Source organism: Puccinia triticina, chromosome 12A, assembly GCF_026914185.1.
Source record: "Puccinia triticina chromosome 12A, complete sequence".
NCBI classification, from domain to species: domain Eukaryota; kingdom Fungi; phylum Basidiomycota; class Pucciniomycetes; order Pucciniales; family Pucciniaceae; genus Puccinia; species Puccinia triticina.
The window spans coordinates 5,509,326-5,578,942 of NC_070569.1; the positions used below are offsets into that span (position 1 = coordinate 5,509,326).

The 69,617-nt window shown below is 46.4% G+C and overlaps 14 protein-coding genes across 14 annotated transcripts; 6 read left to right on the forward strand and 8 right to left on the reverse strand.

The window, feature by feature from the left end:
- Positions 1–253: 253 nt before the first annotated feature.
- On the forward strand, positions 254–1,531 carry PtA15_12A538 (uncharacterized protein; the record flags this gene model as incomplete). Its single annotated transcript, XM_053162157.1, has 2 exons — positions 254–644; positions 729–1,531. 2 exons carry the CDS (start codon positions 254–256, stop codon positions 1,529–1,531), a joined length of 1,194 nt encoding a protein of 397 aa, XP_053026103.1.
- Positions 1,532–2,222: 691 nt separating this feature from the next.
- Positions 2,223–2,882, forward strand: PtA15_12A539 (uncharacterized protein; the record flags this gene model as incomplete). Its single annotated transcript, XM_053162158.1, has 4 exons — positions 2,223–2,255; positions 2,335–2,401; positions 2,501–2,726; positions 2,816–2,882. The coding sequence occupies 4 exons, from the start codon at positions 2,223–2,225 to the stop codon at positions 2,880–2,882; spliced, it is 393 nt and encodes a 130-aa protein (XP_053026104.1).
- A 5,511-nt stretch (positions 2,883–8,393) lies between these two features.
- On the reverse strand, positions 8,394–10,746 carry PtA15_12A540 (uncharacterized protein; the record flags this gene model as incomplete). The annotated part of the gene is made up of 7 exons (XM_053162160.1): positions 8,394–8,727; positions 8,920–9,329; positions 9,399–9,514; positions 9,592–9,862; positions 9,954–10,230; positions 10,306–10,623; positions 10,715–10,746. 7 exons carry the CDS (start codon positions 10,744–10,746, stop codon positions 8,394–8,396), a joined length of 1,758 nt encoding a protein of 585 aa, XP_053026105.1.
- A 2,106-nt stretch (positions 10,747–12,852) lies between these two features.
- Positions 12,853–14,147, reverse strand: PtA15_12A541 (uncharacterized protein; the record flags this gene model as incomplete). The annotated part of the gene is made up of 5 exons (XM_053162161.1): positions 12,853–13,019; positions 13,121–13,229; positions 13,324–13,906; positions 13,984–14,017; positions 14,099–14,147. 5 exons carry the CDS (start codon positions 14,145–14,147, stop codon positions 12,853–12,855), a joined length of 942 nt encoding a protein of 313 aa, XP_053026106.1.
- A 1,641-nt stretch (positions 14,148–15,788) lies between these two features.
- PtA15_12A542 (uncharacterized protein) lies at positions 15,789–16,375 on the reverse strand (the record flags this gene model as incomplete). Its single annotated transcript, XM_053162162.1, has 2 exons — positions 15,789–15,848; positions 15,935–16,375. 2 exons carry the CDS (start codon positions 16,373–16,375, stop codon positions 15,789–15,791), a joined length of 501 nt encoding a protein of 166 aa, XP_053026107.1.
- Positions 16,376–18,150: 1,775 nt separating this feature from the next.
- Positions 18,151–18,446, forward strand: PtA15_12A543 (uncharacterized protein; the record flags this gene model as incomplete). The annotated part of the gene is made up of 2 exons (XM_053162163.1): positions 18,151–18,199; positions 18,295–18,446. 2 exons carry the CDS (start codon positions 18,151–18,153, stop codon positions 18,444–18,446), a joined length of 201 nt encoding a protein of 66 aa, XP_053026108.1.
- A 5,371-nt stretch (positions 18,447–23,817) lies between these two features.
- PtA15_12A544 (uncharacterized protein) lies at positions 23,818–24,199 on the forward strand (the record flags this gene model as incomplete). The annotated part of the gene is made up of 2 exons (XM_053162164.1): positions 23,818–23,860; positions 23,913–24,199. The coding sequence occupies 2 exons, from the start codon at positions 23,818–23,820 to the stop codon at positions 24,197–24,199; spliced, it is 330 nt and encodes a 109-aa protein (XP_053026109.1).
- A 10,476-nt stretch (positions 24,200–34,675) lies between these two features.
- On the reverse strand, positions 34,676–38,010 carry PtA15_12A545 (uncharacterized protein; the record flags this gene model as incomplete). Its single annotated transcript, XM_053162165.1, has 16 exons — positions 34,676–34,703; positions 34,856–34,951; positions 35,043–35,244; positions 35,388–35,484; positions 35,584–35,652; positions 35,722–35,912; positions 36,000–36,084; positions 36,162–36,317; positions 36,424–36,438; positions 36,517–36,600; positions 36,704–36,877; positions 36,941–37,117; positions 37,229–37,343; positions 37,434–37,579; positions 37,682–37,853; positions 37,937–38,010. The coding sequence occupies 16 exons, from the start codon at positions 38,008–38,010 to the stop codon at positions 34,676–34,678; spliced, it is 1,881 nt and encodes a 626-aa protein (XP_053026110.1).
- Positions 38,011–38,639: 629 nt separating this feature from the next.
- PtA15_12A546 (uncharacterized protein) lies at positions 38,640–39,433 on the reverse strand (the record flags this gene model as incomplete). Its single annotated transcript, XM_053162166.1, has 3 exons — positions 38,640–38,876; positions 38,950–39,205; positions 39,318–39,433. The coding sequence occupies 3 exons, from the start codon at positions 39,431–39,433 to the stop codon at positions 38,640–38,642; spliced, it is 609 nt and encodes a 202-aa protein (XP_053026111.1).
- A 520-nt stretch (positions 39,434–39,953) lies between these two features.
- On the reverse strand, positions 39,954–43,001 carry PtA15_12A547 (uncharacterized protein; the record flags this gene model as incomplete). The annotated part of the gene is made up of 11 exons (XM_053162167.1): positions 39,954–40,090; positions 40,211–40,455; positions 40,541–40,748; positions 40,820–41,004; positions 41,078–41,100; positions 41,189–41,295; positions 41,370–41,378; positions 41,450–41,513; positions 41,626–42,200; positions 42,275–42,407; positions 42,525–43,001. 11 exons carry the CDS (start codon positions 42,999–43,001, stop codon positions 39,954–39,956), a joined length of 2,163 nt encoding a protein of 720 aa, XP_053026112.1.
- Positions 43,002–43,691: 690 nt separating this feature from the next.
- Positions 43,692–45,182, reverse strand: PtA15_12A548 (uncharacterized protein; the record flags this gene model as incomplete). The annotated part of the gene is made up of 3 exons (XM_053162168.1): positions 43,692–43,726; positions 44,096–44,700; positions 44,770–45,182. The coding sequence occupies 3 exons, from the start codon at positions 45,180–45,182 to the stop codon at positions 43,692–43,694; spliced, it is 1,053 nt and encodes a 350-aa protein (XP_053026113.1).
- Positions 45,183–47,914: 2,732 nt separating this feature from the next.
- Positions 47,915–50,092, forward strand: PtA15_12A549 (uncharacterized protein; the record flags this gene model as incomplete). Its single annotated transcript, XM_053162169.1, has 7 exons — positions 47,915–48,226; positions 48,300–48,788; positions 48,867–48,934; positions 48,998–49,111; positions 49,199–49,263; positions 49,359–49,431; positions 49,510–50,092. 7 exons carry the CDS (start codon positions 47,915–47,917, stop codon positions 50,090–50,092), a joined length of 1,704 nt encoding a protein of 567 aa, XP_053026114.1.
- Positions 50,093–51,571: 1,479 nt separating this feature from the next.
- PtA15_12A550 (uncharacterized protein) lies at positions 51,572–56,268 on the forward strand (the record flags this gene model as incomplete). Its single annotated transcript, XM_053162171.1, has 5 exons — positions 51,572–52,470; positions 52,536–55,273; positions 55,343–55,968; positions 56,057–56,124; positions 56,211–56,268. The coding sequence occupies 5 exons, from the start codon at positions 51,572–51,574 to the stop codon at positions 56,266–56,268; spliced, it is 4,389 nt and encodes a 1,462-aa protein (XP_053026115.1).
- Positions 56,269–65,471: 9,203 nt separating this feature from the next.
- Positions 65,472–65,863, reverse strand: PtA15_12A551 (uncharacterized protein; the record flags this gene model as incomplete). Its single annotated transcript, XM_053162172.1, has 2 exons — positions 65,472–65,656; positions 65,743–65,863. The coding sequence occupies 2 exons, from the start codon at positions 65,861–65,863 to the stop codon at positions 65,472–65,474; spliced, it is 306 nt and encodes a 101-aa protein (XP_053026116.1).
- Between the last annotated feature and the right edge of the window lie 3,754 nt (positions 65,864–69,617).

Consider the following 69,617-nt stretch of genomic DNA (forward strand, 5'->3'; position numbering starts at 1 on the left):
CATACCAGCATCCACATCGAAATACATCCCACCTCACGCAAAACCTAAACCGAACAATCAATGGAATGAGAGCACGAGAAAACTACCATCCTCAAACATTATCATCGCCAGTGGAGACCGAGCGGTTTCTAAAAAATTTACCAACCCAAACCAGAATGTCAATCCAAAATATGCCACTCGGGAAGATTCTAGATTACTGGGATTCGTGAACAGTTTCAATCAGTCAAGCCTATCGGATCCTCATCTCGATCCAATGTCCTTGGTCCCCTCTCCATCCCGTGGAATATATACTAGTCCACAAAACGAACAGGATAAATCAAGAAATCAAACTCACAAATCAACCCAAGAAAATCAAGATCGACATTCTCATCGTCAAGAGCAAGATTTAACAAACCATGATTTTCAACTCGAATTCTTTAAATGGATATTCAAGAGGATTCAAGAATATAAGAAATCCTATCCGAATCGGATCGATCTGTTTCTGTATTTAAGTCTCAAAGATCCCCAAGGAAACTTGAACCAACCGTCGACTGATAATCGTTTCAAGGCTCAGATCGATCGGATTTCTTCTCTGGTTCGTGAGATCAGAAAATTGAGGGAGGGGATCTTTGCTAGCGGGAGGAGAGATTCATTTGCGATCGTAGGTAAGCTTACTGGACATCACCTCTCTCCTATTTGACGCGTCCTATTATTTGCCAACATTCCGAACGTGTGTTTCTGTCTCACAGTTTACGAATTGAGTGCAGAATTGGCTCTGGAATCGTTGGATTTCGCACAGTTGAATACATTGCTGAATCACTTGATCATGGATCTATACCGAAACGTGCCGATTTCTGAACATCGGGTTCGCGCTGAATCAATAACGATCGCGAACGAAGTCGAAGAACATGATGTTGGGAAGATTATAAACCGTCAGAGACGAACGAAAGAAGAAGTTCTGGACAGACGATTGATGTTTGCGAGAGTTTTGTTACTCTTACCGATTGCGACCCGGTTAGACTTAAGCCGATTTATCGAACAATTCGGTCAAATTTCTCGAATTCTAAGCGATGAGAATCTGCCTCAGGATTCTACGAATCACTCAGCCTCAAGTAATGCGACCGTCTTGGGCATCTCGACCGCTCATCAACCCAAGTTACTCGAATTGGGGAAGTTCTTCAAATTTGTCCTGCGCAAGAATTATATTCAACTGAATCGGAAGTTCATCAAACCCAACCTCCAAAAGATATTAAAAGCACACCCCCAAGAAGAGGATTCAGTAACGCAATGGGACGACTTGTTGTTCTTGGTCTTCCTAAATTCAATCAGACTGAATTTAATTTGGAAAGTGATCCAGAAGTCTTACTATCATTTGAGCTTGGAAGATGATCTCTTCATCTTCAATTTATTGTCCTTAGAGTTTCGAAACTTCGATCAATTGCGGTGTACCAGTCAAGATCGTTCAGCTTCCAATGTCAATCAACTTGTCGATTCTTGGCTACTCAAACTCAATATCCAACGTAACTCCAAAGGAATCGTCCAGTTGAAATAGCCCATTTTCTTTCTTTTTTTCCCTTCAGTTCATTGTATGCATGTATGTAAAACATGTGCAAATATCTATAGCTTTCTGCTTTTGCAATCTGAATTAAGTCTTTTCGAGCAAAGGAGAGCCTGTTCGGTCGGATGCGCGACCCGAGGAGATCGAGATTTCCTGGCCACTTATGTATTTAGCTGGGGTTTTTTTTAGCTTAATGGGATGTACCCTTGGCACTTCAGAAAAAGCCAAAGCGGCACAAGTGTGGTCTCCCTTGAGTTCTGCTATCATGGAAAACAATGCCAATATGCTTGAATACAGTCTCTACGAATGCCGAATTCCCGCAGACAAGATTCCATACCAATGACCAGTTCTTTGCTCCTGCAGCTTCCACTCCAGGACTATGTAGTCAAGCAGAGGCAAGCTCGATGACAGAAAGTAAGACTTGAGTGTTGATATGGGCTGGTTTCAGCTGAGGCGCCCTGAAACCCATCGACGCCCCGGGCCCGCGCCGGGGTGGTTCGGTTCCAGGCGAGACTTTCCGCTGACAGACTGTTATCAGCCGAGCCTCACACCCTGAACATCCCGGAACACCAGCCAGCAAGACAACACCATCTCAAGTGCGTCCGAGGCTCGAGCCTCTTCGTTCTATGTAGCGCCTCGTACCTTATCGAAGAAGCTGACAGTCATCCCCAGTTATCGATTCAGAATGTCGAGCATCACCAGGAAGACTACTCAAATCGTCAGTCATCTGTCATGATTTATCGATCTGCTCTTCCTCCTCGAATACTCACAACGATCGCTCTCCTTACATCTATCAGGCCCGAAGAATGACGATTGCCCACCCGCTGCAAAGGACCTTCGTCTCCTCTTCCTCGATCAAAAAAGGTTCACATTTTTCTCACTCTTACTCTCCGCTCCTTTCCCCCATTCAACCATTCAAGCGATACGACTGACTGTTTCTATGTATTGTTTCCGTAACTCTAGATTTCGTTCAAGAACTCTATCTCCGAGAACTCAAATCATACAAACCGAATCCCCAATCTCTCCAAAGCTTGCAAACCCAAGTCCGAGACTTCACGATGCCTGCCGCACCTGCTGCCCCAGCAGCACCCACTGCCCAGGATATCGCTCAAGAAATGCAGAGCTGGGACAGTGCCAGTTTGGTCAACAACCAGGCTCAGTCTTCTGAGACCGCCGAGGTTGATGTAACGTAAGCTCCTTCTTAGCGCTCGGAAGTTCTTCGACAAGCTGAGTTCTGAATCGTGCTTTCTTCTATCGTTTTTTTTTATTTATTTCAAGTGGTCAATCCGCGGACGAATTCTTGTCTTTCTTGGAGCGTGACCATCCACCACCGGCCGCCCATTAAGGAACCATAAATCTGAACAAAGAGGATGATAGAGTGGAGTAGAGAAGGTGTAAAACTAAATGGTTTCTCAGGCGACTAAGGTTCATATTTCTTTAGGTTCTGCTCTTGTTTAATGTCAAAGAGAATATCAAAAGATACTAGACAGAGCTCTTATCTGAGAGTATGCCCAAGTGAGAATTAGCAAGTAACAAGATGTGGTAGCGGATGCGAGAATGCATGAGTGCTAAACAAACAGGTATATATAAATAGCAGGGATGTCACCTCATCTGTCAACCTTGCCCCCCCCCCCCCACCCAGCTCCAGAGCTTCAGGCTCAGGTTGGTACCTGGGAAGGGGGAAATGCGGCCAAAAAAACACCAGAAAGTGGCAAATCTCTATAGGGGATACTATGAGCCAAGAGGAAACAAGGAAGATATAAGAGCTGTGAAATAAGTTTACTGTGGTTACTTTGGTGATTTGCAGAGCTCTAGCATCTTGAGCGGAGGTAGGAAGTGGTAGCATACAGATTGTTTGAGATTGAGTTTGGAATAACAATTTGCTGACTGATATTCTTTAGAATGAAAGTATGAAATCATGATTTGTCAAGATGACACTTTGTATTTTGACATCAGTCACTTGTTCTTTTGGTCTGAGTGATGGGGGTGTTGCAAATCTGCTCTTCTTACTCATACCTCTTTCCCCATCACAGCTTACTCCACTACAGCCTATCACGTCTTTCTGTCATCAAATTTACTCCCTAGCTTGTTGTCTTTGAAACTGAAACATGTCTAAGAAGGGCTTATTTGCTCTCATGTCAGCCTGCTTATCTTTCTGGATGTAGGTGCTGCATGTTGATAGTTGATGTCTCTCTTGATCTTTTCCCTTCCAAAGTATTCTAGTACATTTCATTGATTTCATTTTACCCTCCACCACTGTTTTACAACACTGTGTTTTCTCTTGCCACGTGAAATTGAACCTCATAAGTTCTCCTCCCAGGCATTGCTTAGGCTGTTCAAAATAATTTCCCTCTCTCTACCTCAACCTCATCACATTCAATCTGAACAGATTGGCAGATTTCTTGAATTTTCATTCTGTTTAGGACTGTTTCACCAATGGAAAATGTGCTTCAGTACTGTATCTAGACCCTTTATGGTATGTATGTACATATTGCCAGGCAATCAACTCACAGTAACCCATTCCCCTTTGTGGACACAAAATGCTATGGGTTGGTAGAAATTATGTGTTATTTAAAAGGGTCCTACCCTTTGGTATGGCTTAACAGACAGTATGGGTTAACACGGGTATGAGTTAGAGCAGAGCTGACTGTAAATATATCTTATTAAATTATGAATTGGATGGAAAAATCTTAAGATACTTATAGGTCATAGCATGCTTCTGTCAAGCACCTTTTATGTTTAGCCTACAACAGCACTGATTCAGCTAGACTTTCTCACTGAATTTGAACCATATTTTATCAAGTCACCCAGCCTGGTTTACCTCAACAAAACAATGACTTTTGTTTTTTATGAGTGATATTGTTGTAGCTGCAGCAAGGGAGAAATTGCTTTGCTGCAAACAGCACAGCATAGCAGAATTTGGAAATTTTGCTGTGCTTTTTAGGAGTGAATTTCTGCTAATTACCTAGCCCCTTTGTATGTGTGCTATTTCACACACTAGTGAGCCATTCTGCTCCAACGCATTGATTTTCAAAGACTAATAACCAACTCTATGCAATTTCTCCTTTTTTCATTTCTCAATGGACAACTTCCCTTTTGTTATGTGGCCCCCAGGCCTGTACAGAGCCAGATCTTCAGCCTATAATTAATATTTTTCCTTTTTGAATCTAGTCCCAGAGGCAGTATATCTGACTCTATAGCCCCCTACAGAGTCAAAGAGAATTCTTCCAATTGAATACCACATCTGTGGCAGGATTCTTAAAGAAATCATATCTTTCTTTGGGTTCACCAAGAGTGACTAACTAAGATCAAGTTCACAAAATCAACAAAAATAGAGGATGATTCAAAGATAATATGGAATGAGACCATGAGTAAAGATGAAACAAAAATGATAATTGAAAATTTGAATGAGGCATAAAAGGAATATAAATGTTCAGTATGCCAATGTGGCAGCATTAAATCTTGGCTTAGGTTTTACCAATATCTCACTGTTTTTCCTGCTCTGCAGAAAATTGAAAATTAATCATCCAAGATTAGGCCCTCTAATTTCAATTTTCTCTTCAAACAGCCTTTCTGATTCAATTTATGCAGGTAGAAAGCCATAGATCTTAGTTTTTGTAATACTGCAGTTTAATGGACTTGATTGTGCCTTGAATATAATTTGGTTTGGATTTCTTGCTTTTATCCTCTGCCTTCTATCTCATTATTTAAATTTCATGAGGTAACTTAGTTTCTTTCTTCCTCTTCATCTGGGGTAATGATGAATTTGCCAAAAATTTATTGATAAGAAAAGAATAACCCCAATCACTCTCAAAGTGTTTGGCCCAAAATCTTTGATTGTTGGTTTTTAAGCAGTATCCTAGAAGAATTAGACCAGCATGGTGATTTTTTGCGCGGTTTATTCTGAAAATTGTATGGAGGATAAAAATTTGGGACTCATCCAAAGATGGGATTGATTTTTGAGAGAAAAATGATCTATCAACTGCTCCTAGTATTGGGAAAATTGAATTAGTATCATCACCAAATAACTTGGTCTTCAACCAATATAAAACTTGTGATTGAGAGACTCCATCTATTTCATTTTCAAGGTTTGAAAATATAATTCCTGAGTAAAACTCAAGTCCATTAACAATTCCCTCTACCCCTCTTGCCACTTTACCTTTCTCCATGAATTTTTTTAAGCTTGGAGATAATAGTCTGATGAAAAGTCTTTCATGATCAGCCAAAGATGATGTAACTCCTATTCTGTGTTCTGGTATTTTTCTATAAAAATGGCATTTCCTCATTCCTAGATGTGAAATATCTTCAATTTCTTCTAAGATAGATTTTGAAGCATTTGTTGTTGCCTTAGGGATTCTATGTAATACAGAGAATTTCCGATCCAAAAGATAAAGTTGGAAGCCACCTATTTTTAGGTTCCAGATGTGGCTCTCCCCTAAACTCTTGCCAGTGTATTCCAAATCTTCAATATGATTTGATACTGTCATTGATGAATCCTGTAGGGTATTACCACTTGCTGAATACTTTTGGTGTAATTGAAAATTTGCTTTTAATTGATTTCTGTGAAAATCCTCACTAATTTCAACAGGAAAAATTTCCTTTCCAAATAAAATGGGTTCAAGCATCCAAAAGTAAACATCATTTTCAAAACGTGCTCTCCATTCTTCAGGTGCAAAGTTCTTAAACCAGATACCCACAATTTGAATGGATACCATAAAAAGGGGTTGCTCTTCTTGAATCAGCTTGTTGATCCAAATCTGGACTGGGCCCAATTTAATATGATCTAAGTACTTTGAGTGTGTCCTACCCAATACAGGGATACTATCTGTGGGATTGAAGACCTCTTCAAAGAGCCAAAGCATCATTTTCTGATGATCAATTTGGGAGTGGTGATTTCCTTTGAGATACTTCCAGAGTATGCTGTGAATTTGGGTCAACCATAATTGCAATTCTCTGAGAGCTGTGAACAAATGTTGGGAAGTGTACAGTTTTCCCTGGAATGTTGATGGAATTATTAAAGCCATAAAATCTGAAGAATTATCAGTGACTGAACGAAGTGGGACCACAGAAACATGCCAATTTCTTGCACTCTTTACTACATACCGAGAACCAAATGACGCTTCAAAGTTCTGATATATGTGCATCATTGTACCCTCATAGTACTTCTGGTATTGATCAACCAGATGTTCAGCTTGAAAGGTTCTTTTTCTGCCCAAAGTGTCCATCCGCCATCGGACTGGAAAATCGACGTCCAGCAGATCCCTTGGATGAGTTTCTGGAGGATGAGGTCTTAGTAGTATCCCCTTAACAGCATTGTCGAGGTCAGTTGGCGAAAGAATTTTCCTGTTTTCTAAGAATTGGTTGACATCACAAAAGTGTGAAGCTTCGGAGTGGTTACGATGTCCTTGATGCGTCAACGCAGGTTGGTCATTTGTTCGTGCTCGCTTTGGTTGTCGGCCCTCACTGGGCTGTGTCAGATGCTCATCCATGCCACTTGATGCAACCAATTCTACTGGATGTTTTTCTTGTATCGAACATGTTCCTGATTCAAGCGAATGTGTGGTCATTGGCTTCAACTGGTGAATACCCAAGGAATTGTCACCAGATAGCGGCAGCTCATTTCCTTCAACTAAATCTTCCCTGAAATGACCACAGTCGTTGTCCGGGAGGAGTGCTGCCAACGTGACTCGGACCCACAAAAGGATGCAAACTTTGCGAGGGGATGCCATGGTCGAAAAGGAGGGTATGAAAAATATGTGATCATTATGACCGTGAAGACTCGACAAGTGCTGCCTGGCTTGAAGTTTTGATGACAACCCTTGTTTGTACATGTTCTTCGCTCAAACCACACCGCAGACTCGTACCGACTGCACTGCAGCCGTCACATCCAGGCGGTCGTCAAAAGGTTTGTTAGGCAATAACCATAGACACCGATTTTTTTAGTCATGTACCAGACTCTTCACGTCGCCATAGTGTTCCTGTGGATTATGGAGAGACGACAAGAAAATGTTGAGATCACATTCAAAATGGAGCACAAAACGTGAACGCCGCCTATGTGGTCGGTCGGCATTCGGCAAGGGGCTTGAGAGGGCCTGTAACCGGTGCGACGACCACAGAGGGACAAAACAGGACAAAACCCCTCAAGAGGCCCGTGATCACTGTCATGAGACTTGTAACAAATGTGAAACTGCATTCGGCACAGAAACTGTTACTGTATGGCACCGAAGCTTGACAGCAGTTAGCTGCAGTTAGTGATGACCCGAGTCAAGTAATATGTATGTAGTTGTGCTATGTATAATGAAATCACAAAACTGTAGAAAAGGTGTTTGTGTGCTGCGGAGTATGTTGAGCAAGGGATGTATAGGCTATGGGATGTATTTAGTGGTCGAGTTCCTTGATCATTGTCTCTTCTACAAATCCGATCGCGCCCGCTTGTTGTTCGTTGTTATTAGGTTAGTGTATTGATGTTGCTATTGTTGTTATGGTATGTTGATAAAGATTTGATTCTCTTTCGTCCATATATATTCCTACATATTCAAGACCACGACCACCTTCGTTAAACAAACCATCCAAAAAACAATCAATAAAACAGAAGTAAATAAAGTAATAACAAGTAAAAAAAACTAAAAAAGGCTTAAGAGAAGAAAAGAGCCTGGTAATAAAAAAAAAGAAGAAAACTTGCTCCTTAACAAACGAAAGAAAAGAAGAAAAACTGGTGACTTGATTGATTACATAAATTGCAGGGTATACACACGTATAAACACCTCTGAGGAGAATGAGGTATAGAGAGATTTTACCGGTCCCGTTAATAGGAGAGAGGGTTTTGAAGGTAGATGGATTGAAGAGAGATGGTGTGTTAAGGATGGAAATCGTCTTCGTGGTAAGGATGAGAAGAAGGGGGAGGGTCGTGGGCGTAGCCACCGTATTCGCTGGAAGGGGCGCTTGATTGGGGAGGGGGGAGTGCATGAGGAGCGACAGGATGTTTGTCGTCGGTATAGAACCTCTGTTCGTCGCTCGAATAAGACGGCGCACGGTTAAGCGAGGTCTGGTTATCTACAGGCGGTGGGTACTGGTATGCGAGGGGATGCGAGCTGTAGGGTTGTGTCCGTGGGGCGTAGGGCTGACTCAGCTGGCCATATAGGTTACCGGCCGTGGAAGTAGGGGCTTGATAAGGGATGAAGCGATCAGTCCTTAATTGCAACCCATAACAAGCTGCCATGTTAGCAATCGTGTCTTAAAAGAGTGGACAACGGTGGTGTTGTTTCTTTTAGTCTCAGATGGGATTGATTCATGAGGGCATCACAATCAACTGAAGACTGCCACCGACCTGCCCCACCACGAAAAATAGGAAAGATGATCAAGGAAAGTGAATCAAAGCTCACGATGCAGTGCTTTCGGCGTATCCAGCCTTCTCATTATATTCTCGGTCGCTTGGCCATCGATTCATCACGTTGTAGCCCATACCGACAGCGGTACCAGGATTGCTGGGAGCGTAACCAGTACCAGGGTTACTTGAGGCATAGTGATGACCGAGAGATGGTGGATATGCGTGTTGAGCGACACGTGAGACGTTCCTGATGCTACCAGCCCCCCCGCCTCTTTCGCTTTTGTTGTCGCTAATCAGCTCGTGAAGCCCGATTTGCGGTAGCGTTGGCTGAGGTAATGGGGCAGCTTTGAATTGACCCTTCTTGTCCTTGAGATGTGAGTAATCGCCCATAGCCTCCTTTCGCATGAGGGCTGCCTCCTTGGCCAACCGTTTGCGGTTCTTTCGTTTCATTAGCTCAGCAATTCGCTATAGAAAAGAATCAAAAAGTCAGAACCGAGATTGATTAGGGGGTCTATTGGTATTTTGTAGGCTCACTTTATCGACTTTGTGACAGCAGTATTCCTTAAGGTTGCCTTGAATGTAGCACAGCAGGGGGACATACAGAAATGCAGCAGCCATGAGGAGTATGAAGGAGCCAAGCCAAATTGTGACTGTCAAGAAAAGATGGGTTGAGACGATCAGTTCAGGAGAGTGGGTTGGGGATGAGAGGGTAGAGCAAGGGGCGTACCAGTGAAGGCCATTGAGATGAGAACGGAAGCCTTGGCAAAGCTACCATCGTACCACTTTGAGATGTCGGTAGTGAAGCCGACAGACCTGGCAAACGAATAAAGAGTGATCCCATTGATGACTTGACGGGGTGCATCGGCCAGGAGTAGTCTCTTCCAGCCCTTGAAAGTGAAGAAAACAAAGAAAGCGAAGTCGTCCTTTTTCTTTTTTGAATTGTTGATCTGAGAGAAAAAGCAGAAATGATCGTATGATTTGATGGAGTAGTAATTGTTCTATTGGATTATAGACCAAGAAGGGAAAGAGAAAAAAGAAACTGTTAGTGTGAGTAGATGAATGCGATTTGATAAGTTGAGACCTTCTTACGGCCATGACGTTGGTGAAAGCATAACTGATATCACGACTGCGGATGATGGCCCTACTCTTCTTGGCTTCCCAGGCGAGCAGGAGGAATGAGAAGATGATACAGCCAAAGAAGATCCATTTTCCGATTTTGAAGGGTACGTTCATCGCGCTACTTCCGCCCGAGCTCTCTAGAATCGAACCGGCCCAATGGTTTGAGGCGAGTAGGAGGACCATCGTGTAGAGATCTGAGGCATAGACTAGAACTGATTTGATGACGAGGACGTATAGAAAACAATACCTGAATTGGCGAAGAGGTTTTAATCAATAATCAGTTGTTTATTTACTCGGTGGGTGGTGGTTGAGGGGGACGTACTGAAAATAGCTCATGCAACCCGAGTTGTGGAATTCTCGAACGTCGACAAAGTCCCATTTGTGATCTGGTACCTCTTCTCGTTTCCATTGAGCCCCAGTACAACACATTGGGATGAAGCCTGGGTACCGGCACCAGCTTGGGGTGAATAATCGTTGGGCGGAGGAATGATTGGAATGAGCCCGGAGCGAGTGTGTGTGTGTGTTGGTTCGGTTGAGTGCGGCTGGTTGGGAGTTGAGAGAAACAGGCTGGCTGGGTTGAGGAGAATAGTTGGCGGTGAGGGGTGGGTGCTGGCCTGCAAGTGAGACTGGGAGGGTTAGTCTGGGGCGAGGGTTTAGTGCAAAACCATTTTAGCTGATCCAGGAAGAGATTGCACGTGTTTTAAATCATTTAGATTTAATTTAATACATACACGTATGTACATGCTACTGTTTTAGCTCGCATGTTTACGTAAGTGACGTGCCATACATACATACTCACGTATTATGGGCATACACAGGGGGGTGCACTCAACGAAAACATGTTTGACTTGCTCCGGAAACAACGTGAGAAAAAGAGTTCTTCACTTCTTGCAAGTACAAAACGGCCTGATGAAGGAGACAGCTCAACGTTGTCTGCTCTATCAGATCCAGCCTGGTTGCTCGTTGGTCATGAGTCTAGGTGGTGGCAGCACGGGTACATGCTGTTTTCATCCCGACCGGAAACTAATACATAATTAGCAAGCAATTAGGCAAACTTCAACAATGCGGGACCTACACATGTGGGACACAACAGATAATCAAGTGCCATAAAGATCCTTATATGTCTTGAACCTGATCCTGATAAACCTCACAACCAGTGTTGGGGGACCCAAGAACACACTCTACTTTCTCGTGCTGTAGCTTAATGCTAATCCCAGGTATGTAGACCCTCTAATACACACTTCATATTCTGATAAGCTGTTCTACCCGGTCTCCAGCCGCACAACTTTTTTCTCAGCCTGGGTTTATGGAGCAAAAGTCCCTCTTTTAAGCCATTGTCCGCTTGATAAATGTTATTCATTATACTAGGCTAGATAATACATGCTTTTGGGAAGAAATGATGCTCTGAAAATACCAAATACAGTATTACAACATGGATTGTGTTTGTTTCACCATTAGTAAGATTCACACAGTTTCAGACTTTGTGTTGAAAATTGACATAGCTTCAAATAAAGGCCATGTATCCACTCAGCTTTCATAGATAAACTGGCAGCTAGCTATTTATCTCCTTAGTTCTGGGTGATGAGGTTGGAATTTTTTGCTGCAATGGGCATACTGCTTATCAATAGTCTTTTCCTTGATTTAAAAAGGACACACAAGCTCCAAAAAAAATGATTAAACCAAGTGGGAGATATATCATACCACACAGTATATCATACCACACAGCATCATGAAGACCTTCATCGAGCCCACCTACTGGAACAGGAATTTTTACGTAATTTCACATAGGACTCTGATCAAGAATTAGGATCAGCTATTTGTACAAACTTCAAGGAAGTGACTTGAATCATTAGATCAAGGGATAACCACACACTGTGACCCCAATGGTAGAGCAACCCGGCATGCATTGGGGAGATGTGGGTTCAAGTCCCCCTTTCCGCACTACCCTTTTATCCTGCTCTACAAGGGAGAATACATATAACCATGATAAAAGAAATGTGAAATCAGGGTGGGAAAAGAAGAAAATATTGTAGGTGTAATGTGAGGTATTCAAATCAGTGGTATGGAGATCATAGACGTTGGTGGATGCGGCTTTTGTGAAAGTAATGTATTATCTTGATTATCTGGTTTTGAAATCAAATCTGATTGGCTGTGCTATGGTTTGTGGAACAAACATGCATGATTATTTTCCAGACCAGCTTTTAAAGGTTTGTAAAGACCCAAAACTCACTTATCAACCAGGCCCTAACTTGTCAATTCCACTCCCAATTACAAAGGAACTATGGCTCCCGGCGGGACAGTGCCCCTCTCTCCAAACACAGAGCGACTTGGTTAAGTTGCGAGTTAACCAGTCCAGTCACAGTGCGAGGACTGTGCTTGAGTGCCAGTGTGTACTGCGTTTATGTTGCGCAGTTAGAATGTGCTACGTTTGCGTTGCGCAGTACTGCGCTCATGCGGACAGCAAACAAAATTGTTGAGACGTGGAAATGTGTTTCACAGACGCGCTTTCATGCATCACGTTCAACTGGCAGGTAGTACAGTCTTTGAAGGTAGCCGCGATTGACGTGGCCGTAATCAGGTTGGCAGTGGTTGCAGTATAAGAGAAGGTTGAACTTAAAAGGACTTGGCAGAAAAAGAGAAAAGCGAATAGGGAACTTCAGAAGATTGAGCAAAAAAACCGAACTGGGATGTCGCGCATGGACAACAAGATCAACTGGTACCATTTCAAGTTAAAAAATAAGGGGAAAATTATGTAAGAATGTGGCGAAAGGATTTCAGAACATAAAGTCCAAAGGATCATTAGACCCTGTCGTAGCTGTGAGTGAAATGTCTGTGTCTCGCTGTTTGTGGCAGGCTCGGCGAAGCCTTCTTACGACGTGAACGACCCAACGAATGAAACAAAGTTGTCGTCGAGACCTGTGAACTCTTCCAGCTGTGGAGTTACCAGCGGGAAGAAACGGGTGTCAAACAGGTTGATTTGTTCTCCACAGGCCCCGATTAAACTTGCGAGTGCTGTAGAGATCGCCAGGAGGGAATCTATATCGTTAAGTAGAATGCGTAGTGAGTGTAGGTTCAAAATGATACAAGTTGAGCAGCCGAATAAATTGAAGAAGAATGATTGATTTGAGGCTGCTGACCACTGCACAAAGTCTTAATGACTGGGAAAGGCTTGTAAAGACCAGATACCGATTGAAACACGCCCTTGAGTGTCAAAACTACTTGGAATGCAGACCAAGATACATCCGACTTTTGCAAGAGACAAGGATGAGACAGGAACGTAAGCATTAGTATTGTTTGGCAGAGAGTTTAGCATGGGTGATTCGACTCAAGAACAGCTTACAAGAGCAATTCCCTTATCTGTGGAAAGGGGTTTAGCATCCGAGCCACAAAGCTGGACATTACTTAAGGAGAGTTTCAATACAGCGAGAATTGCTTTGAGATCGGTGGCGATCTGGGATCCAGCCTCCTGGGCGTTGTCCTTGGTAACCTGCTTGACAAGGGCTTGAACTGAATCCGCAGACACCTTCAACTGGGCTTCACTTTGGATAAGCAATCTGTTGACCTCAGATTTGGTGTGAGTCTTGTCACAAGAAGGAGCTGAAGGCAAAGGTAATGGAGCGGGTTGACCCGAAGCCACAGCGGTTGCAGCCACAGATGTGGGGGCAGCTTGCGGAACAAACGAGAGCGATTCGGCGGGAGCCGGTGCTGCACTTTTCACTGGCGCGCTGGTGTATCCGGCATCAAATCCAATCGCTGAGGATACGGCGGCATAGCTGTCACTCGAGGTTGGGCGAGCTTGATAAGACGTCTCAACGGAGGCCGATGCATAATCACTGGTGGGTGCGTATTCCCGTTCTACTAAGGACCGCCGAGTTCGTGAGCCTATATGTGGCTTTCCGTTAGGCAATCGCCGATTTAAGTTGCTGCCAATGTGGCAAAATCAGGTTCAACAAAATGCCTTGAATTTGCTCATCAGTTGGGGGAATTCGATCTGCTCAACTGATCATCAAGTTTGAAGGAGGACTTGGCCAGAACTACTGAAAGTATGTCTGTTTTGGTTAGTCACCGCACAATCAGATCACGCGAGTCAGTTGGACAAACTTGAGATTACTGACGTTCGTTGGATAGGACCCAGCAGGCCAGGAGGACAATGGAGCTTTGCATCGTGTTTGAGTGCGGTTAAGAAAGCAGTACGTAGGAAACGGATGGTCGTTTACTCTACAAGGAGAAAGGAAAGTGGAATACTGGAAATCAAGGCGCAAGGTTAAGAAAAAGGGCGTTGATAGGGCAGGTCAGTTCTGTGAACGCTGGCTAAATTATAAATAGCATGTAAATATGTGTCTAAGGGAGATGTTGGTGCGGTGGGCGAAACTTGCAACAATAAGTTGCAGCAAATGCGATCTTGGGTAAATCATTGCCCGATGTGGAGTGATGAAATGTCTGAGGCTCACTAGCAACGCAGAGCTTCCAAGCTTCCCTTCAGGGACGCGCCCGCTCGCCGGGGAAGAACCTCCCCGGTTCAGCATGTAGACTGGGACTGATGTTCTCTAACAGGATAAAATTCACCCTGGAAGGAGCACTGAGCACACGTGCCTACACCTGCTGGCTAGGGAGAAATTTCGCTCGATCAGTGGGTACATATACAGACACCTTGTACCTTCTCGCCGGAGAAAACCACGCCAGCAAACGGGCATGTACATCTTCTAACTAGACCGCTCGAGTCGCCGGCAGACCACCCGCTTGCCGGCACCCATGCATGTAAGTCTCCTTGAAGGATAGCTGCCCCGGCGAACGGGTTACATGTAAAGAGGCCGCTTGCGGGCGATGTCTTCATTGTTGAGAGGATGATTATTGTACTTTCTCGCCGTTTTTGCGGAAGGGAATGGTGACGGAGTGGGTTAACGGCTGCATACCATTATTTCATAACAGAAGACACGCCCTATTTGTCTAGTTTCGGCAAAGCCATGTCGCTTCCAAGGCTAAATTCACTGCCCCTACCATCGATGAGGTCCTTACACCTCTCAATCCCGCTGGGTTTCGTGAAAAAGAAACTCCGCGCGACTCTTTACTAGCAACCCACTCACTCCGCGGGTTTTCTTGAAAAGGAGGCCCTTCGGGTTGTAATGCCAGCAACCCACCACTCCATCCGGCCGGCTCATAGGCGAAGCTACCGGTCTGAGGTATAGGTAAAATGAGAGCACAGAAGCAAGGTAATGTAGGTGTAAGGTAATAATTCTCTTTGTCTTCATATGGTCGGTCTTTCTGAAATGAGAAATCTGCCGAATACTTGAAGTTTCACATTATGTGTTCGACGTCGGGGCTGGCTAAGCCGAGAGGCAACTCCTCAGATCGGCCAAGTCATATTTCTCCCGACGGGGCGTCAGAAGGGATTGTCTTGCTACTCAAGAAATACAACCCAACGTCGGCCGACAGAGAAAAGCTATGCCGATAGGCCTGCATTGCAAGATATGCGAATCGCAGCTCCCGGTACATGCCGCTACAAGACATTACATAGGCCCACCATTTTTTTGACGGGAAGCATTTTGATCTTAGTTCAATAAAACGATGTTAAGTATTAGATCCCCTTCATACGAATATGTTCTGGAGAAAAAAAAGTTGACCAGTGAGTTCTCCAACACACAGCGTATAAACATGTATGTTCCGTCTGATGATTAATCAATAAGGAAAACAACTCAATGTTTGAAATGGCAAGAAGCTGAAAGCTGATTATCCAGAGAAATTAATAAGAAAGCTATGGCAAGAAAGCATGGTGCATTTGAAAAGCTATTTCAGGCAGTGAGGTTTCTACTGTGGGCCAAACTTCTTTCGGCATAATGGACAATTAAGATATTCCTTGAACCAGTCCTACAAGAAAATTCAAGGTAGAATCACGTCTGTATCTTAAAAAATTGAAAATCAAGGTACAGAGAAAGGGGTGAAAATGGACGCACCCGAAGACAGTCTCGGTGAAAGAAGTGTGAAGGATGACATGGCAAAACCAAAACTTGATCGCTGGACTGATATTCTTCCAAGCACATTGCACAGGCCGTTATTGTACGCTGGAGGGAGAGTGAGAATGCTGAAAGTGCTTGCCCGACAGAATTCAAGGTCTGATCTATGTTGTAATGAGCTTGCGGAGCTTCCGAGTTATTCGGGGAGGTTATAGTGTTACTCGATGGGACAGATGTCCACGGTTGATCTGAGTTAGGCCACATGCCATCGGGCGAACTGGATTGAATATCTTGGTCCATAGCAAATTGTCTGCTTCGATTCGTGATGCTGAATAAAACGTTGAAAGTGAGACCTTGCGAAGACCACGAGGCCGCGGAGAATGTTACGGTATTCGGAGGCGGCACGAATGGGTTGCGAGAAGCAACTGGAGGGCGACTCATTGTCGGTTTGCTGGTGATGTGCGGCAAGACTGAGAAGGATGATGGGATTCGATCTGTGGGGAGGGTAAGTGGCAGGTTAGGATTTGGCAATGCCGACTGGAGGGATCCAATGTCCAACAGATTCCCGAGCGCTTACCTCGAAGTCAATGGAGAGCAAACATGCCAAAAGACAAAAGGACAAAAGTTAGAGCAAAAGCGGCAATCAATTGCAAAGTCGATGTCTATCACAAAAGCGGACGTAAACCAGACCCAGAGACGCTTTCAGATTATAAAGATGTGTGGACTCGAATCCGATCGCCCTGCATTTTCCTTTCTTAGAAACCATTGAACTGAAAGACGGCCTGAAAGTTGTAGTGATTTCTATTCGGGCTGCCAGATAGCTATGACCCCGATCATCCCTTATCTTTGATCACAGACCACGGGCACAGTCTCTTTCGTTGCAGGAGTCCTCTTTCCGACGTAGCTTCGATCAAATTGCAAGAGAAATCAGGAGGGACGAGCAATTTGTCGGGATGGGATACATAAATCTGAAAAGGTCCCTTGACTTGAAGTTCGCAGCAGCAAAAGCTTGGAGGTGAGGTTCATCCAGTTAAGATTAGGAAAGGCAGAATGCCAGCTGCGAACTATCGCAGCTTTTTAAAGTGCTCTCTGGAGCAGCTCAGAATATGTATTCTAAATCACGCCGCCATTATCCGCACATCCCACCCATGCGAATCGCAGTTTCGTGTGGAAACTACTCCGATACAGCTACTCACAGGCCATCGCAACGCCGTTGTGTTGTCCGTTCACTTCTTGCCTCACAGCTTGACATCATGCTTCAGATGTATGTACCATTAGCGAGAAGCACAAAACACAGCGGCCGCAAGCTCAAATACTTAAATCGAGGGTAAACGGTCCGCATTCTGCACTTTCTGCAAATGACCAGTTACAGCACTGCGGATACCTAATGCCGCCAAGGTCAAATTTAATCTAAATACATAACTAGCAGTTTCGGTGAGTACAATATCCATGTGACACCACTCAAAAGATTAGGATTGCCTTCAGACGGCTCAAACCCGAGCCGAAGATAGGTCCCTGAACCTGCGAGACCTGCGAGAAGTCCCTTTAATCGGGTGCCCAGGCCCCAGGCGAGCTGCCGATCATGCAGGATGTGGTTGCAATCTGGTTGGAAAAGCTCCTGAATGGGAAAGGTCCATCTGGCGTCTTGGACCGGGCAAATTCAATAAACTGGCGCAACACAAGGGTTCACAACACTGTTGCTGCTGCTCGTTCATGAGTTGACGTTTATTGCAACTTACATAAGGTCGAGTGAGGCTTCGTGGACCTGGATCATCACCTTCAGTGCATTCTCTTTGGTAAGTAAATATGTATGGTTGGCCTAGGTTGGCCCCCACCATATCAACGTTGCTTGAAAATGAACAGATCTCGAGGCGGCTGGCACAAATCTCAGCATACATAAAAAGCAAGCTTACGTGCCTTGACTTGGGCGATGACTCCCCACTCCACTCGCTCATGAACAGCTTCCTTGGGCCCATCCAGTGCCACCCGACTCACCTGACACCCTTCAGTGTCACCACAAAGTTTGTGCGAACATTGTAGACCAAAATTGTACTTAAATAGGTACTTGCTCACGAAAACCAGAAGGGAATTGAGCCTCATTGACCTTGGTTTGTGATCCTCTTTATCTTCAGCATCAGTAAGTTATCACTTAGTCTTTACCAATGCTAATCTCACAGACCTGAATCCTTCAGCTATTAGGAATCCGAAGCAGCAACATGAGAATCCCCTTGACTGCGATAATTGCAACTATCTGTCTTACCCTCTGTAAGTAATATGACCTGCATTGTCTACCGTGTTGTTGTCGCGGTTGAAATGATTCATCTTGCTGAACATAATCCCCTGTTATCTGAATGTTTAAGCCAATGTGGGCTCAGTACCTATCCGCAAAAACTACCGCCGTCCAGTCCAAAAATCCGTGTTATATGTCAACTATACTGGTGCGCCCGCCTTCAGCAACCCGTCTTTCCAGGATCCGTCAACGAACGATCATGTAAATTTGAAATTTCGATAAACCCAAGTTGGAAATCTGTTGGCCAATTTTTGGGAGTTGAGCCTCTAAATACACTGCATTCAAATTCAAACGAATGCTAAAGCCTTTCCTTGAATGCAGGATTAAACATTAAAAGCAACTTCTAAAGATCTCCTGATTCTGGGGGGTGATAGGCAAATGAAGTTTACATATGCTCGATCGTACAGTCTTGACGAAGGTATCAAAAGCCTACGCAAAGCCTGTCAGAAGGCTTGCTTTAAGTTGAGCTTAACTAAGCCTCTCCGAGGCGCCTCCCGCAAGCGGGAGGGTGCTCATGCCCCGCGAGCACAGGGAGGGACTTGTGTTAAGTTTGGCTTTAAGTGTGCCCTCTTGATCAGTTAGAGCATCTCCACCGCGGGTGCTAAACTGCGTTGCCAAATCTTTGAGTTCGGCGACTGGGGCGCAGTTTTAGCAACCTGCAGCGAGGCAGCTTCGCACCGCGAGTTGCCATGATTGGCAGCTTGTGGTTGTGAAATGTGTGGTTTTGTGTTGCTGTTGGGGGATAAGGTGAGAGTACCACATGAGACTAACTTAACTAAGTCCCTCTATTGGAGGGGGGACGCCGTCCCGCAGGGACCCTCCGAAGGAGGGACTTATGCACTATGTCGACCCCGTGGCAGTAGAGAATTAGAAAAATGATCTTTTTCAATCCTCTCTGGACGCGCCATTTGTCACCAGGCAATAAAACTTTGGGGGAGCAAAATGTGCACAACATCATGGAGTTTCTTTGTACATATTTTACAAAATTTTTGGGGCCTTGGGTGCCCCATGAAGTCCTTTTTTGTGACTGACAAGTGTCCACTTCATCGTGCATTCCACATTTTGCACTGTACAGAATCTGAAATTGATAATGTTACAACTATGATTGCAGCTCAACCAGAGGAGTTGAGGATGAGAAAAAATAGTAGAAAGAAGGGGACAGCTTAAGCCATCCCAGAAATGTAAATTATAAAAAAAAAGGTTCAGAAACTCATGTGGGAGATTGGTTTTAAAAAAGTCCCCACCAAAATGCCTAATTCTCTACTGCCGCGGGGTTGACATAGCGCGTAAGTCCCTCCTTCAGAGGTTGCTTCGCTCCCCCGAGGAGGGAATTAGCTAAGTTAGCACATGAGAGATGTGTGATACTTGCAAGGGTGGCGTGAGGTTGAGGTGCTATCCTGTTTCCAAATTTGCGAGCAGGATACAGCAAAGGCAGGAAAGCTTGCGGTTTCCTTCGCCGATATTCCACCAAACACCAACCAAACACCAACCAAAAACCATCGCCGACCGGACCTGCAATACCCCCAACCTTCCACCTCCTTCCCCCTTCTTCCTCCATCCTCCCTCCCACTCACCGCCCCCCCCCACAAAAAATGCCCCCCGACTCGCCCTCCCCTCCCCGCCCGACCGATCACACCCACAAGCCAGCCCCCCAGCCAGCAACCCAGCAGCCACACGCCGGATTTTCATTTTCCCGTTACCGCTACCGGTGAGTCATTTCCCTCCCCCATTTTTTGGCCCCACCAACTGACTTTTGCACACTCTTCTCTGTCCTTGGCCGCCATCCAGCCGCCAATCAACCCAAGGCCCATTCCCAACCCGCCATCAACTCGCCGGAAGGCTTTGCTCCGGGCTCTCCACCTGCTGGGCTGCCTTTGTCATCATCAGCTAATGCTGCAGCATCAGCAGCTCAATGACCGGTGTGTGCCGGTCATCGAGCGGCTATGTGTACCTGCTTGATGACTGGCGTGTGCTGGTCATTGAGCGGGTATGTGTATCCGCTCAATGATTGGCATGTGCCGGCCATCAAGCAGGTATGTTTACCCGCTTGGTGACCGGACTGTGCCGGTCATTGAGCGGGTTGTGTACCGGCTCAATGACTGGCGTGTGCTAGTCATTGAGTGAGTATGTGTTAGAGATTGCCTCTTGCACCCGGGTACCCACCGCGGGTGCGGGTACCCGCCTGAAATTTTGCAAAATCTCAACACCCGCACCCGCACCTGGCACCCGCCGGCGTGTGCTTGGCGGGTATACCGGGTACCTGCCGGCGGGTGCCGGGTGCGGGTGCGGGTGTTCAGTTTTTGGGCTGGAAAAAAACAGGTACCCATCCGGGTACCCGCCCATCTTGGTGGGCCAGATGGATCAGAGGGATCTCTCCACTTGGAGAGGTGGGAGGTGTACATACCACCTCAAGCGGAGCAATCCCTCCGCCCAGATTGTGCACCTCTTCGACTGGAGGGATCCCTCCGGTCAAGGAGGTACTATACCCCCGGGACTCCGGGAGGAATCCCCGGGTCAGCGAGTATATTGATGACCGGGAGGATTCCCTCCCGGTCATTGATATAATCAATGGCTGGGAGGACTTCCTCCCGGTCATTGATAAATAATCAATGGCTGGGAGGACTTCCTCCCGGTCATTGATAAATAATCAATGGCTGGGAGGACTCCCTCCCGGTCATCAATATAATCAATGGCTGGGAGGACTTCCTCCCGGTCATCAATATACTTGCTGCAATGACCGGGAGGAAGTCCTCCCTCCCGGTCATCAATATAATTGATGGCTGGGAGGACTCCCTCCCAGTTAGAGATGGCCTCTCGCACCCGGGTACCCACCGCGGGTGCAGGTACCCGCCTGAAATTTCGCAAAATCTCAACACCCGCACCCGCACCCGGCACCCGCCGGCGTGTTCTCGGCGGGTATACCGGGTACCTGCTGGCGGGTGCCTGCTCTGATATACTCACTTCCGGTGAGAAATCCCTCCCGGTCAGCAATACATACACTTGCTGACCGGGAGGGATTACCACAGTCAGCAAGCTCATCGCGATGGCCGGGAGGGAGTCCTCCCAGCCATTGAGCCATTGATTATATCGATGACTGGGAGGGAGTCCTCCCAGCCATCGAGACATCGATTATATCGATGACTGGGAGGGAGTCCTCCCAGCCATCAATTATATTGATGACCGGGAGGGAGGACTTCCTCCCGGTCATCGCAGCAAGTATATTGATGACCGGGAGGAAGTCCTCCCAGCCATTGATTATATTGATGACCGGGAGGGAGTCCTCCCAGCCATTGATTATTTATCAATGACCGGGAGGAAGTCCTCCCAGCCATTGATTATATCAATGACCGGGAGGGAATCCTCCCGGTCATCAATATACTTGCTGACCCGGGGATTCCTCCCGGTCATCAATATACTTGCTGACCCGGGGATTCCTCCCGGTCATCAATATACTCGCTGACCCGGGGATTCCTCCCGGAGTACCGGGGGTATAGTACCTCCTTGACCGGAGGGATCCCTCCAGTCGAAGAGGTGCACAATCTGGGCGGAGGGATCGCTCCGCTTGAGGTGGTATGTACACCTCCCACCTCTCCAAGTGGAGAGATCCCTCCGATCCATCTGGCCCACCAAGATGGGCGGGTACCCGGATGGGTACCTGTTTTTTTCCAGCCCAAAAACTGAACACCCGCACCCGCACCCGGCACCCGCCGGCGGGTGCTGAGCGGGTGTTCCGGGTACCTGCTGGCGGGTGCCGGGTACCCAAGTGCCATCTCTACTCCCAGTCATCGATATAATCGATGTCTCGATGGCTGGGAGGACTCCCTCCCAGTAATTGATATAATCAATGGCTCAATGGCTGGGAGGACTCCCTCCCGGCCATCGCGATGAGCTTGCTGACTGTGGTAATCCCTCCCGGTCAGCGAGTGTATGTATTGCTGACCGGGAGGGATTTCTCACCGGAAGTGAGTATATCAGAGCGGGTACCCGCCCCTGCACCCGGCACCCGCCAGCAGGTACCCGGTATACCCGCCAAGCACACGCCGGCGGGTGCCAGGTGCGGGTGCGGGTGTTGAGATTTTGCAAAATTTCAGGCGGGTACCCGCACCCGCGGTGGGTACCCGGGTGCAAGAGGCAATCTCTAACACATACTCACTCAATGACTAGCACACGCCAGTCATTGAGCCGGTACACAACCCGCTCAATGACCGGCACAGTCCGGTCACCAAGCGGGTAAACATACCTGCTTGATGGCCGGCACATGCCAATCATTGAGCGGATACACATACCCGCTCGATGACCAGCACACGCCAGTCATCAAGCAGGTACACATAGCCGCTCGATGACCGGCACACACCGGTCATTGAGTGGGTCTTATCCCACTCAATGACCGGCACACACCGGTCATTGCGTGGGTCTGATCCCACTCAATGACCGGCACACACCAACCGTTCTTCGAGATGGTACACTCCATGACCGGCAGACATGTTTGCCGGTCATTGAGAGGGATAAGACCCTCTCGATGACTTGCGTGTGCCAGTCATCAAGCAAGTATGTGCCGCTCGATGACTGGCATGTGCCGTTCATCGAGCGGGTATGTGTACCCGCTCGATGGCTTGCGTTTGCCGGTCATTGAGGGGGATAAGACCCTCCCGATGACTGGCATGTGCCAGTCATTGAGTGGGATCAGACCCACTCGATGACCGGTGTTTGCTGGTCATCGAGTGGGATAAGACCCACTCAATGACCGGTGTGTGCCGGTCATCAAGTGGGATCAGACCCACTCAATGACCGGTGTGTGTCGGACATTGAGTGGTATTAGACCCATTCAATGACCTGAACACACCGGTTATTGAATGGGTCTAATTCCACTTGATTCCGGCGACTTTCAATGTATGTAGGGCCCTTGTCTAGGAGGGATTCCTCTTGGACAACCGGTGTATGAAGTAGTCGTCCAGGAGGTATCCCTCCTGGGCGACTGATATATGAAGGAGTCGTCTGGGGGGATCCTAGTTGTCTGGGAGGGATCCCTCCCGGGCGACTGGTGTATGAAGGAGTTGTCCGGGAGGAATTGCCTCCCGGACGACCGTTATGTAGGCGGCGACTGTTGTATGTATCTGTTGTCTGGGAGGGATTCCTCCCAAACAACTGGTCTATGAAGCGGTCATCCGGGAGGATCCCTCCCGGTCAACTGTTGTATGGGGCCGTCATCCGGGAGGGAGGCCTCCTGGACGACATTTGGTTGACTGGTGTGTTACACATGTTGTTGACTGGGAGGGATTCCTCCTAGTCCGCGTGGTTGGGTCTATGCGGCCTTGTCTGTCGGCTGGAGGGATGCCAGCCACTTGACAAGGGTGCTGGTATGTACTTATAAGGTGCTACTGCTGTGCCAGCTGAGCATCTCACAAGTACATAACTGCACAAAAAGTTAGTGTGGCTAAGCAGAGTATCAACATACTTGCTTAGCCTGAGCTAATCCATAAAAATACATGGACTAAACCTGGAATAAAGCTGGACAAACTCAGGTATGCAGCAATGTATCAGCCTGGATCTGGCATGTCAACTGACACCAATTTCTTGAGTTTTTTTCACAGTGATGCCAGCTTGTCAATGGCGCCCGGGACTTAATACCAACCCATGTCCAGGGGCATGGAGCCCCTGGGCAACCGACTCCCATATCTGCTGACGTAGCGGGTGGCACCCCCTCCGATAATGCTCCAATGACGCTTGCACCGATGGCGTCGAGGGCATCTGATCATCCCATTACCTCGGTCGCGTTAGGTACGGCCACTTCTGATCAAGTTGTTCAGCCCATGAATCCAACCCCCTTGTTGGACGCTCACACATCAGAAGCCCCAGGCCAACTTGCCTCTGCAGAAGTCCCAGGCCCTGATGCATCTAGCAAGCCAAGCTATGTTGAATCAGAATCGTCGATGGCCATCCCCGCCCCGGTGGTTAGCCCTTCCCCTGAGATTTGAAGGTCGCAGGCATGCTTTGGGGACGCCGGTAATCTCTCAGAATCCTTATATTGAAGCGTTTTCCCTCAGATATTATCTATCATATGACTACATACACAAAGGTCCCAAAGTCCCAAACATTTCTTGAATACTTATCTTCCCTTTTCTTCACCTTCCTCTTCACCACCCAAAGATACACAAGATAGTGACCTTTCCCTGGATTTCATAGTCATATTATACACGATACACTAGATAGTTAGATATACACATATGCATGTTGTTGGGGGCATGATGCCCCAAGTATGAAATATATCCAACTTGCGCTTGATTTCTGAGAGGGTCAGAAATTGATTTGCAACCATGTGACCTCAATTATTGCCTGATAGTGCGCGGGCTGGGCCCCTGGGGATCAACCACGGACTTGCCGCCGCATATGCTCCCAACACATTAGCCTGGGGAGCACATTTGGACTTGGGTTAGGTGTTGCACTCGACATACCGGGCCCCTGGGGAGCAATGCCAGACTTGGTTGAGTGCCACAACGCGCTCCATCTCGCACAACCCCAAGACCTTTCATTGCCCGCACGCAGCACATGATAAGTAGATAATTAGACAGACAGGGGTCTTGTTTATTTCCTGCGCCAAGCGCCACAATATGAGGAAAGAAACAACATTGAGATGAAGGGACGTGGGGGAAACTAGCTAAACAATGTAGGGAGCCACATAGACTGGCTGATAATAAGACTCCTGCCACCTACGCTGACAGGAGGTATTCAAAACTTGGCCTAGTTGACCCGGGGAGCTCCGGGAGCATACCCGCTGTCGCGGAAAAGATTAGCCATCAATCTTGGCGTAACAAGGGTTGGCAACATCTCCTTGATGATCCGGGCGTCTTGCCGAGTGCCGGTGAGCAATTCAAGGCGCTTCAGGTTTGACTTCAAGACTGAGAAGACCTTCTCTATTGGGTTGAAGTCCGGCGAATACGTAGGCAAGTAAACCAATACGATCCCGGCATTGGCGCAAATCTCGGTGATTTGGCCTCCGTGATGAATGGGTGCATTATCCATGACAAGCACGCTGTTTCTACCGGGGAAGGGACTCATCACCGGGGCCTGGTAACCAAACCTGCAAGTCAGAAACAGCAAGCCGTGGGGAAAGCCATGAGAAACTCACCAGTACTTCCTCGATGAAGTACTCCATGTCGACCCGTTGCATTGTACCTACCTGCGCTATGCACTCCAGCATCCCGTCCAACGACACAGCCGACATGACGGACACTTGGGGCGCACAAAGGTGCTTCCAGATCCAGGCCGTGCGGCGCCCGCGAAGGGCCCAAGCACCGTCTTGTGAGTGCATACCAAGGGAAACACCGGCCTCGTCTGCGGCCACAAGGAAGAACCAGAAGTCAGCCTACTTCAATCACACCAGAGCAGGCCAAGGTATACCTCACCAACAAAAACGAGGTACTCCGAAGGGAAAGCCGCTATGCGATCAATATAAGTTGCCCGTGCAAGGGCGCATTGAGCAGGGTTGACTGTTCGGGCCTTTTTCTTGGTCATGAGCAGCCGCAATTTCAACTTGGCTCGGATTGTGCTGATCGGATGTCTGGTCCCGGTCATCGCTTGTATGTGGTTCTGTATCTCATCCACATACAGAGTCGGCTTGGTTTCTAGAGCCGCAAGAACAAACTCTGACTCCTCGCGGGTAAAGGCCAACGGGAGGCCACGGTCGCTGTACAGGGCCGGATCTCTGACGACATCCCGGGTTTGGCGGTAGATCGTCCTCCAGCGTAGGAAGGAATCCGGTGACACTTTTACGTCCAGTGCTCGGTTGATTTTGGCCAGGGAGAGGCCGCGCAGGCTCATCTTGATCATGATGATCTTGACATCGCGCTGATATTTCACAAAGACCATTTCTATATGGAAATGGGAGTGGATCAGCCTTAAAGGGGTTTATGCAGGGCCGTATGCCTAGCGGTCTTTTTTTGCATGGCCGTACGCCTAGCGGGACGAGATGTGTTGTGATAGGGGAGGAGCTGGAATCAGACTTACTGGGTTGGGGCAAGCGGTGAGCGGGGGAGTTGTGAGCAAGAGGACGTGGGGGTGCGCGAGTGGCTGGCGAGGTTTGCCTGGGTACTGATTGACAGGTTGATTGGCGGCCAAGGGCAAATGGAAAGGCCAATTGGTCAGTTGGATACGGCAAAAAAAAGGGGGGTGATCCCTCACTGGTAGGGGCTGAAAGGTTTTTTAGGCGTGCAGCTGCGACTAAACGGGTTGATTGGCGGCTGGATGGCGGCCGAGGACAGAGAAGAGTGTGCAAAATTCAGTTGGTGGGACCAAAAAATGGGGGAGGGAAATGACTCACCGGTAGCGGTAGCGGTAGCGGGAAAATGAAAATCCGGTGTGTGGCTGCTGGGTTGCTGGCTGGGGGGCTGGCTTGTGGGTGCAATTGGTCGGGCGGGGAGGGGAGGGCGAGTCGGGGGGCATTTTTTGTGGGGGGGGGGGGGGGGCGGTGAGTGGGAGGGAGGATGGAGGAAGAAGGGGGAAGGAGGTGGAAGGTTGGGGGTATTGCAGGTCCGGTCGGCGACGGTTTTTGGTGGAATATTGGCGAAGGAAACTGCAAGCTTTCCTGCCTTTGCTGTAGCTCCCAAGGGGTGAGTTGGCAGATTTGATGTGTGTTTGGCACCCGCGGTGGCGTTGCTAAGGGCCCGTTCGGCCGCGCGGCAGAATCTCAATCTGAACTCGCAGTCCCCCGCAAAAGTGAGATTCTGACGAGATTCCGAATCTTGTCAAATGAGATTTTTGTGAGATTTCAAAAAACCGTTTGGCTGCCAAAATATCTGGGAAAAATCTCTGATTGGTGATCTCGTCAGCCACCAAAGAGAGATTGCACTGAGATACAGCTATTTTACTGAATCTCAAGACCTGAAACAGAATCTCAACTCTCTTGACACTCACAAGGGACTTCAAAAACACCCACCACAATATGTACTACACCCTACAACCCCTCTCACCTCGATGGCCAACGGCTTGGTCCGGATGATCCTCAGTCAACACACCTCCCAGCCTAACTCGATTCACTACAAGCAGGCCCTTGAAAAGCACTTTGGAACGGGCAACTATGTATCATGTCACCACCTCCTCTTGATGGCTGATTGAACCGGCCATCAAGAGGAGGATACACCCTCTCAATGGCCGGTTGGACTGGTCATCGAGAGGAATACACCTCTCAATAGCCAATTGAACCGGCCATTGAGAGGAGTGCACACCCTCTCAATGGCCGGTTGAACTGGTCATCGAGAGGAATACACATCCTCTCAATGGCCAATCAAACCAGCCATCGAGAGGAATACATATCCTCTCGACGGCCAGAATTCAATCAGCCATTGAGAGGGTGTGCACTCCTCTTGATGGCTGGTTCAATCGGCTATCGAGAGGTTGTGTCCTCCTCTCGATGGCCGGTTCAATCAGCCATCAAGAGGATGTGTATTTGTCTTGATGACCTGTTTGGCCGGCCATTGAGAGGGGGCTGTTGTACATGCATATCTAGTTGTGCAGCCAAACACCCTTGATCAGTAGAATCTGGATCTCAGTGTCACAGATCCAGATTCCGGGAATGTTTGGCTGCCTGGCTGTCATTGGGCGAGATCAGAATCTGCCCATGGGCACATTCTGATCTCGCGAGATTGAGATTTTGGCCCCCGCGCGGCCGAACGGGCCCTAATATATCTGGTTTATGTAGCAACCCGGTTTAGCACCCGTGGTGGAGATGCTTGTATTGAAGGAAGAGTGGTATGACCAAGCATCTTGCCAGGGATGTCACAATCACTTGAAAGATGCTGGCTTTTATACACCCAGGCCAATTCATTTGTCAGGGATGGCATACCGTTTCTGTGCTAGCTTAACTAAGCCTCTCGAACGGAGGGTCCGGGGGACCCTGCCCGGAGGGCTCTCCGCAGGAGAGGCTTACACCTAATGTCTGAAGTCTGGCAGGGAAAGGAAGGATTCTCAACCCCAAAACCACTAAATAATTATTTAAAAATCAATATGTACAAAGAAAACTGAATAGACAGTTTCATTGGCAGTGCTGATGCGCACCCTCACCCAAATTTTTGAGCAAAAAGCTCCAAAACTGATTGAAGGAATCCGTTTTGAAGGTCAAAGGAACCCTGAAGGATATTACATTGCTCTGAAGATCCATTTTTGGATTTTCTGATAATATGCACAATTGAGTTTCCTATATGCAACAAAATGCAACACTACATGTGTAGGATCTGCGGGTTTGCGGATCCAGGATCCACCAGGCATGATGGTTGCGCATCCTTAGTTTACATTTCTGTAAAAATGATAGGTCAATTACTTTATAGAAACAGTTATTAATAAAGAACTCAATAACATTAATACACTTGAAACAATTAGAACAATTGTTAGACCAGTTAATGATAATAATAAAGTAATAAAGTAATGAAATAAATACCTAAATACGATGAATCAAAGGAAAGAAAATCTTAACACAATGACAACAACAACAATGTATAACAGAAGGAGATTCACGACGAAACAGCCTGATGGAAAAAGAAGTAATGAAGTCAATATCATGATGAACAAAGTAATCGATAAATGTATTTGACTACCTGCCCAGAAGCTGATTCTGGCTCCTCCTAAATGTTAGCGATCGAGTGTTTGATTTGATTGATTGATTGTCAAAGAAGAATTGCTTCGAGTAAGGATAGATCGATGATTGAGTGATGATTGATTGAAGAGCAATGTGATGAGTAAGAAGAAAGGGGGAGAAGATTTTTTGTCGGCGAGAAGAAGAAAGTTGCTGCTGAGAAACTGTCCGAACCGATTGACAGAGTATCGGGCATATGCGTCTACCACAGTGCATGCATAACGATATGCATACACTAACTTCATGTGCGGGTTTTAAAGTTGACACTCCTCCTAAACACACACATTGACTAAATGTAATTGTTTAAAGACCGATAACAGTTTTATCTTCCCGAGAGGTTTTGTCAATACGTCGGCAATCATATCCGTCGTAGAAACTTGTTCGATTTGAAGCACTTTCATGATGATCAATTGACGGACATATTGAAAGCGGATTTCAATATGTTTAGTGTTTGGATTCAGTTGGGCTTCTTTGCTGATTATTACCGCCCCGGAGTTGTCGTTGAAAATCAAAGGCGGATCAATTGAGATGTTGAGGGACGTGATAAGATTTGACATCCATCGCAGCTGTTTAGCACATTTGTTTATCAATATGAACTCAGCCTCGGTAGTGGATTGAGCTACCACCGGTTGCTTTTTCGTTGTCCAGGAAATGGGGTTACCGAAAAATGTAATCACATAACCAGAAATGGATTTTTTAGTGACCATGGATGTACCGTAGTCCGCATCAGCCCAGCCACACAAGGCATCGATTTGCTGACATTTACGAAAATGTATGCCAACATCGGTCGTACCTCAAAGATATTGGAGAACGTGTTTGATCATGGACCAGTGACACAAGGAAGGGGATGACGAAAACTGAGCTAAAACGTTGATCGTGAAAGCAAGATCCGGTCGAGTGTGGAGCGCAAGATAGTTCAACATGCCAATCGCTTTCTGCATTGTTTTCACGTCAAAAGGCGGAGAATCTGAGGCCACAACTCGATGAAAGTTTAACGGTGATGGCGCTTTGACAGTTGTGCAGTCAGTCATGCCAAACTCATCCAGAATTTTGTTCGCAAAGTCTGATTGATGAATGATAAGAGAGCCGTCTTTTTGCCAGTCAAAGGTATAGCCAAGATGTTGCTTCGGATGCTCGTTAATCTTCAACGCGTAAGATTTCTTCAATTTGTCCAGAAACGCCAGAATATCCTTACAATTTTGCCCGACAACTAGCCCATCGTCCACGTGCATATGAAAAAAGATCAATTTATCCTCATTATGAAATAAAGCATCATCCAACAAAGATGGTTCAAAATTAAGAGACTTTAAGGTTGAAACCAGATGCGCCTTCCACATACGCGGCGCTTGCTTTGTTCCGTAGAGTGACTTGTTGAGTTTCCACACCCAACCCTTCTTGTTGGGATCCGGATCTTCAAAACCGAGCACTTGAGAGACGTAGATAGATGCATCGATATTGCCGTATAAAAACGCCGTTTCAACATCAAACTGAAAAACTGCCATGTCGAAGTTCACCACTAAAGAAAGGATCATCTTGAGGGACTCATTTCGCGCCACCAATGAGTAAGTTTCAAAGTAATGAAGCATGTGTTCTTGATGATTACCGAACACCACCCAACGAGCTTTGTGACGTATAATTTCTTTGAACTCGTTAAGTTTTCTTGTCAATAACCACATACCTCCAATTGTTTTGTCGTCCGATGGAGGTGGCACAAGAGTTCAAGTGTTTTTTGACTGTAGCGAGTTAAATTCAGACGTCAAAGCTCCCTCCCACTGCGGCAAAGCTGATTTGTTGTTCATAGCATTGCTTATTGATACCGACTCGGTCAGATTCAGTTCAGGAAACTCCGAAATAGAAACGAAATTTGTGTGAGGCAAATTTTTATTCAATCGTCGCGCGCCTTGAATGATGTTTGACGGATCAACATTGGAGGTAATATCTTTTGGGGCTAATTGATTTCGCGATCCCCACTCATAGGTAAAGTGTTTCGTTGACTGTCGATTAGTAGACGAAGAGGACGGATCAGTTTGACGAGTCGGCAATTGCAGCGCAGGGGAGGCAGGAATCGGAGGAAGAACAGGAGGCAACAACGAATTTGTAGAAGGAGCAGGTGGAGTGGAAGGAGGCGGAGTATGTGTCGCATGAGTAGAGGTGGGTTCAGTGATATGTCGACTGTGGCGAGACTTTGTAGACATATCAATATCTACTTGTTCCCCTTCATTTTCCAAATCTGCAGATGAAGTGGGCAAAGCACTAGATAGCTTAATCATTGCAGATTTGGAGTTGTATGGGAAGGAAAGAATTGATGGAGTAAAGTCTTGACTGATAATCGTCCGACGAGATATAGGATCAAGGAAACGCATAGCGTCTGATCGGGGCTCATAGCCAAGGAAAAGCAGAGGTTTAGATGGTGGAAGGACTTTGGAAGGGGACTTGGTATGCACGTATACTTTGAGACCAAATGGCATAAGGGTATGGATTTGTCTTACTTGTTTGATGACCGCATGTTCTTTGACAAGAACCGAATTTGGTGATTTCCAACTGAGTGCCGAAGTTGGCAGCATGTTGATTAGAACCGAAGCAAATTTAGCCGCTTCATCCCAGTAGTTGAGGGGAACCAAGCACTGAGCCAACATGCATCGCATCTTCATTAGCAGTGTTTGGTTGAAATGTTCCGCCAAACCATTTGTCTGAGGTGAGTTAGCTGGACCCTGTTCCAAAGATATTCCGCGCTGAGATAGGAAGGATTTAAACACAGTTGAGCCAAACTCTCCGCCACGGTCAGTATGAAGAATGGATGGAGTTACGTCTAAATGATTTTTGATTTTGTTTAGATAAGACATTATTTTTGTCTCGGATTCCGATTTCTTCTGCATTAGATAGATTCGATTAAAACGCGAGAAATCATCGATTAAAACCAAGACGTATCGAAACGAGCCCTGAGAATTTGGCGAAACCTGTAAAACGTCCATATGAATCATTCTGAATGGAGCGGAGGCGGACGGAAGGGGATTGCTGTGTGAAGAACGCTTGAGTTTAGCCATCCTACACACCTTGCAATTAACCAAAGATCCGGTTTTATTGGTAGGAGTTATCTTGATTAGTTTGAAGAATTTTTTTCAAGTAATTGTTGGAAGGATGTCTGAGAATTACATGCCAATCTTTAAGAGCATTGCTCTCATTTATCGACAGGAGTGATTGCGATGTGACAACACTGGAACCTGACGATACATAGAGATCACCAATTCGCGGAAACTTTTTGATTATCGTTTGGCCCATGTACACCAAGAACAGTTTGTTCTTGTGGACACAATGAAAACCATGGTCTTCAAGTTGAGAGACCGAGATTAAATTGCACTTGCCCAATGGTGCTAAATATACTGGAAATATATTGTATTTTCCGAAACGCATGGAGCCTATATGAGTAACGTCAATTGAACCAGAATAAGTGCGCATCTTCTTGGAGACAGGTTGTAAGTTGGACAAAAGACAAGAGTTGGAAACCGTTGATTTGGAAGCTTAGTCAAAGACTCAATAAGCTGATCAATCTCTTGATCACTCATCTTTATTTTTGAGTTAGCAGAAGTCGAAGCGATTCGATTTTTCGTTGGAACAACATTTCTGAATTTCTTTTTGACAGATTTGAATTTGTCCTTATTTGGTCAAACAAATGGCTTTGAAGATACCGCATTCAATGATTCAGATTGTTCAGTACAACTATGTTCGGCGCCCATATGAATGGCGAGTTTTTCAAAAGTAAAAGGATCAACATCGAAGAGATTTTGAATAAGAGAGGTTAATGAGTCGTTGAATTGAAAACTTTTGAGAACAAAAATTCCAGCCATAGTAGTATCGATCTGAGTTTTCGGATGTGATACTTGAGCTGATTTTAACGAAGTGTAAATGGTTTGAAATTTACTGATGTGATCCGTGATCGATGTGCCGGGAACATAGTTGAGATGAATGAGTGCATAAAGTTTGTCACCAAGCTTTATCAAAGATCCTTCACCGCATGCAGCCGCCAAGTCCTTCATCGCATCCGAAAAATTATTGACGGCTTGAACCACAGGGTATAAATCGGCAGAAACACATAATTCGAGAAGTGTATATGTGTTCGAAGTCTTTTTGCGGAACTTCTTTTCCTTCTTGTGTTGTTCACACCACACAGCATCAAAAACCTCTTCATCTCCTCGTCCAGTAACAAGATGAGTGAATGACTTCTTCCATTCCGGCCAATTATCGCGGCGAAGTTTAGTAATTCGGATCTTGTTGCCTCAGTGATCATTATCACTTGACAAAGAATCATCGATATGAGGGATTACCGGAAGATCTGCCATCTTGTTCGAGTTGTATCTAAAAGTGTTTTCTTGTTTTGAGTTCTTATAACTGTCAAGTAATGACTCTCGCTACCATGTAAAAATGATAGGTCAATTACTTTATAGAAACATTTATTAATAAAGAACTCAATAACAGTAATACACTTGAAACAATTAGAACAATTGTTAGACCAGTTAATGATAATAATAAAGTAATAAAGTAATGAAATAAATACCTAAATACAATGAATCAAAGGAAAGAAAATCTTAACACAATGACAACGACAACAATGTATAACAGAAGGAGATTCACGACGAAACAGCCTGATGGAAAAAGAAGTAATGAAGTCAATATCATGATGAACAAAGTAATCAATAAATGTATTTGACTACCTGCCCAGAAGCTGATTCTGGCTCCTCCTAAATGTTAGCAATTGACAAGCGATGAGATCGAGTGTTTGATTTGATCGTGTTGAGTTGTCTGTTAGTCTGCTACCATGATGTATCACCACAGTATGGAGGGCTGTCGGATTGACCCATGAGCAGTACCAACCAACCACCCAGCTGGCAGCCACAAGCGTCTGTAGCCTAGTCGGTAAAGGCAGCACTCTAGTATGTGTCTCAGCATAGCTGAGGTCGTGAGTTCGACTCTCACCAGACACATCTTCATTTTACAGTCTCTACAGATCAATTGATTGTCGAAGAAGAATTGCTTCGAGTAAGGATAGATCGATGATTGAGTGATGATTGATTGAAGAGCGATGTGATGAGTAAGAAGAAAGGGGGAGAAGATTTTTTGTCGGCGAGAAGAAGAAAGTTGCTGCTGAGAAACTGTCCGAACCAATCGACAGAGTATCGGGCATATGCGTCTACCACAGTGCATGCATAACGATATGCATACACTAACTTCATGTGCGGGTTTTAAAGTTGACAATTTCTTCATGTTTTTTTTTTTATTTTTAAACCATTAGTACAGTGCAAATGGTTTGGATTGAGGAGATGAGACCTGTGCCAAATGAAAGCTGAGGTCCAGAAGTATCTTTTGGCTCTGGGGCAGGTCCACAGGACCTGAGGGGGAGGCTGGCTGAGGCTTAATATTTTCCCTCCAGCCATTTGTGATTTCTTTCCCGGCCAAAATTTTGACATTACGCGCAAGTCCCTCCCTGCGGGAGGGGCCGCTTCGCGGCCAGCCACAGCAAGCCTCCCACCAGGGGGGACTTGTGTTAAGTTAGGTTTCTGCGTAAGTTGGCAAAAGTTGATCTCATATAGACCAGAAGCAAAAAAAACTACAATACTTGGTTATTGGATGGTTGAAAACTTACGTGTAAACTCAGCTTCTTGAAACAAAAACGTTGATACATCAAGTGAATGCGGACAGATAAAATTACAAATTCCAAGTGTGATTGTGCACTTCAGACTAGAACAAACAACTGCGATGAATCGATGTGAGCCATGTATCAAAATAACGGCAACTGGATCGGAAGTAATTGTCTGCAGATCGAACTGTTAAGTTAAGATAAACCAAGATCCTTAGATAACCTGGCATAGAGACAAGTGCACAACGTGACAAATCAAACATTTCAGTCGAGGAGAAATTTGAGGGAATATGTTTTTGTCTAATCAGCTTTCAAGAAAGAATACTTGTCGGTCAAAGTGTAAGAAAATAAAAGAAAGAAGAAAAAAAACTCAACAAAGCGCGGCAGATGGGATGATAAAAATCCGCATTCTCCTTGAAGGTCTGCCTGGCTAATTCCGGCTTGACCTTGAATAGAGCTCTATATACTGGTCTAATTAGTTCGAGTATAATAAAAAAAGGATCAGCTTTGAAGATCAATATATTTTTGGGTTAGAGGCAGAAGCATCAGATATCGGACTTACCTAGCAAACTTCATCCTGCCTTTGTTGGAGACCCAAGTCGCTGCATCCCCGCAGTAACAGCCAGACTTTAAACTGACCAAATACCAGCGCAAGCGGATTTCTTGATTGTTAGTCTTGTTAAATCTGTAGTTTTTATTCATGCTTTCGATCGTCGACTTCTCGAGACAATCCACTCCTTCATCCAACTTTTCAAGAAAGACAACTTTGGTATCGTCACAATATTTATTGGGAAAATGCACATGTTGATATCATGATGAATTTTCATAAAAGGGAACACCGCTCAATTAATGTGTTGAATAACAAAGTATCAAGTGGAATTTGTGATTGACATGGAACCTGGCATACCAATTTGGTTTGACGAAAAATCTTTGATATCTTCTGGACTAAACTTGATTGAGGCATCGTTTTGTGCCTGATTCCATCTCTTTGCAAGAGCGTAAGCCTATGAGGTCCAAAGGAAAGAAAATTAAAGTGTCGCATTCTTGGTCAAGGGATTGTTGGTGGACTCTACAAATTCACTAAGCATGGTTAGCATACTCACGTCATCAGCGAGAGAGGTATCATATTTGGGTTGGACCGGTAGTTCGAGACCATGTCCGTGTAACCAAGCCTACATCGTTTTTTCACAGTTCACATTACTTGAAGGAGAGTCAGAAATACAATGAATGAAATCACGTACTTCCCAATCCACTGCTCCCAATTTGCTTATCACTTCGGGTTGGCTGTCAAAGTAGCTGAACAGATGATCCTTCCACATGGTGGTGTCGAGAGACTTCCCCTTGAAAGTTTTGACATAATCACTCGCGTAAGGCAAAAAGACCCCTAATCCGCCCACTACACCCTCAAGGTACAACAGAAAGTTGGAACCCTCTAACCATCAGGAAAGTTGTTAGTTCCTGGAAATCGTAAATCGAAAAAAATCCTGTCGGCATAGAGAGATGAGAAAGGGGCATTCACTATCGTATGGAACCGAGCTAAATGCGAGGTCAGGATCCTCTCCAAATCCGTACTGAATTTCTAGTTGTTGGAATTTAGGTTGGTCCTAGATCGGGAATAAATCCGTGATGATAAACCCCAATCAGCAAGTTCATCTTGGTTAACGTGTTACTACATAACTACCTTGAACTCCTGGAGGGCATCGGCCAAAGCCTTTCGGCCAATGATGTAACTGAAATAACGCTCAGCGTCACTGTGGATCTCGCGCAGAATAAGACGCTCAAGATATGTGGTCCATCCTTCGTTGAGCCAGAATGAACCCCAATTCGCACATCCGACCTATGTAGTTAGTTTTCAGGCAAACCAGATTAATCAACCAACACAGCAATGGAAATAGGTCCTTTTCTCTTTTTTGAATGATGATTGGTAGAAGTGAGGGCCTTACGTTGTTACCAAACCACTACGAAAGTAAATGATCACAAAGTCAGACGTTGTCGTACATGATGCAAGTAAAATGGTCGAGACTGTTTGTACTGACGGAATGTGAAATCTCATGAGCAACAACATCTACCAAGCTCTTGTCGCCAGTCAAAAGACTGGGCGTGAGGAAAGTCAAATTGCTCTGGATCGATCGAAATGGGCGAGTGGGAGGACAAGAAGAGAGAATGACAAAATTGCGTTAACGATACATGTGAGACTTGAAACAGGTCAGATATGAGTCCTACGTTTTCCATTCCTCCATAGGGAAACGACGGCGGGAGAACCAAGACATCGTAGGATCCCCAATCGTAATCTACCCCCACAATCTTCTCCGCCGTAGAAACAAATCGTTCAGTCGATGACGCGAATTCTTCGTATGCCATGTCAATCGTAGCTGGGTCGGCCCACACACCAGTTCGCTATATTATTTGATCAACTTGCTCAGTACCTAGCCCATTATAAGGCCCGAGAGATAGACTGACATGCCCCATTTCACGATAAACGAGTTCACCAGCAGCAATGGCGATGAGATAGCTCGGGATTTTCACAGGCTGCTCGAATTTCCAATCCTTGACCGAATCTTTTTCGATGCTTGAATCAAGACTTGAAGTTGGAGTAGATTTTCTACCCGAAAATAATAAGGGCAGATAGGAGTGAGCCTGTGTGTACATATTGAGAGGCAGAATCAGTATTTTTAGCTCTAAGGTCTCGCATTTTATTTATGTATACGCCTTCTTTTGAATAAGTATGGCAGTTGGGAGAAAGCTTACAACGGCTGTATAAGTTAGTTTGACACTTGGAGTATCTTGAACTGGAAGAAGAGATCGGGCATGGATAGCCTGACATTGAGAGTAAAGGAAGGGGTGATTGCCGGAGGCAGTCTGTCTGTGGATGAAGATTTGATCAGTTTTCTGAATCAGCTTCTTGCAGTTGCGGGATACTTTGGGGTGGTCCAGATGTGAGGGAGGCTCTTACGAGGGCTCTAGCCATCCCAGAGCGGTACAATTGGTGGTAGTTGCGTATTCTATCTTCAGGGTGACTTGTTGTCCACTCGTCAAAGGTTGAGGAAGTGTAATGGTTAAAGCTGAACCAAGTACTGGATGGCGTTCACCCAAATGGATCTACATGAAAATGTGAATATTCTTTACTGTCATTCCTACTTTTCAACTGTGTGGATGCGTGCATCTCAATTGAAGCAAGAAACACGTGTAGGAAGAACTCACCTTTAAAGATTCTGAGTGGGTGACTTTTGGATCAAATATAGTGACTTGCTTGATCGAAAGAAACGAAGTATCTAAGATGACTTCTGAGACCCCATCCTCATGCGCTTGAAGAGTATGTGAGACGGATCCAGAGATGGTCTTGAGGTCCCAATGAATATCCCAGTCTAGGTGCCTGGATACGAGCAGATGTGGATTATCATTTCAAAAAATCAGCTCAGCACTCTGCCTGGCTTTTCAGTAAACCAAGTCACATACGCGTGAAGAATCGAGATCGAGCGGTAGTTCGACTGGCTGGCCGGATCCTGGGGAGGGGCGTAAGATTTGGCCATCGTGGACGAAGGAATGATTGGTGGTGTGTTGGATTACACAAATCAATTGAGAGCTTCGAGGAGAGACCCGACGAAATGTTTGTAGTATGACCCCAAATAGGAGATCAAGGAGGTTAACAGGCCTGTGCTGGAGGTCAAATCGATCAGGGGCAAGCCACAAGTGATGCATGTCACATCATGAAAGTTGAAAACGTTGGACATGCCTGACAGATCCTGACCAGTGACATAAACATACCTACACCTTGTATCCAACTGGATACACGAAGCATCCGTAATGACCATGAAATACATTATTCCAGTTGTTTTCGACAAAAATCGGAGCTCAAAATAGCCCCACGGAAAAAGCCGAGACTTCTCTGCGGATTTTAAACAAAAGGCTAAGGGGGAGAATGCAAACCCAACATCATGACTTTCCTTTTCCCTCTGCTCTTTTTGTGTAGTGTCTTCTGCCCGTATCTCTAGTCTGATCATCTTACGTTGTCTCTCATATTTCATGTATCTCAAATCTATTTTTTCTATTCTCATCCTCTTGTGCTCCTCATCCTCTGTTTCTGACTTTGCGAAGTCCGTAGTTTGGCTCCATTCGTAGCAGTTCCATTAAAGGTCAAAATTTCACAATGAGACTCAATTTAGAGAGAAGCCAAGCGATCTTCGAATGATTTGATGACAAGACCACTAAATTTCTTCCAAATCAGCTCGTCAGTCAGTAAGTACTCATGGATCGGGTTCTTGAACTTGAAAGAGAGGTCTAATTGGACTAGAGTGAGTCCATCCGATGATGATGATGCTCCGGTTGAGGATGCAGGTTCACAGAGTTTCCAGGTGGTAGTTAGGTTCGTGAAGGTCGTTGAAGGCTTTGCAATGACCTAGAAAAATGTGTAAGCTTGGTCGTCATATCTATGTTGTGGAAAGAACCTGAGCAAATTCAATTGAGCTCACCTGTACCAAGTCGAATGGTTGGCAGACAACCCGGCTATGGTAATCAGTTTCGAATCCCTTGTAGCCGATCCGAGTGAAGACTTCAAATTCATGCTTCTTGAATGCGTTTTGCGATTCTTGACTAGCGGCCAAATTGACCTGAGTCTGATCCTGGCCGGTGGTCGGTTCGATGATTCTTGTTGAGAGACAGTAGGGTATGAATTCAGGGTACGACTTTACATCGACTATCACTGAATATATCTTCGATCGATCGTACCTGAAGACATATCAACAGCACGTAAAAATCAGACACCAGAAACATGCGGGTTAAATTAAAGGATTCCCCTCAACAAATTTTTGAAAGGAGTGAGGAGGGAGAACATACGGACGGTAAATTTTTAACTAATTGGTGAGAGCCCGCTTGGATGCTGCTCTTGGAGAAGTTTCGGCTGTTGCTGATGTTCCGTGCTTTACCGACGTTTTTGAAAGATCGCACGCAAAACATAATGGTGGCTTGTGCGGTTCCTTGGTGTGGATGCGAGGGTAGACATAAGGGTCAAACGAGAAAGTCTCCTAATTCGGGAAGGGACACACCCGCGATTAACAAGTAGGCGATCAAGGAGGTTCACAGACCTGTACTGTGGCGATCAGGGCCCAGGAGCAAGCTGTATCACGAAACTTGAAAACGTTGACTATCCTGACCACAATAGGGACATGTATCGGATACATACATGACCATTGGGAAGTAAATGAATCATCTGCGTCCCAGCATCTAGAATGACCATAAAGTAAATACATTATTACAACCACTTTCTATGCATATTTTCTGACAAAAATCGAAACTTTAACTCAACAGAGAAAGCCAATACAACGAGACTTATCTGTGGATTCTAAACAGAAGGCTATGCAAATCAACGAATAAAACAAAGATAGAAGGAGAAGGTAAAATCAGAGATGGGAAGGAGATAAATATTTTTATGCTTGTTAAAGAAAGAAGAAAGGTCATTTAATCTGGCTAGAAAGTGTTAGTCATCTTTGTTGACAGGGGCTGTGTAGCGCTGTGAGGGACCAAGCGAATCAAAGATCGTACTAGGGTCGCTCTCCACTTCTTCATCTGGATCAACTTCTTCATCCCCAATCTTACCCATCATCCTACCCCATTCTTGAAAAACGTACCAACCGATAATGTATGCGAAATAATATCAGAGTGGACGTCAGTAAAAACCCGACAAGTGACGCGCTTGAGAGGAAATGAGTCTGGATAAATCAGATGGACGTGTACCTAAGGATAGCCTGTAAACATAAGCTTCAATGTCCTGCTTATTCCCGACATTTTCACTCCACTTCAAACCATCCTCAGCAATTTGTCTTAGCTGCTGATCTCCTTCTGTTTTCGTGCTTTGAGTCGAATCCCACAGCCTCCTGATCCAATTCTTCGGTTTTGTTTGATCCACCTCTTCTTCAAGTGGCAGGAAGTACGCCAACAGATTATATAATTCTGAATATTCTCCCCCTATGGGAATATAACTAATTGATCCGAAGAAAACATGTTTAGATACTATTTTTGGATCATCGAAGGTAAGACAGTCAGCAAAAATAATATTGTGCTTACTGGACCCATGGCTCTATCCACTCTGTCAATGCATCCTTGTAGATTGAAGATTTGAAAACCCCACTTCCCATATTCATTAATGCCACAAAACGACCAGAAAAGGCCATGCCGTCTAAATCTAAGATAGCTTTATACTTGGCCATGTCTTTCAATGGAACGGTCTTCTTGAGTGGACATAGTTTCTCCGTGAGAGTACAAATTTTGGGATCTATGGAGCAGCGATCGGAAACGGATCAATTTCACCTCACAAACATAAATTAATCACGAAATGGGACTGACCCCCACACCCAGTGTAACCTGTGAATCCAATGTCAAGCCACGCTTGATTTAGCTCGGTGAGGGTACGCTTGATGTGTCGAATCATACCACTTCGAGGATCAAGTACTAGCAAACTTTTTAAGACGTCCGACACCCTTCCTGCAAGTCTTACAAATCTATGCCGTTGATACTGTAACTGATGTCCCCTGTTGTAGTCAGAAATGCAGTATTCTTTAGTAAATTGCTATCAACCCATCTCACAAAACTGGAATCACTGACGGAGGGGAATTACCGCCACCAGTCTGGAAATAGCAGAACAAGTTAAGTTGATGAATATTGCATATATTAGAAACTTTTCCCTCCTTGGAAAGTAATGAAAATATTTCACACCGTTTCGCCACGCCAGAACAAAACATTCTTTTTCTCTTCCCAAGGGATTGTTTCATTTCTCTGGAACGTATACCTTGCGTCATCACCATAGTAAAAATTTGACGGAACTATCAAGGCGGTCGTCATCAGGTCGACTGCCGTTGTAGAGACGCTTGTCAAATTCATGAAGCAAATGACTTACTTAAGATGTCTGGAGAAAAGCATCGAGCAAGTAATTAGTCACATCATCAGGAAGAGTAGACGATGGACAGAAAGAGGTACCTGAGTATCCATCAATCTTGGAAGGACTGAAAACCGGATAGAGGGCAGGTAAACTTCTCCAGTCCTTGAGTCAGATCAACGACGATTTTCCGGGGGGTTTGAACTCTTCTTAGCCTTCTTCTCACCTGCATGAGCGGCTGACGGACAAGATTACTATTAAGGCAGCTCAGACTTACACTAAAAAAAGCACCTTGGTTTTCATGTAGTTCAGAGTTTGAACAAAGTTCCTCGTGGGACAGACCAGCCTTGCCGACTTCAACAAATTTGAATTCATCAGATTCCTGGAGTAGAGTTGCTGTGGGATATCCTTTGGGCGGGCCATCACTCGCACCGGTGTCAAGGATGTCGGGGGAGGACTGAGTAAGATTGCTGGGAGACCGTCTTTTCTTGAGGCCCGTCTTCAACTTGCCCCGTTTGACATGAATGGGGTCATTGTGATGATCTACGAAGTGATCCTTGTGCTGGGCTGGTGCGTTTTCGAGAGTGAGACTCAAGAGCTTTTTGCGAGCCGAACTCTCAGGCGGACAAGATTTTGCATAGAGCTCCCAAGTATTACCGGAGTCGCCAAACGCAGGGGAGGGTAGCAGTTTCTTCATTTCGATGGGCTTGAGCTGTTGACTATAATCTTTCTTGTGCATTGACAGAGTCTCAAGTTCAAAGGATTCGATCGTATGTGGATGGTCTTGCCATGGGACAATCACCCGCGGCTCTGCTAATTCTGAGACGGCAAAGATAAGATCATTGGGAACGCCTAATTTGAACAGGATAAGATGAAAAAACAAGGTGAGTATGAGAGAAGGTGAGATAAAAGCTAGAGCTACTGACGATGGATGTGGCGCTGCATCATGGAAGCCAGACCCTCTACCCGTTCGATACCTGGCCCATAGTTTTCACGGCTGTAGTGCTTGAAGTCATCTCGATAGTTTTGGCCATAAAATTGTGCGTGTGCATCGGTTATCTGTTGGTTGGCAATTGTTACAAGAAGAAAACGGCCATTCAGGTTACGGTGGAACGTTCATTTGAGTGGATGAAGCCAATATCAAAAATGAGAGAAATATATCGCAGCATTGCTTACATTTAACAAGGAGAACGTGGGCATGGCTGCCACTTCCAAGGTTCTTCGATGAAGTTCCTCAGGACTCATGACCCTGAAAGGTTTCAAGCTGTCCATCAAGCCATCAAATTCGTCGACCAACAAGACACCATCTGCGCTGACGATTTTGAACCACTCCCGCATGCCTTCCGGAGGTTCGAGGTTGTATTTTTTACGGTACTTTGCTTTGAATTGGCCGTAGTCGACTGATTGAGATTTGAGTTTATCCTTCCATCGTTGGCGGGCGGATTCGAGTCGAGACTGGATGGGATGAGGCGGAAGGATGTAATCTGATTCGAGGGACTGCTGCGAGGGATTGATGAAGGGAAGGGTTGATCGATGGTGAGTGAGGAAGCTGTACAGTTCATGCAAGACAAACAACCAGGATGAGACGATGAAGATTCGCTTGATCGATCGTCTGGAGCGTAGTTTTCCAGGGAGGGTGAGCAACCGAGCCATGAGACGATGAGCCGGCAAGGAAGATGAGAAGAAAGAGCTGAGGAAAACAAAATGGAGTTGGTCAACACGAAGGAGAAGAGTGCAACTGCCGCTGCCAGCCTGGTCAAGCCGATCACTCAAGGCTGGTTACGTAATCTGGGCACTTTCACCACAGAACCAAAGTAGAATGGCCAGGCCCACAATCAAAATAGTTCTGACATAAGGGTGTGACTTTCAGACTGTAATCAACCTCTGCATATTTATGATGAATTTTTTTTGCTGCGTGCCAAGTTCATGTGATTTTTGGAGGGTTCCACTTTTCCCTTATTTTCTCAGTTTCAGCACATGCAAACAGCTCACCATGTTGATCAACTCAATTTGTAGTGTGTTTATGTCACAAAAAGGCCCTTTCAATTTAGATGCGTGGATGGGTGATGAAATGGAAGTGTATCTGAATTTGCTTTCAATGGAACAAGATGTGAAATACCAAGAGGTGCTTTTTTTGTAAGAGAACGAAGAATATAGCTTATTTTATGATTCAAACAGACTTTATATTTTTCTGGATGACATTTCAATTTCCGATATAGTGCAACCCCATTTTCTGCCTTATAATTGTGGTGATGTAGACCTAAAACGGAAGGGCACTGTACCACCTAGGAGGATGTGCAAATCCAGCGGGGAAAATTATTTGACTCCAGCGCCATTGTGAAACTAGCGGAAGTGTTTTTCCCAAACCACGGTCCATCCTGTACAAAGATAAATGAATTAGTTTTTCAAACCCGAAGAAAATTATGCTTATCTTCTGCGGATTTTTTTGGTCTTACCAAAGGTCCAGGCCAGGTTTTCCAAAATACATTAAGAAACCAAAAGTCCAGATAGAGCCCCAAATGCCCTTAAACCTAATCTTTGTGTGTCTTTCAATCAAGTTCTCCACTGCCATGACTATAGCGCATTCCATGAAGAAAAAGATAATTTGGGGACCTGTTTTCTCCCAACTGATACTTGCAATTGCTGGAAAGATATTGTTGAAAAAAAAATCAGGTAAATAATTTCAAACAGCCCTGCTTTGGAATCCAAGTTGGAACCCAGTTGGTCATAAATAGGTGAACATTTACCGTATTCGTGCATCAGGCCGCTTAGAAACATCGCACCCATCAAACCTGACAACTTCTGGACTTGTTTTCCAAACCCTAGCATAGCTGCGAGTTTGAATGCAGGCAATGCTCCACAATAGGTTAGATCTCGACGGAACAATGCGTGCCAGCCTCTTCCCCAAAATTCACTCATGCTCTTGCTCTCCCAAGGGTTTGAGAATAAAGGAGGATATCTTCTAGGGTTGAAAGATTCTTCTGGTGCCCAGTTGACAGGCAAGAAACGTCTTCCATAGGTGTAAAGAAGAAACTCGAAAAGATTCATGCCCGCAGCCGCAATCTCTAGTGCGGTCCACATGCATGCGCCGATACAGAATGAGGTGCCATAACCCGCAAAAAATTTGATGACAGAGGATTCCGACAAGCCAGTTATATCCTTGATAATTCCGTAAAACCCTTGGGGGTGGTGGAAGGCGCAGGTGGCGAGAGCCCAGCACAATGTTCCGTAGGCGTGTAAGACGATGACCCGGCCAAATGTTTCCCGAAGAAGGAAAGTAGTTAACGATATTGGTTTACGGAATGTGACAATTGAGGGATGAGGGGCCCATTGGCATTCGAGCCCACGAGGACTGTTTAGAAAATTCTAAGAATTAGGAGCTGTGGACTATCATACTAGTGATGAAAATCCCAGAACGTACCTGAATAGAAGCCAGAGCACGAACCGCACCAGTTCACCAGTCGATGGCCTCGTGAGATCGCTTTTCTTGGCCGGAGAGTTTCTGACGTTTGATTCGGCATCATCCTTCATGCTCGTGGTTTTCCTTTCACCGTCGGTGTCTTCTTGATTGCTAGTGCGTTTCCTTACTGATGTGATTCCGGCGGATTGAGCTTTCACCGAGTCTTCGGCGGCAACACTAGTGTCGTTTTCTCCGCGGCTCGGTTCGACTTCCCCATGCTCACATTTGGGTCCTAAAACTGCACCTTCATGCAGCCCATACTGGAACGCCAGACAGGTTGCATGGAAGGTGACCAGAGAGACCACGCTAAAGTTGATCATCATCGAATCTTCGAGCGGTAGCCATTTGCGCATGGGTACGGTCACGAAAGCCATTATCACCGCGATTGGAATAAGTGATCTCCTGACCAAAGATGAGTGCGCATTTTGTTGATAATAAGGATGCAATAGGGCTGCTTGGATAGCCAATGGGATTATAAGGCCCGCATGTCCGAGCAGCTTTGGGTGGGCAAGATATTCAAAAAAAGGCATGTTCACTCGAGTGTAAATGTAGCGGGAGAGAATTGCTGGAAGAGCAGTTTGCTATCCAGTGGTATTTATTAACTCTCAGAATTTATAACCCGTGCTCCAAACCACAGCCTCTCAAGGCTCAGGTTCGTAAAAGTGTCAAAATCAGCCGAGCCCGTCCACCCAATGACAAAACGTTCAGGTGCTTTGAGCGTTGAATTGTGGCCTTCAGGAGATTCCAACTGTTTTTTATCACCTCACGCGCTGAAAGGAGTACATGTTGGACTTCTGCTTCCACACTGCGAATCAGTGATGATAGACTTTATGTAAGGTACGTCTGAGCCGTTCTTGCCACGCAATCAGCCGGACCGACCACCGGTGGGACCGACAGTTTCTCTCAGAATGCATACACTGGCTACTAATGTACTATTTTGATCACACATTCATTTGTACGGTGATAAGCATCATCACAGCTAGCAGCGGGACTCGATCTCTTTCGGGAGCCAATCCTGCCGCTGAAGCCGTCTATGTACCACTGATATGTAACGTCCTTACTTCGGGAAGCGGGCATGCCTCCGATACTCCGTTCGCGAGTATTGAGAGGAGCTAATTGATGGACCCCGTTGCCCAGGAGTGAAAAGTTCCGATCAGGTGAATACCTGGTATGTCATTTTTCTGACGGAAACATTCACGAGGAGTCATGGCTTAAGGGTCGCCAGGAAAAAGTCGCCTGTTTACGAAAGACCGTTGGAAATGAGGGGCAGCAAGAGAGGCTGATCAGGCCACGTCGGTTTGCATTCGTAAATCGTTGTCGCGGAGTACTTGCAGGCCCTTCCCAGTTTTCTCCCCCAGTTCGGCGAGCTCCTGATCTTACCATCTTTAACCAACCGACCCAGCCCTTTGGTCCCGGTGGGTACATTACATATTTACATGTTTATCTTAAAACAAGATAACGCATACCCCGACCCTGGAATGAGTGCCAAGCCTACCCGGACTCATCTACAACCAGGTATGTAGGCTGGCAGTGCAGATTGCATGGCAATCCACTGATTTATTTGTGATCGTAGATAGACCATAGCGCACTCAAGAGCCTTCAACCTTCACCGATAGTGGCACCCATATCTCCCTCCAAGAATCCATGTAGAAAATTATCTCACTTCAGCGCCGGCGTCTTCGTGATGAGTTTAACTTTCATCTAGACATAATCCCGAATTACTCTCATCTCAGTGCCTATAGCCAATACTCCACCAACTCACCCCCCTTTTTGGATTGGGCGATCCGTTCTCCATAAATATGTCGCAACCCTTTCAACTTTCCGGAAGACCCTTCCAAACCCCTTAAATCACAATGCACCACTAGTACCTTTCAACCAGGGCAGCCCCTCTGACGAATTTACAGCTAAGCACGCTCAGTGGTGCATATCCCCCTAGTAGGAAATCATACCCTACGTTATGTCTAATTCGGGGGTCAGCTCTCTGGTTCGATTGGGCCACTGGTAGATCATTAAGCTTTTGTCATATCAGCCGTTCCGTAGAATATCACTACGCCGACGATGTGCTCAGGCAAAGCCCGTTGTAGGAACATGCGACTCGGGCCATGTCATTGTTAAAACCTCCTTTCTATTATTTGGTAGGTCGTAGAGGGTTGGATGGTGAAAGGAAAGAAAACACAATGCAGTCAAGATGATCAAATCACACCTTTCTGTATTCGTTAACTCAGGAGAAATAAGCTACAACACTATTACAGTTGTGATACATATCTGGTCTAACCATGAGGAAAATGGCCCTGTCGAACCCTCGCGAAGGGCACAAACCATCATACAAGAGAGAGGCGTTGTCCATAAGTCTCCAAGAAAACGAGCTGATCCTTGTTGAGCATTGCTTTGCTTGAAGACCAGACAACTTACAAGGCGAATAATTATGTAGCGCAGCTCGGTCGGTGTGTTGGCAATATTATCTATTTCTCTTGCCCTCTGTGCTATTTATCTCTCCTACGGCATTTTCGAGGCGGTGCGCTTATCACGAGTGAACCAAGACTAGACTTGTTGACCCTACTTCTCTGCTACCACACAAGTTTCCTTACGTACGTTATCCTCCGCCATACCTCAAGGGCCGATAATCCATTGGCATCAGCCGGCTTTAAAATCCTGCTAGCGAGTGCTAAAGTCTATATCGGCCAAATACGGCGAATAATTGATCGTGACACTACACCTCTTCCTTGGCTTGGAGCAGATAGGGCGTTGTGTCGTCGTGTAAAAGGTTCCCTTCAGCATCTCGTCTGGCTGGGAAAAAACTCTTCATCCTCTCTATCCCAACCATCCCGCCCTCAATCGCACATCCTATCTGGGCCAATAGTATTTATTGCAGCCGACAACCACCTTTGGTTTTACCCCCTTCCTCTCCAAGCCCATTCCCTCCAATTTTCCTCAGCCATACATACTTTGGACAGTCAACCGAGAAGTATTGGCGGTTTCAACTATAATTTTCATGGAATCACCATATCCTTCTGGCGCACCCAGGGATCATCGCTGTTAATTTTTTTTACTCCTAGCTTAGAGTCCAACGCGGGGAGCTGTTTTCAGTAGTTTCGCATTCTCGAAGATGCTGGACCAGTTATTCCTTCATCTCGCCCAATACGCCGACGAGATCAAGAATTCCTCAAACCCATCCATTGAATGTCTTTTGTTCAAGAGTCTTGAGAAGATTCAAATCTCTCAAACCAATGAACCCAGTCTGACGGCGGAATATCGCACCTCATCCCACATCGATTTCTCTCCTCCCATCGCCTCGAATTCCACTCAGGGAGACTATTCGTCTTCAAAATTCTCAACTGAGGGGCTCGATCCTGTGGATTGTTTACGGTATTCATCCGAATTCCACTTTCCCCAAGACTCCCCCGAATCCACCTCTTCGGTATGTTGGTCTGGTACTTGAGAGATTTGGATAGTTACGTATTTACGTACGCTGACTGGAGGCTTGCAAGCAGCCTTCCTTGTTCCCATTCGACTTTGCCCATGATGCAAACGAATGCGATTCGGTTGGCTCGCCCGCAGGGTCTTCGGTCTTTGCAAGTTCGGAGGAAACAGACCCTTTCTGCATCTCAAGTCCGGAACATTCGAGAGTGTCATCCGACAACGGGGGAGCTGAATGGGCGAGTCAGTTTAAATCGTTCAATCCGTTTGCGGATCCTTTGTTCTACCTTCCGTATCGTCCGATGGGAGACAGTATTGGGCACGCGATGCGCTTCTCTCGCATATGGGAGCTTCCTCACAGCCGAATGGTCATGAGCAACGGGCGCGAAGCCGATTGGATGCCACCGAATCACAAGTTTTTATCGGCAGAGCCTACTTCAAGAATCCCGAGCATGGATGCCGCCGGGATAATCCCGCCGACCAATGTGTTTGTTGCCAACTTTCCATCACACTGGAGCAAAAGCGACCTTTGGGACCTTTTTGAAGGAATTCCAGTGACCACTGTTAGGGTTTTTCTTTATTTCATCTTCTGGATTTTTTTCGCTGCATGGCCCCGATCACTAAGTTTATAATCACTCTAGGTTCATGTCCTACCCGAAAAGCGGGGTTCCAATGAAGAATCGATATATGGAGGTACTGGTTTTGTAAAGTAAATGACCAGTTCTTTATTATACTTATCAGTAATATATAATAACATTTTTTCTTTCAATAGTATCACCCGGGCCAGTGATGCCCACGCCCTGCTAGCCATGCTCGATAAGAAGATATGGCTGATTGATGGGAGTGCCTTGAAGTTTCGTTTGGCGAATTCATGTCCGCCGACTGAGTAAGTACACAGCTCTCATTAGCGGTATAGTACTTAATTCCAAACGGGGTCGCTGATTTTTTTTGGGGGGGGTTTCTGTAATGCAAGGCCGATGAAACCCCCCGTCCACAAGAAGAACCGGACAGTTAGGCGGCATCAGCATAAAGTAATTGGTAAGCATACTTCTTAAAGCTATAAGGAGAATTCATTTTAGTAAGTCATGGCGGCAGACTGACCGGCTGGCTGCATGCGTTTCCTTTCATGATAGACCGGTTGAGGGCAGAACAAACGGTGGGCAACAAGCAACTCGCGTGCTGTGACCGACATCAACTGGTTGTCTAGTTCGTAGATTCCGTCTGCTTCTCCACACTTGAGAGCTCCGTAAATGTGTTAATCTTGGTTTTCTTTCCGCACAACAGTCAAAACATCTCTTCAAGGAAGACTGCGCCGGCCTTATCGGTGGTCCACGGCAGCCGGCAGCGCAACACTCAATTCGTCTGCAATGCTTCTGAAAACAGCTTGGCCAAAAGCGGAGCTCCGAGACCATTTCTGGAGTTCCTAAAGTCTTATCTCAACCGGCGAAACAACTATAATTCGCAGCAGATTTTGGCATCCTCGTTCATGAAGCAAAACCCGGCGAAAGGTCTTTCGCCAGTTCCCCTGCTGCAGGTGGCTTCCAAGCCGGTGGATCACGAAAGATCCGTGGTTAACAAAACTGATACGAAGCCTATTATGTCAGCGCCCTCCGTCACTTACTTCGGTGGGGTGGACATCCCGCGGCGTATAGACTTCGTCCCTCAAACAATCGCTTACGCGCCCTCCGCCACCTATTACGCATGGGCCCCGGATGCCCATGCAAATATCCCAGTGTACATCCCAGCAAATGTACCTTCTCTCTCACTTCGTTGGATACCAACGAATTCCCCATATTCTCCAGCTCCGTTCTCTCAGCTGCCTCAAGGACGGGAACCTTCCGCCGTATTTTTTCCTCGAATGAGATGAGCTGATTTGAGAGGTTGTAAGTAAAAAGGCAAAAAAAAGAACATCAATTTTACTTCTCCATCCAACGTTCCAATACCTTTTCTCTCGATCTCTCGTCCATAGGTAGTCGTCAATTTTCCTTCAGTGCCCTGCCGAGTATTTTCAGTTCCTGGCTTCTTGAATATTTTGTCTTCAAACTCAGATACATGAAAATAAGTGCGATAAATGTGTGTATATAGACAATGATGTGTACAAATAAGACATGTCTCTGCTTCCGACTGCTTGCTATTTGTATTTTCTATCTGTTATTCCCACTCAGTCCTGTTTCTTCTTCCTGGTAGCTATACTGGCTGGAAGCCAGATAGGTTTTCGAATCCCTGCATGATCACAAAATGAAATAAAATATGATAAAAACAGCATTGGAGTTGCCTACGTGAGCCGGGCTATTGGGTTGACACTATAGGCTGCACAGCACACCAGAACCAAAAAAATTGTATCATAAATTTTATACACCTGAATCCCAGCCAGTGGAAGTTCAGTTATTTGAATTCATCAGCATGTTTCAAGATGAAATGAGATTTCTATTACTTTAGCTCTTGGCTAATATAGCACATATCAGCATTACTTGTGAGATTTTATTGAGGCTTTTATGAAAGGTGGAAGGAGGAGAGGATACAGTTATACTGGATCATCTTTCAAGTGATGTAGATTCAGACATTCAAAATCCAATGGGGAAGTATTTTTTATGGCAAAGTGAAAGTGATAATTCAGAAAAAGAACCCATGTTTTTTCTTCTTCTTTTGATTATAGGTTGTTTTGAAAAGACTTGGTACAAGGAGTGAGAATTGAATCTGCTTTAATCAGATATTCAGTGTTAAACAATAAATAAAGGCGTTCAAAGTTGAAATGATGAAATCATAGAACTTCTGAGTGAAGGTACCATTTTCCTACATACTTAGAAATTCAATGATGTTTTTTTTCATCCCAAAAGTTTATGATTCCATGAATCTAATCATGCAAGTCAACTTTGAACCCCAGGCCCTAAATGGTTAAGAGTTAGATCTGGATGCAAGCGTTGAAAAATGACTACACAAGTATGTACTCTTATAATTGGATAGAAGAAGGTGTGCTGGATGTACAAGTTGTGTGGCTGCATCGAGAGTTGGTAATTGAGCAGTGAAGAGAGCCAGCCAGGATTTGGGGATGTGAGTTTTGGGTGGGTGATCGTCGGGAGGGGGCTACGAGGCTCAAGCGGGCCTGGGTGGGAGAACTTGGCCGGTTGGAGTGGGCGGTGTTCGGCCATCTTCACTCGTTACCAACTCACTCACTCACCCACTCACTCCCAGTCTTTCATTAAACAACAACCCCCTCCCCCAAAAACAGAAGAACAACACCCAAGCAAGCAAGCAAGCAGCAGCACGAACGAGCGAACGAGCGAACGAACGAACGAACACCATGCTCAGCGGAATACTGCTGCTGCTGCTCCCACTCATAGCAGCCATGCCATCGATCGACTGGTCGGCCCTCGGGCCAGTCTCACTGCTCGGCTCATTCTCAACACTCTCCTTCCACAACCCAGCCAGAACAAACAACACCATCATCAACTCAAAACAGGCCATCCTACTCTCCCATCCCATCGAGCAGCACCAGCAGTCAGAACCAACCATCATCGCATCCACCAACATCGGCGGGGCGATACACGCCATCTGTTTAACAAAGTCAAACCAACTCATCATCGGAGGCCGATTCGACGCTCTCAACTCAACCAGCGCAACCAGCAACATCGCCATCTACAATCCCCAATCCCACACCCTCCAGCCCCTCTCAAACTCATCCTCAATCCAGGGCAGCGTATATGCTATCGACTGTCTCAACGACGACCAGATCTGGATCGCAGGCCAGTTCCAAAACCCAGTCTCAAACGACCAGATACCCAACCTCGTCAGCTACTCAGCCAAGACCCACACCTTCCAATCACCCAACGCTCTCAACCTGCCCGACTTCAACGGCCCCATCTACTCGCTCGACCATCTCATCAGCCCTGCAGGCGAAAGCCTCATCATCGGCGGTCAATTCTCAATCCCAATCAACACCAACAACCCACAGCAACAGTCTACCTCATCATCCACCCCTCTTCAATCACTCGGCTCATCACTCGCCCCCATCCCACTCTCAAACCAAGCCACCTGGTCTGCTTCCCCAGAGAGCGCCAACCAAGACTACAGGGACCCCCAAGCCATCTTCTGTCCTCAAACCCCAGATGGCCCCCGTAGCAGCTGGGAACTCGATCACAACTTCGACAACGGTGCCTTGACCATCAACCTCGGCACATCCGTCCCAGTAGGCGGAATCAGACTCGGCAACTCATTTGCCAACGGCGGTGGCACCGCTGGCTTCCAGTTCGTCCACTTTCACTCTCTTCTCTTCTACCACACCCCGCACACTCACACATCCTCTCCTTCAGTCTGGTTTCTCTTCCAGATGATCAAGTCTTAAACCTAACCTTCATCAACCCAATCACCAACCAACTCGACAGCTGCACAACCAACTGCACCCTTTCCCGTGACCTCAACATACCCTTCCAAGACTATCTCTTCCCTCCTAATACTGCCGTCAACGGCGTCCAACTTGTCATCACCTCCAAGTTTGGTAACGTGGCTGGTCTTCACTTACTCCAACTACTCTCTCAGGGTAACACAGCATATGCGGTCGACCAACTCAACAGCGGCCGCACCTGCCAAACCGGTCTCGGTGCTGCCGGCCAGAATACCGTCAAGACCACCGGGAACTGGAACTCCGCCAAGGCCAACACCAACCTGCCCGGGACCGTTCAACCCGTCCTGACTGCCTCCGTCCCCCCCGGAACGACCCCGGACCGAGCACCCACTCTGACCTGGACCATGTGGGTCCCACAATCTGGCCACTACGAGCTCGTCCTCCAAACACCAGGATGTGCGGCCATGGGCGATTGTGCCTCGCGTACCACGCTTGCCGCCACCACCTCGCTGGTCGATGGCCCAGCCCTCCGGACCATCGTCGATACCCGAAGTCCTAACGATACCTCGACAACACTCTACAACGGTACTCTCACCGATATCCCATCCGGGGGAGGTGATGTGACGGTGACCATTCGCTTAGCCGATACCGTCTCGGGCTCCTCCCCAGTGACGATGGTCGCCAACCAACTCGTTCTTCGCTCCAACCCTCTTCGCTCCCACCTCCCTGGAGTCCGATCCAACGGTGTTTACGAACACGTCATTGCTGGCAAAGGTGCCTTTGGCGATGGCTCCACCCTGGCCCCTGCCCCGGGAGGAGGAGGAGGCGATCTCAAAGAAACGCTCACTGCGGTCGATCAACTTGGCCTGCGTCTACGTCCTGACTCGGCCGTCCGCTCAGTCATCGGTGATGACCACCTCCTCTTCATCGCTGGTAACCGGCTATCCGTCGTGAATGGCACCTCTGCCGTAGCCACGACGACGATGGCGCTCGTGCCCAATGGCGGCTTGAACGGCGCGGTAAATGTCCTGTTGACTGCGAACGGCGTGCTCTATGCCGGTGGTAACTTCACCGCGACCGCGGATGGTGCCGTCAAAGGATTGGATGGACTCGCATGTTGGAAGTATGGTGCATCGAGCACCCGATGGGAGTCGTTCTCCGATCCGGGATCGACGGTCGGCTTCCCAGTCCAAGCCTTCCAATTGGCTGGTGATTTCTTGTACGTCTTTGGACGCTCGACCGACATTGGCGGCCGAGCCCTCGGCATTTTCAATACACGGAGCGCCAGCTGGGTCCCCTCTACCGTGGGAGTTTACTTTGGGCAGCTCACGGCAGCGGCGACTCGTGCTGGCGACCACCCGATGCTCTATCTGGCTGGGAACTTGGATGCGATGGGCTCGTTTGAGGCACCATCGGGTGCATTGCTCTCCACCGGCTCCGGGGGTACGCCATCCCTAAGTGGACTAAATTTCCAGATGAACCAGCTCGCCAGTCAAGCCGAAGGGCTTGCCTTCCGTGCCAAGACTCAAAACAACCTGGCCACCGAATCTGTTGTCGTCTCTAACTCAACCGCCCTCTCAACTCGCTCCCTCCGCCAGTCCATCCAACGCAGACAGGCCCCAGTGACCAATAGCAATCTGAACGTATCGCTGCCCTACGCCTTGACAGGTACCAACGGTCCTACGATTCTGACTGGGGCGTTTTACAAGGATCGCCAACTGATCATCGGGGGCAGGTTTGTCAGCGGCAACTCGGTCTCGAATGTGGGAATCTACGACCTGTCAGCCTCGGAGCTGCGGCCGCTGAACGGAAGTCAACTGCTGGACGGGGCGGTACTGTCGATCAAGATTGTGAATGATGTGGCCTGGATCGGTGGGCTGTTTGTGTCGCCGAGTGGGAAGAACGGCTTGGACACGTACAACCTGACGTCGGGCAAATGGGCGACGGAGACGATGGCAGGGGTGGGAGCGTACCCTTCGACTAACGTGTCGGTGCGGACCATCAAGAGTCGGTCGGGCGGGGATGTGGTGGTGGGTGGACGTTTCCAGCGGGTGGGCAGTCTGTCATGCCAGTCGATCTGTCTGTGGTCGGGACCGAACAACCAGTGGTACAGTCTGGGCAACGGGCTCAAGGGGGTGGTCAATGCGCTCGAATTAGTGGGCAAGGCGCAGGACAAGCTGATCGCCGTTGGGCGCTTCGAGCTCAACCAGACCGTGCAGGACGTCGGGGTGGCCCGCTGGGTGCTGGACTCGGCCACGCCGCTGTGGACCCCGTTAGGCTCGCAGGAGCGGATCCCGGGTACCGTGCGGACGATGGCGGTCGGCGAGCTGGCGCATGAGGAGCCGGACGGCATGTTCATTGCGGGCCAGCGGGCCGCGGGAGACTCGTTTCTGATGCGCTGGCAGGGCGACGACTGGGCGGCCGTCTCCGGGCTCGACCCGGCCTCGCAGATCGAGCACATCGCCTTCGTCCCCATCCGTAACCCCAGCACATCCATCAACACTCTCAATGGCATCAAGAACGATCGCATGCTGCTCGTCTCCGGTTGGATCATCCTCCAGGACAACTCCCCTATCAAACTCGCTGCCGTCCTCTACGACGGTCAATCTTGGTTCCCCTACCTTTCGGCCGCTGATTATAATAGCCAACCGGGGATCTTGGGCAGGATGGTCACGGCTAGTGAAGGCTTCAAGAGCACTCTTAGACGTACATCCCATCCTTCCCACGTATATATCTTACCAACGTACTAACTTTCTTTCTTTTTTGTTCTTTTAGGTATCCATTCGGTTGTCCAAGTGATCTTTATCAGCATGTCAATTGCGTTAGGGATCGTGTTGATAGGGGTATTGATTGGTTTCCTGATCGGCTACAAGAAGCGAGCGGCGGCGAACCGGAAGACGATGTATGGGGTGGACAGGACGCTCGGCGGGGGGCCGGGGGGGCTGGATGAGGAAGACGAGTCGGAGGGCGATGGGCCGGTGGTCCGTCGGAGTGCGGTCCCAGGAGGGGCGGCAGACACCGGCAGCCGCCGGTCGAGCGGCAGCGGCATCGAGACCCGCCGCGCCCGGCGGCCCACTTCCCTCTTGGCCACGATTGACGCCGCGACGGCAGCGATGACGGAGCGCATGCAGAGCCGGAAAACCGTGGACCCTTCTTCCGAGGACCATAAACGAGACGCACTCGACGACGACGACGACTCGTCGGAGGACGATGGGATCCCGGACCTCGCCAACGAGAAGATCCAGCCCGCCGTCTTCCCGCCCTCCCCCATCGGCCCCGATAACGACCACCAACCCGGGTCCCCTCGCTCGCCTGACCACGACCTCGATGATGGCGACCACCTCGGGCTGTTGGCCGAGACGGACGTCCGGCGCGCTCGTTGGTCGTTCGACCCCCAACTCGTTCAGTCTTCCTCCCCTCCCTCCTTCCTTCCTCTCCTGCCAGGATCAGTCTCTCTAACTTTTTCTTTCTGGTTGTTTTATTTTGCAGCCGGGTGAGATCGCGGTCGCGGCGGGCGAGTCGGTCGAGGTCCGGGACCGAAGTAACCAGGAATGGTGGTCAGTATTTCCTTCCCTTTCCCTGTTTTCCTCCACTCGAAGTGTTGATGATTGATCCCGGGGGCTTCGTTTGGTCGTTATGATAGGCTGGTTCGCAGAGCCGACGGGGTCGAGGGCGTCGTTCCTGCCGACTGGTTCTTGTGACCTTTCCAAGTCTTTCTCCTTCCCTCACTCTCACTCTCACTGAGTAACCCAACTCAGCTATATCAATAACTTCTTCTTTCCTTCCTCTCTTTCTCTCTCTCATTTTAGCTTTAACTTATGTGCTGGGAAGTCCTTCTTTTGAGGTATCATATATATATATATATATATATATGTATATCTTTTGTTTAAAAAGAACTCTTTTTTCAAAATCCTCTTTTCTTGTTCTCTTCGTTCCTGCTGTCTTTGCTTTGCTTTTTTTTTGTCTGGCTTAGTTCATTAATTCATGCACTGGATAACTTCTCTTTCTTCTTTTCCTTTCTTTCTTTCTTTTTTTTGAGTCGTTTCGGGAAATATGTGGTTTGTTTTGTTTTTGGTTTTGGTTTCAACCGGTTTCGATCCGAACATGTGTGTTATTTTTGTTTTTGTTTGGAGGTGTTTTTGCTTTTTTCTTTCTTTGCTCGCGATGGATCAATTTCGTTTTGTTTCTTATAATTTGCTGAAAACACACACAAAAAACAAAAACAAAAAACATACACAAATCGGTACTTTTTCTTGGTAGTTTCTTTGTCGATTGAGAGCATCTGTGGATGGCCGGATATTGGTGTAGTTGTTTTACACGGCCACGTTGGGGGAGCCCATTATCACTTTACAAATCTTAATCAAATAACATTTATCCCATGCCAGTGCAAAGCACCAGGTTGCTCCTACCACAACTGGACCGGCAGTCCCAACGGCTATAAAGTCTGTCCGCCGCCGCTATCTCTCATACTCCCCCCCCCCCCCTTCATGGCTTCCTTCACTTGGTCTTCCAGCTTGAGCACCTCTCCTAGGAGGGGTGTCTTGCTTGGTGAACGATTCTCGTTCTCTTGTTATACAAAATATTGCCATGTGCTTGGTTTTCAAGTCCCCGGCTGTGTGTCCTTGTAGCAGGAAGCCGGGCGACCGGCGACCGGCGCCCAGGTCCCTGGAAAGATTTGGAGTGTGTTTTGTTGTGCTCTACCGTTTTAAGTTGTGCTCCATGACAGAGATATAACGCCGGAGATTTTTTGAGTGAGGTCATATGCGGAGCTAACTTAACTAAGTCCCACCCTTCTACAGGTGGAGTGGTAAAACACTGGTCGCATTGCGCCGACCGGACTCAAATAGAGGGACTTTGTTAAGTTAGTATGCGGAGACTCGTCAAGTCTTTGGCCAAAGTCCATGATACAATTCTGGGCTCCAGATTGTTTTTTTGACCCCAGACCACTGCCACCGAGAGCGAAGACGGGGGCTGCATGGCGGAGCCGATATTTGACCGCCGCATCATCACTGAGTCTGCAGCACGAGTTTTCAACCATGACAGACTATTGCCACCGAGTGCTGCATCAAAAATTCAACCGCCCACTGCATTGCGGCTCGAGTTTTTGGCCACCTGTAGAGACTGTAAAATGAAGATGTGTCTGGTGAGAGTCAAACTCACGACTTCAGCTATGCTGAGACACATACTAGAGTGCTGCCTTTACCAACTAGCACCACCCGCAAATGGGTGTGGTTTTCTCCGCAGCCACACCCAGTGGTTTTCCTGCAGAACGCGCGCCGCCCCCCGAAAACTCGTGTGGCCCCCGGACACCCTAGCTCCATATCAATTGGGGTGCTTGTGGGGCCAACCGGTCATTGAGGTGTACAGGTGCCTTGATGACCAGAGCCAACTGGTCATCTAGGCATACATCTTGATGACCGGCCAGCTGAATGGTCATTGAGCCTGAGGTTGTATAAAGGTACCTCAATGACCTTCTGAACAGTCATTGAGGTATACATAAACCTCAATGACCGGCCAGCTGGCTGGTCATTGAGGTAGAGCCGACCGATCATCAAGGCATAAACCTTGATGACCGGAGCCGGCTGGTCATCTGTATACCTTGATGACCATCTCAATTGAACAATCATCAAGGTGTATGCCTTGATGACCGGAGCCGGCCGGTCATTGAGGTGTACAGGTACTTTGATGACTGGAGCCGGCCGGTCATCAAGGTGTGGGTATACCTCAATGACCATCTGAACGGTGTGGTGCTCCATTGGCGTGACAATGCCAAAAGCACATTGCAGAGGTATTGGGACAGCATAGATACAGCTATCATTCATTATAAGAGGAGGAAGTTATATATAATACAAGCAGTGTATGTGTTGATGGGAGGAATGGATTCATTACAGATACAGACGGATGGATGAGGGATAGTGTTAGCACGGACGGAACGGCAGACTAGGATCATGTAGGATGGACGGCGTGATCAGGGATGGAATGGAGGACCATGACTAGGTAGGATGGCAGGGAGGTGGAAGGATGTTATCAATAGAAGAGGTGGAAGGTATTGGGAGCACATGTCTCAACCAGGAATGGAAGGGAGGATGGTGTGGTGTATCAAGTAAGGCAGTGTTATAAGGGTATATTACTTGTGTAAGGGTATATTATCTTTATAAGGGTGGTATATTACTTTATAAGGGTCTAGGATTCAGTATGATGGGATATGGATGTAAGTATTAATTAGGGAGGAGGAAGAAGGAAGGATGGAGCAAGGTGGGAGGAGAGGCTTTGACCCCCAATATTCTGGATGGAAGAAGGCAACAGCTGGACATGCAGGCATATGGTAGGTTACGGAAGGTTGTTTGGGTCACCTAGCAACACATGATATCATGCAGTGCAGCATATGCAGGCAGATAAGGTGTTCAAGGAGCCTGCCTGCAGAATCAATTACATCATTGTTTGGCAGGCAGTGCAACACATGCATATATTGCTGTGCAACTGATATCCCCTCCTGCAGAATCCATTACCTCATTGTTTGGCAGGCAGTGCAACACATGCATATCTTGCTGTGCAACTGATATCCCCTGCAGAAAATAGCCCTCACAAGGAGTTCCCCTGGAGCTAAATTCCCTCACCCTTCAATATATAAGGAGGCCTCTTTCCCCCCCTCATCAGATCTTTTCCCCATCAGCCTACAGAGGTTTGGTCACAGTGGTTAGTTTAGTTACAGTGGTAGTTTAGTGGTAGTTTAGTGGTAGTGGTAGTGGTAGTGGTAGTGTTAAGTTTGAGTCAGTAGTAGTAGTAGTAGTCAGGAGCTCTAGTAGTAATTAAAGTGCCTTATCAAGAGATTGTTAAGGAAGAGATTATTACCAACTTCATCAACAACAATTATAACAAGTAGTAGTAGTGTCGTAGCAACCAGGAGCTCTAGTATTGATTAAAGTGCCTTATCAAGAGATTGCTAAGGAAGAGATTATTACCAACTTCATCAACAACAATTATAACAAGTAGTAGTAGTGTTGTAGCAACCAGGAGCTCTAGTATTGATTAAAGTGCCTTATCAAGAGATTGCTTAAGGAAGAGATCATTACCAACCTTCTCATCAACAACCCAACATCAACAACAATTGTATTTTACATAATTGATCCCACTGGATTACATTATCCCTCTAGCATCAGAAGTTGTAACAGATCTGCAAGAATAGTGATTTGAGGAATCTAGGTCTGATAGAGATTACTATACAAAAGTAAGATCTATCTTGGAATCAGCCACATCTTTATAAATATTGATTACAAGACTCTTAGTTATTTGCATAGTACCATTAGAGGGGCAGGTCTTTCAAACCACCCGTAAGTTGTAATAGCCTTTCAACCTATTAGCAATTTATTTCCCCCTCAGAGGATATTTTCACCAAATAAAACATTTAGTGTCCCACAAGAGTCCCTACAACGGTCATCAAGGTATGCATACACCTCAATGGCCGGCCAGCTGGCTGGTCATTGAGGTACATATTTAGGTACTTGATGACCGGAGCCAACCAATCATCAAGGCATACACCTTGATGACCAGCCGGTCATCTGGATAACCAGAGCCAGCCGGTCATCTGGATACCACACCTTGATGACCGTTCTCTGTGTTGATGACCGGTCAGCTCCGGTCATTGAGGTATACATACACCGCAATGACCAGTCAGCTCTGGTCATCAAGGTATACATACACGCGATGAACGGCCAGCTGGCTGGCCATTGAGGTACATAGGCACCTTGATGACCGGAGCCGACTGTTCATCAACACATACACCTCAATCAAGAACGGTCATTGAGGTGTGGTGTACAGATGACCGGCCGGCTCCAGTCATCAAGGCATACAACTCGATGACCGTTCAATTGAGATGGTCATTGAGGTATACAGATGACCGGCCAGCTCCAGTCATCAAGGTTCATGCCTTGATGATTGGTTGGCTCTACCTCAATGACCAGCCAGCTGGCTGGTCCTCAATGACTGTTGAGATGGTCATTGAGGTACCTTTATACAACCTCAATGACCATTCAGCTGGCCGGTCATCAAGATGTATGCCTAGATGACCGGTTGGCTCTGGTCATCAAGGCACCTGTACACCTCAATGACCGGCCGGCTCTGGTCATCAAGGTGTATGCCTTGATGACCGGTCCACCCCATAAGCACCCCAAATGATATGCAGCTAGGGGTTCTGGGGGCCGCAAAAGTTTTTGGGGGGCCGCGTGAGTTCCGTGGGAAAACCACTGGGTGTAGCTGCGGAGAAAACCACACCCATTTGCGGGTGGTGTAGGCTACAGACGCTTGTGGCTGCCAGCTGGGTGGTTGGTTGGTAGTGCTCATGGGTTGATCCGACAGCCCTCCATACTGTGGTGATACATAATGGTAGCAGACTAACAGACAACTCAACACCACCGACCATGGTCAACAAGCGTGGTGGTCATTGAAAGTATCTAATGGATACAGGAGGCATTCACACTCAATCTGAACAGCAAGCAGTGGCTTCGCTGAGCTTTTCTGTCCCTTGATGGTCATCAAACATTGTGACTCTGAGGTGATTGGCACATTCAGTTGAATTCTTTTTCTGTTTGTGACATTCTTGTGTTGTGAAAGCTTATGATGGAACATTAAGGAGCTTGGAGGGCAAGAAAGTAACAACATAACAGTTGATTGAGGCTAGATTCGTTTACTCATTAGAATTTTAGAAAAGTAGTGGTAGATCTGTAGCCATTGAAGATACATACCCCGTTTGTGGGTATGTATTGCCCCATGATCAGTTTGAGAACTTCCTGAGAAACCAGTCCTCCTGCTAAGCTTGCAATGTGTGGTAATTTGCTTCCCGCGGTTCTGACCCTGTTTTTGCAAAAGGCCAAGGGAAAAGACGAGGAAAACAGGGAAAAAAATTTAGGGCCTGTACCATACAAAATTTGTTTTTTTGGTGCAGGTAAAATAGTTTTTTTTTTTTTGCGCTTTTCCGTTTTTTTGAAAAAACACATTTCTGAAAAAACAGAATGTGAAAAACGTGTACCACAAACATCCCACCATGGCTCCAGGATATCCACAATCAACCACCATTGCATCGACATCATCAGAGATCCAGCACACCCAACACAACCAACACATCCACCACCCAGCCATACAGCCATGGACAATCACGTGTTCGCAACACTTGCTGCCGCCGCCACATCACTCATGGAGATGAACAACATATTGATTTCAGTCGCTGCCGCCGGGATCGCTTGCAAATACCTTGGAAGCATTTGGAATCCGTATGCAGCATACTATGGCGACGGCGGACAAGCAAAGTACACTCGCTTCCTACTCGACGAAGCTTTTCCGTGAAATAACCCAAATGGAACAAGCCACTTTCAACAATCTTGTTGAAGAGTTGTCGATGAACGGGCTCCTTAAGAATGGAAGATCAATCTCGGGCGACTAGCTAAAAAATTGTGGACTCAATATGTTGCCTACAAAAATCAAACTTGATTGACTGTTGTTACCCTTTTTGATTCTCAACCTTTTGATTGTTTGTCTGCCAGCTTTTTTTCTTTTCTCTTTGGTCTCAGGTCATTTTTCTCTCACATTTGGCCTTGTTCCTCCCTTATCAATACGAGCAATATGAGATTGTGACCAATACCCAATAAAAAGACCATGTGATCAGATGCGAGACAATCATATCAATAAGATCAGTTGAGAAAGAAAACCAGAGTGTGACCAAGAAAGAAGACCATCTGGTTGTAAGACCAAGTCATACAAGCAATAGATAATGGCCATGAAAGACAAGATCTGGCTAATAAGAGCAATAAATCACATTCAGGAAAGACACTGTATTGATCAATTGAGAAAAACAACAGCATCTATCGATTGAGAAAAACAACTGTATCAATTGATCGAGAAAGACAACCGTATCGATCGATTGAGGAATCAATCAATCGATAAAGACCACCATATTGATTGATCAAGAAGGACAACCGTATCGATTGATTGAGAAAGATGCCCGTATTGATAAGAGTGATAAGAGCGTAGTAGATTGCGACCGAGTGACTGTTGTTTATTATTGATGTTGAAAAGGTGAAGCACAGAAATAGATCAGCCAGTGGAGGAAGGAAAGACGCCAAATACAAGTCATGCTTACAATTCATTCTTTCTTTTTGTTTTCCTTTGCCTCTCTAACCTTCTTCTCAAGCCACACCTGGCAAACATGATCATTGGCAGTCCAAAGGAGGGTAAGGAAGGTGCGGGCCGAGCCGTCGTTCTCGAGTACGGACGACTTTATTGGGCTTGAATTTCTTTGATTGAGGCATTGGAGCAGGCGTTGTTGGCAGGTTGGGTTCCGATGCGGGTGGTGGGATGGTGTCCATTAGGACAACAGGGCCAATGAGATTGTCAATGGACTTGGGCATGCTGCTTGGATGTTGGTGCAGTGCAGAGAAGTGGAAAAATAGCTTCCAAAAAACAGGGTCAGACCTGTTTTTGAAAAGCACCCATTTTCGAGGAAAACTATTTTCCGGATATGTCAAAAAACAGGCGCTGTGGTACGTGTTTTTTTGGTGAAAACAGTTTTTTTGCAAATAAATTAATTTCCGGGGGAAAAACTGTTTTTTTCCCAGCTATGGTACAGGCCCTTAGTGCTGTCCTGTCCACCATGGATCAGCCCCAAAAAAATGTAGGAGGATGCTTACATCTCCGTCAAAACCTTTCACATTTTTTCAGTCACTTTCTTCTCATCATGATGCGCGTTGTAAGACTCAAAAGTGGTTGTGAAACCCTTTTGCTGAATGGCAAAGGGGATGATGGAGGTGCAAACTCTGCCCTTCTATACTATCAGATAACAAGACCCACCAAGCTAAGCTTGGCAAGTTTTAATCAAGTGATAGGTCTGGTCTAGTTCCAGATGAAGTTGTTCAATGACAGTTATGTGAGAGTTGAGAGGGTTTATGATGATGGAAAGGGTGAAAGTTGACTTGATGTTTCCGGTGGGGGTTGAACACAGGTCCTTGAGAGGGTGATATAAGAAGTTGAGAAGAGTGTCTGGACTGAGAAGGGTATATGTCTTAGCCGGGAGTTGAACCAGGAACCGGGTAACTCGTGACAGGTGCGTGATATGCAACCAGTGATATGAGAGTGAGCTCAGTGGTTATTGCAGATAAGAGGGATGATATGGTATGTTATAAAAGTGTAAGGGTGATGATAATGGCTAATGGGTGATATCTGTATAACTGGTGGGTACTGAACTGAGGGGAAAACAACTGGGGGAGAGAGCTCCTTATATAGACAAAGGTGAGGGATTTTAGCGACAAGGGGGACCCTGGATGAGGGATTTTAGCTGGTGGGCTGCGTACAAGTGGTGTCAGAAGATACTAAATACAGGCAGAAAGTGGGGTGAGAAATGAAAGATGATGTCATACTAATGCAAGGAGTGCATAAACAAAGCAGGGAAATGTCAAATACAGGGTTACCTCATGCAAGGGGTGCATGAGTGGTGTCAGACTAATGCAAGGAGTGCAGAAATGGGGTCAGAAGACTGCATGCAGCTGCAAGGAGTGCATAAATGAGGCGGGGACATGTCAAATACAGAGGAAATGGGGTTGGTCCCCTGCATATGCAGTGGAGATAAGCAGGATAGAAAGGAGTATGTGTTGGGCTGTTGCTGAGTATGTGTATACCTGGGAAAGGTGACTTGAGGGGTGTGACAGGTTGATGACTGGGGCTGGCCGTGTCCATGAGGGTCCAAGAGGGTGTAACTTCCAATCCAGCGGGGTTCCAGTGATGCTTCCAGTTGTGACTAGGGGTAAAATTGGCCATAGAGTCCATTTATGAGGTCCATTTGGTGTTATCTTAAGGTGTATTGTGAGTAAATATGTAGTACAGGAAAAACTTTTGATTTTTCACTTTTCCGTCTACCACAGCGTTGACCCATCTGCAAAGTTTTAGCCAGTTGATGGCAAAATCTGAAAGCATGGTCAAGTCTTTCTCTTCTTGTCCTTTCCGCATCCCAGGATATTCCCCTTTGTTCTTATTTTGGTAGGAAGACATGGCTTTGAATGCCAAGTACCAATGCGCGGCGTATTTGTCATTCCCAGGCTTGCACTCCTTCGTAAATCTGGAAACTTTGGGAAATGATCGATTTGATCTTTGGAGGCTCAGGAGGACTGCTAAACTTCAAATATGATGAATGGGTTCTGCAACTCACTCAGATCTTCAGGTTCCTCATGATATTTGCTTCAATGGATCAAACATATATCAGCACAGTTCTTCACAAAACTTTCAACCATTTCAAGAGGCAAATCAAAGTCAGGGCCATTGGTATGTCCATACGGGGTTTCATCCTCCTCCTCCTCCTCTCTAGGCTGCTTTCTAAGGAAGTGGTAAGTTTCTTTCAGAATGCTTTTGAACTTTTCCAAGTCTTCAGAAGCTTGTTGACGATAGATTGACTGCAACTTGTAGTTTTTTGTATTGGCCTTCATATCTGGAACAATTCCTGAGAGTGGTAATTTATGGTTGGGATTCTGCTTGACAAATTCTTGCAGACTTCTCACTAGCAACCAAAACCTGCCGTCATACCAGGGCACTTTATTGCAATGAGGATTGTTGAATAATTCTTCAATGTGCTCGGGGACCTGGTAGAGCAATTAGATTGAGCCAAGTCAGATTTCAGCTCATGGATTATGATTGAAGCATGTCAGATCACAGGCTCAAACAAAAAAAAGAAACTCTCACTTTGGTTGGCTGAGAAGCTTTTGAAATCATCTGGACTGCTTCGTCAAAGTTTTTTTTGTCCGCATCTCTCTTCTCCGCCAAGATCATCTCCTTTAACTCTTCTCGCTCAGCTGAGTTTTGAGGTAAATTTCCATCATGCTTCAGTCAAAGCATGCAAGTTGGGATCAAATTTTAAATACATAAAATCCTATTCTGGACTGAGTATTGATTTGAAGATTTCCAAAAAGTGGATGACAATCACAACTGCCGGGATGTGAGCATGTTTGCGACTGTCCATCTTGTGCATCTTGAATGATTTTACAAATTCAGACAGGGACGGAAAGGGAAAATCTAGTCTGAGATCAACAGAAGAGTTGGGATAGGTTAGGATCACTTGTTTTTAGAAGAAACAGGAAGTTTTCAGTAAGATTGATCAGTGAGTGGATGCTGCCAATTGATGGCCTTAAGAGTGGGCTTACCACTTTGCTCTTGAATCTGGAGCTGGATCCTGGCAACTAAGCCGCAAGTCTGAACAAATACTGTGGACACATTGAAAACCCAGCAGTAGCCACCCACGGTGGATTCATCCTCACTTCTCATTCGGATGCAGATATAAGCTACATAGGTCCAGAATCCTGTTAGATCATCATAGCCATCAAAGTATTCATAGTTGAGCCGCTCTTCTTTGGGCCAAACTGGTCAACTTTTGAATGGGGTTAGTTCTCCAAGTAAGCTTGCAGATTCTGTTGCTTGATTTTGACCTAAGCTTGCCTGATCCAGGAAAAAATGATGCCCTATGTGTAATGAACCGGTTTGGTTAGCATGACTTATGATGGGCAAATCGTGCTGATTAATCCTTGAAGATTGTTAGATTTTTATTCAGACTAGAGGCCAAGGCGGCTTTGCCGCTGCAAACCCTCAGCTTAAGCTCCAGTAAAATTTTGGCCACATCCTTCAGCCTGTCCTTTCAGATAAGATCCAAACTTTAAAACCCTCCCTGATTCTTATAAAGGATTTCCCTCCAGCTGAGCACCCAGCATCACTGCAGTATTCTTGTGTTCAAAAGGGAAATTTATTTGTAAATAACTGAGTGTTTTTGAGATAGGCAAAAGTCTAGAAAACATTGCCTGGTGATGTGTGGGCAAATAACACAGTTTAAGACTTTTTGGTGCCACCAGGAGGTCCTGATGGGAGCATCAGACAGGACCTGTCCACCAGTAGCTGCTGACCTGACTCTGCAAGGTGGGTGGTCTCTACCCTGAGGAATCAAGCCTGGAGGCCAGCTCTCCTCTTTTCAATGGCTGACAACATAAATCAATCCCCAATGAACAGTGGCCAAGACTCCAGCTCTCCATCTCTTCTTCTTTATGTTGTTTCTTTGTGATGCCCTACCAATGCTTTCCCTCCCTGCATTAGTTTTCCCCACTCAGTTCTATTCCTCCTTTGCATGTCTTGTTCTGTGAGGCCATTTTTTAATCTCCCTGTCACTCTTTATTACCAACACCACAAATATTCTTACTCCTTTTTTTTCTGTAAGTTTTTATATGAAGCTTCCAATCAATTTTCAACTTGGGTGTTTCTGGGGACATGAGCGGACCATTTTAGGTGCCATCAATGATGCTTATATATGAAGTGTGTACTCCAAAAGCTGGAAGAATCCTGGTCAAGTACATAGAGAACAGCTGCAGATCCAGATCTGGGCCAGAAAATTTCACATTTCAGCTGGAATCTGGAAGCCCTCCTCTGGTTGGGCTGGTTCTCCAGATTTCAGGTCCAATTGAGCCCTGGAGAGAGCCTGGACTTTCATTAAAGACAATCTGGGTTCCCAGTCATAGGATAAGGAGGTTTTAGCATAGATGATTGAATTTGTAGCTTATTCTGGTGAGCAGGAGGTGTTAACTTTTAAGTCAAAAGGATCAACATAGATTTTGAGTACCACAGCTATACCTATTGGACACAATCCAGAAAGCTGGAGAGAATATTCCAATCCGTCTTGAGATCAATCCAAGTGGATTTTATTTTTTACAATCAACAGGTTCGGAGGAAAGGGAGAGAGGGGACTTTAAGTTGATTGAAATCACGGACAACAACAGTGTTAATGCGTTTAAGAGAAAAGAGAGCGGCCAATGAGTCATGCTGAATCTTTATAGCGGATGAGGTGATATCAGCAAGGAAACGGGAGCAGAGTGGATTGATTAGCGCATAGGATGACATTGGCGAGGTCAAGTTTAGCGGAAAGATGAGCGGAAACAATGGAGAGAACAAGAAGCTGCTCAAGTTCATTCATTGGCCATCCAAAAACCTCAGACGCTTTTGAGGGCTGCGCCGATGAGAATGAGCCAAAGTATTGTCCAATCACCTGCTCCTGAATCATTAAAATTAACCACTCCATCTGCTTGGCCAGATACAAATCACCCTTGTATAGCGCCTTATTCAAATGATCATTTTCCTCCCTTCTCCTCTTGACGAATGTGGAAAGAAGAAGGAAATGAACTGAGCAGAGAGACTTGCAAACAATCAACGGTGCGGTACTTATTTTCCCTGTACAAGTTCAATATGAGTCTCGACTGGGGTTTGCTGTTGAGCATCAAACTGAACTCGAGTTTATCAACAAGGCGGTCCTTCAACTGCTGTCTGACAAAATGATCCAAGCCACAGATGGTCGTATAACAGAGGGCTCTATAGATTGATATGTCTTTGTCGCCGTCACGAGCTATACGCGCACAAATATATACATAGTATTAGATTCCTTGTATCCACTGAAAATTGGAATCTGAACTTTCATATCCTTACCAGTTCTCCACCAGTGCTCTCTCCCGCATCTTTTCCTACCATGATAAAGTAGCTCTTTGCTCTCCCAACGTCTCCCTGTGCAAGCAATGTGAGTGCGTTGACAAATTTAAATATGTTGGACCATCTTTGGATATCTTTCTTGGTTCTGGATAAACAAAGCATCAAATTGAGAGCAAGATGCAATAACGGTTTAGAAGGAATCACTCACGGGTCACGGAAATCAATGCCTATGGCAAGGTGCGTTGGCGATTGGTGGACAAGGAGTGTGAGTTCCTCGGGCGCGATTTGGCTGCTGGGACGGCCGGCCCAGATACTGATGACGACCCTGGGAGGGCGCGGTGGAGTAGGACACAGTGGGCAAGGGCTCAAGGGCGGGTGTTTTGCTTTCCCAGATCGTCCTGTCTTTGCTCAAATCTAGCAACAAACTCAGGTTGGTTTCTGTGCCCAAACTGGGCAGCACCGGTTAGTCAAGCTGGCTGTGGTGAGGGCTGAGTGGGTGTCTGGACAATGGTTGACCTGGCCAAGCTGAAATTTGCAGGTTGGCGAGCGCAAAGAGGGGTCTGGGGGGGGAGTCGGCGTATGTATAGGTTGTCTATAAAATGGGGGCACTCTTATCCCCAGGCTGTCCCCCGCGCTGTAATTCCAGACAGGGGTCAGTCTCAACCCCCTCCGCTGTTGCACTTGCGCAGTCTGAGGGGCAATATTTGTTGGCCCCCCTTTGCATAATGCCTTCAATGCGGCGCACTGGGGGCCATCCGCCCATCTTTTTTTAACCCTGCTAGACAGGGATGGAAGGTGGGTCCAGGTGCATCAGCTTGCTGATGCTAGCGGGCTGATTGTGGTTTTTTCTTTTGTCTGAGTTTTTTGTAATTTTTGCGGATTTTGTTTGTGGATTTCAGCTGTTGTAAAGGGGAAACCCTTGATCTTTTTTTTTGTGATTTTGTATATTTCTAGGGGGAACCCTTGATCTTTCATTCTATGTTTCACTGACTTTAATATACTTGGATTTGATTGGCATTGGGATTTCTCCAATGAACATTGAATCACTTTATCATTTTCATTATCTATGACGTGTTAATTTCTCCGATGATGTCATCAATTCTCTTGTTGCTCCGTTGATGTTGTTGCACTCTTTGGTTGTTCTTTCTCCCTCTTTCTTCTTTCTTTTCCCATTGGGATATTATTTGTTATCATCTTTCTTCACACTATATATTGTTATGCAAGAAACCATACTCTTATAACTCTAAAAAACTCAAAATACACCAGGAAAATAAAATAGTCAGTTGATGACAAGTGACATTACACCATCTCCAGCCAGCTACCCACCATCTATCCAATATCTATCCACTATCTACCCCCATCTCCCAACCATCTCCTCAACTTCAAAAATTTACCAAGGAGGTCCTGTTCAGTTTTTGATGAGCCCAACTGATCCTCAGTTCCGTCCAGCTGATACTCAGCTTTGGTACCCAGCTCATACTCAGCTTTTCTTCCCAGCTCATACTCAGATTTTTCACACAGCTCACTCTCAGAATTGGAATAAAGCCTTTTGACCAGTCCT